Raw genomic sequence first — 72,089 nt, 5'->3', positions numbered from 1 at the left:
AGAATTAGGGGTGAGACAGAACAAGGGTAACCACTGGCCTACCACTACGGAGAGTCTACATAAATATATTAGTGCTGGGCTCTGAAACTTGGACATGATCACCCCTGGTAGCAATTGGTCCAATACCATGATTTTGATGATGAGGCAAATTGTATAGGATTTAGGGATGAGTGAGACAACTTTACCCTTTATAAATTGTATAACCTAGGCCTAACCCTTTCAATATAGCAATTTTGATCATAAAAAATGTCTAAAATCAATTTTTTTTCTTTTTAAGATACATCTCCCTCTGATATATAGAAAACGTCCTATCTTTATCGCTATTTTTTTTTACTTTTCTTTTCTTTTCTTTTCTTTTCCTTTTCATTGCAACTTATACAATAGAGGAGATTAAAGGGTGGAAAAATGACCATCAAGCTATTGGGCCATCAGTGGCCAAAATCTCTTTTGGTGTCAGTGTTGTGAGATTTATAGATCAGATTATACTAACATCAATAATTATTTATGTAATAACAACTCAGAACTTAATTTTGATAATATAACCTTGATAAAAAATGGCACTAAAATAGTAAATTATATATATATGTTAATAAATCAAGTATTTTAAATCAAATAATTGGTTCAGAACAAGCAAAAACCTTTATAGATCTATCAAATTTATCCTTTTACACATAAAATATGATAAAAATTACAAAACAAACTAGGAAACTTTTATATATTATTAACAAAATAATTAATTCAGAATAATAAAAACCAGAATCGACTCAATTATTTAATTGGGACAAAATCACATAACCAGAATCGATATAATCGGTTCAGTTGATTGGGTTAGAAGCAACCCATTGACAGACCTAATGATCTGATCACTGGTTCAACTATTCAATTCAATTCAAAGTTTGACAAAACTTCTTGAGTAGGGCTACAAACAGATAGGATCAAATTAATGACCGAATCCAATCTAATAAGAATTAGAGAGATCCCAGTTCAGTCCAATATCCAATGGATATGTAAAATATAAATTTAGATTTAAATTAAATACAATATATAAACTTATCTGCAAAAAACAAGGATAAAAAATAGCTTAAATTTAAATTAAATATAAAATAAAATATGCACCACCAATAAAATAAATTTATCTAAATTACAAATCTAATGCGATTTATCTAAATCTATGACTTGTTCAAGAGATGTGGGGTCAAAAATCCTGCTGCCACCAGGGTTCGGGTTAAGGGAATGAACCACCCCATTGTAATATAGCACCGTGAAGAAAAAATAATAAATATATCAAATTTAAACAAATAAATAGATTATATTTTCCCATCCAATCTCATTATCCACTACATTGTATATCAATGGGAGACATAAATCTGATTCATTTTCTGCATGAGAAAAGTCCACCCAACTATGTATCCAACATAAATTCCCATATTAATTGAATGCTCATTTATGGCAACAATGCACATGCAATACTTTTTTGGATTGACTTCTAATTTTTTAATTATATATGAATGTATAGTCAATGTCAGCATGCTTTTTATTTTTTTAATTATCTATTTATTTATTTTCTCCATTTTTTTTTGCATTTTTTTTGTTTTAAAAATATAAAACAGTAATCACTGTTTATCTTGATTAGATTAATAAAGTTGCACATTATTAGAGAGAAACCTTTGGGTTTTCCAAGGCCTCTTATTTTAATGAATGTTATATTTACATTTAAAAAATACATTTAAAAGAGAGAGAGAAACCTCTGGGTTTTACAAGGCCTCTTATTTTAATGAATGTTATTATTACACTTAAAAAATACATTTAAGAGAGAAAGGCCTTTGGGTTTTCCAAGGCCTCTTATTTTAATGCATGTTATTATTACATTTAAGAGAGAGAGACATTTGGGTTTTTCAAGACCTCTTATTTTAATGCATGTTATTATTGCATTTAAGAAAGAGTGAGAGAGAGAGAGAGAGAGAGAGAGAGAGAGAGAGAGAATAGTAATAATTTAAATCAAATAATATAAATAGGTTGATGTTAATTGGTGAAACAATCAAAAAATTATTAATTTAAAAATCCACTAAACTTTCACTAAAAATAAATATTAACAAAACATAGTAAATATTAAAAATGTGTCTCAATTTCACTTAAAAATCAAACTTAATAAATGCTAATAAAAATAAAAAAATTTAAATATAAAAATATTAATTGATAATTTTAATAATATTATTAGATAACATATGAGTTGAGACCTTTATTGTGCATAATGAACTCATTAAAAATGTAAAAAAAAATAATGAAAATCTAAAATGTAGAACCTATTTTATTAACGATATTTTATTACAAAAATTACTGAATAATAATGAAAAAATACCAACAATTAATTAACAATAATAAATTTAAATATAAAAATATTAATTGATAATTTTAAAAAGATTATTAGATAACTTATGAGTTTAGATCTATATTGTGCATAACGAACTCATTAAAAATTATAAAAATTAATGAAAATAAAAAATGCAAAACCCATTTTATTAACAGTATTTTATTGCAAAAATTATTGAATAATAATGAAAAATACCAACAATTAATTAAAAATAATAAATGTAAATACAAAAATATTAATTGATAGTTTTAATTATATTATTAGATAACTTTGTATTAATGCATTTTTAATTAATTAATAATTTTTATGAGTTTAGAATTTTATTGTGCATAATGAACTCATTAAAAATGATAAAAATTAATGAAAATTTAAAATGCAGAATATGTCTTATTAACAATATTTTATTGCAAAAATCACTCATATGCAAAAATTATAGAATAATAATGAAAAAAATACCAACAATTGAGTAAAATCTAGAAAATTCTAAAAAAAAAGCTTAACAGAATTAAAATACTAAAAATAATTAAATAATATTTTATATTAAAAAGGGTATTTATTAAAATTAATTAAAAAGTATAATTAATATTTTTTTATTATTAAAAATCCTAAAATTTATTTAAAAATACACAAGCCAAAAATTATTGAAAAAATATTAAAAATTAATTGTATTTTTATTAACTATGGTATTTATTTAGTTATTTTATTTATTTTTACTGAAAGCACATGCAAATTAATTTTGTAATGTAATGTGCAAAAGTAAATGTTGAAAATACTAAAAATTATTGAAAAATACTCATATGAAAAAATTACTGAATAATAATCAAAAAAACCAAAAATTAATTAAAATCCAAAAATTCTGAAAACTTAAAGCTTATTTAAGATACTAAAAATAATTAAAATTTTAAATCAATTGTATTTTATTGCAAAAAATATTGAATAATAATGAAAAAATAATGTATTTTAATTATTAATAGTAATATAACTAAAAATAATTATTTTTAAACTGCAATTAACATTAATTATAATTTAAACTATAAATAGTAGAAAATTACAATTAATTACCAAAAAGTTATATTTAATTACTAAAAATTACATTTAATAAATTTTAGCCAAGAAATTAGCAATATTTCTGAATATATGATAATTTCCAGAAATTATTGTATTTTAAATAAATACAATAATTTAATAACTACAATAGTTTAATTGCTAACAATAGTTTAATAATTAATAATAAAAAGTAACAAATCATTTACAACTTAACCTAACCCGGTTATATCTATAAATTTGTAGGATCAAGCAACTATTTTCTTTTGAGTTAAGTCTAGTTGAGATATGCACCTTGCCCACACATTATCAGGAATAATCAGATTCAAAGTCTACTTGGGTATCAAACTTTTGGAGTACAATGATGTCTTTAGAGGATAGGGCCCAAGCTAAACAACCCCTTATAAGCTCAACTTGGAAGTTATATGCATATATGGTAAATATTATTATATAATATTTAAATAACAATCTTTATATTAATATATATATATAGAGAGAGAGAGAGAAGTGTTGTATATTTTTTATACTAGACTACAATTAAATAAAATTTTAATTTATAAAAAACAATAGTTTTATAATTAACACAGGCCTCTTTATCAACAAAAAATGTGCAAGCTCGAGCCCAAAGCCCGACCTGTACACAAAATGTCATATTTTCAGTATAATTTTATAAACTAATATTATATTAATTTAGTAATAAATTAATAAACTAATTTATATTTCCTAATAGTAAATTGATATTTATTAATAATTTAAGAAGCATATATATATATATATATATATATATATATATATATATATATATTATATATAACATAAGTATTTTTTTATATATGTAATAGTATCGGGCCGGGCTTATTTGAGAAAGCCCGAGATCGAACCCACGGACTTGAAATTTTGTCCAAGCCTAAAAACAATGGGTTGGGCTATCGGGCTACTCGACCCATGAATAGGTCTAATTGTATATATAAACAATTGTATACATCAAAAATCATATGAAATTAAAATTTAAACATCTTTTTCAATTATTTTTTAAAAATGGACCTCTCATAGCTTGGCCCGACCCACGGCCTAGCCTAGCCCAAGGCTCGTTGGCCGAGCCTAGCCCACGGCACGGACCGATGTGACCTCGAGCCGTGGGCCGTGTCAAACCAACCTCCAAATTATCCTAGGGGAGGAAGGCACGACCCAAGATGCCCCATGGGCCAGTACAGGCCACATGCGGGTCGTATCATGTCAGCTCAACATGACCCAATTTATACATCTACTTGAACCCACCCAATATTAGGGACGAGGTGGGGAAATTCGAGGATTCCCCATCTTTGATGAGGAGTGAGGTTCCTTGCCCCTGAACTCGCCCGACATTGAGGAATGATTGCCTTACCCTGAACCCACATAACACTGGGAAGAGGCAATGATGGGGTAGAGTGTCTTGACTATGGGGCAGAGACAGGGATGGGGTGCCTCGCCCTGAACCCACCTCATTGTCATTCCTATATAATTGTTAATTATTAGTGAAATAACAAAAATGTTAACTTTTGTAATTATTTTTATTTATTTAAAGTTAATCAAAATTTCATGTAAAAATAATAACAATTATTAAAATTACTACAAATTATTAATAAAACTAAATTTATTAAAAATATTCATTCATATTAAATTAACAATAACTATTTTATGTAAAAATAATAACAATTATTAAAATTACTACAAATTATTAATAAAACTAAATTTATTAAAAATATTCATTCATATTAAATTAACAATAACTATTTTTTGTAAATCAACATTAAATGAAAAATACAATTATTAAAATTTTAGATATTAACAATAACTTTGAATACTTTTAGTTAATTAACAAAAAAATTGATTATTAATTTAAATATTAATTAATAGTAAATAAAATTATTAAATCTTTCAAATTTTCCTGTGCATCGCATGGGTCCCCGCAAGTATATATACTAAAGTAGAGCTTGTCATGTCAACAGCCCTCTCCTTGCTCCCTTATCCAAGGATTAAAGTATTGGTGTTGGGTATCGTATCGGATAACTCGGATATGGATATGGATACATTTTGGAAATGCATAGATATGGATGAAAGACATGAAAACTTTTGGACACTCTAGAAAATGAATATTAATTCCATAAATATATTAGTAACAGTAGGTTTAATGTCAAAATAGCTACAAATAATGTATAACTACATAAGAATTGTATATTTTGATGGTATATATGAAGAAAAATATTATAATTAATATAGGGGAATGCATAGATATCATACAATTTTATTGATATGCATCAATAAAGATTCCAAGAAACATATTATGTAGAGTTTTACAAATTAATACATGCACAAAGCCATTATTATCTTATTTTATATTAAAGTCCAAGGCACAAAACATATGCAACTATTATATTTCAATTATTACATCATTCTTTTCTATTTTACTACTTATAATTTTTAACATTAACAAAAATGTTAACTAAAAATTAATTCTCAAAATTTTGGTAAACAATATTTTCATTTTCGTAAACAATAAATATGTTATTACAAAATGCAAATCAAAATATTAATTGATAATTTATAAAAATATATAATCCTAACTAAAAGTATATCAAATCTATTTAACTTTCAAAGATACATATTATATGAAAATTCATAAATTTTAATTACTACAATAATTATTTCATTATTAATAGTTTTATTTTTATAAATTTCTAAAATAAAAAAATTAATATAAATATAGATTAGTGGGTTTGATAGATTCAATTTATATTACATTTTTAAACATTTTATAAATAATATTGTTATTTTTGTAAATAATAAATACATAGTTATTTAATGCAAATTAAAATATTAATTAATAATTTATAAAAATTTTGAGATATATATCATGTGCAAATATGTAAATATTAAGTATTAAAATAATTATTCTATTATTAATATTTTTAAATTTCTTTAAATTAAAAAACAAATTTTTTCATATAAATATGAATTTGATAGGTTATTTATTCCATTGGTTTATAAAATATTAATTTTAAATATTATTCTTTTTAATTTGTAATTGGAGTTGTTGAAGATAAGTGTATGTTGGTTGTTGAGATTTTATGTAGATATTAAGTAGTAACAATTAATGTATTCCACTTATTAATATGAAATAAAAGTTGGCTTAGTGGTTAAAAATGCATTGTTTGGTCTTGGGTTCAAGTTGCACTAATAACACTTTTTATATTGAATTCACGTTTGTTGTCAAACTGAGGTTCGACATGCCAAGTGTATAATAGGAAACCAATCAATTTTTCTAATAGTTTTGTAATTAAGAAACCTAGAAAATTAGAAGTGATTTTTGAGCTCACTTTCTACCTAATCCATAATCCCTTATTTCTAGGAAACATATTGTTAAAGATTATCTCTCTTCTATCATTATAGATTAGTTTCTATTTTTTTAGTTTTCATTGTTTCTTTGTTTTTCCTTCCTGTTCACACGTGAAAGGAACACTCATCAATCATCATAACTATTTTCATTCAAATATTTAGTGTCTTGTCTTCTTCTCCATATCTTGGTGATTCTTTCATTGAGAGGGAAAGAGGAAAAATGACACAAAATAGGGAATTGAAGAGGCAGTTGTAGTGATTTACATTGGATTTTGTAATGGAAGGAGTCACAATATTGATATCAAAGAGCGTGGCCACACCAAATTAAAGAGGCCTTATCTTGGTAATAGGGGGCTGCCTTAAGAGACTTCTCTCAGAAGTAGTCTTTCTAGAGAGGAAACAGGATAATGTCATTTTACCCAAGTATTTTTTTTCCTCTCCCTTTATTTAACATGTTTTTATTTTTGTAAAATATACATATATTTTCTTTTTTTTTTCCTTCCAATTATACCTCTTTAGGTGTGCTATATTTTTCTTCTCCAATTTTTTGACATATGAAATATTATATTATTTTCTTCATAGCCATTTGATTCTTTTTTCCATATCATCCTTGTGAGAAGTTCAATTCGGCCACGCCAGATGGCCCATATCATGATAGTTCTCATATGTGGAGTTCTCATGGTTATTAGCTCTCTCTCTCTCTCTCTCTCTCTCTCTCTCCGAAACAAGTAACTTGGCATGAAACATCCCATGGGAGGGGGCAGAGGCAATCAAAACCAAGGAACCAGAACTATTTTGGTTTAGGCAAATCCATTTCCAAGTTCTTTCCTTTCCCGGGATTTGGAGGGCATTTGGTTCCGTTTATGTTTATTGAGTAAATGTTTTTTACTTGTGTGGCTGAAAATTTGAGAAAAGTAATTAATGAGGGCGTTTATGACATATAAGCGCCATTAGGCACCACATCAGAAAGTGCCAATTAATGCCTACCCGTTTTAGGAAGCTCCAAAATGAAGCTTCCTGAAATGGAAAAGACACACAGAAATCAATGTTTGTTTTTAATGAGGCCTTTGCTGATGGAGTGCCTATGTGGCACCATTTACTCAATAAATGTAAACGGAACCAAATACACATTTGATTTCTAGGTGGGGTTTGCCATCACTAACCATGAGCACTGATGATGTCTAGGTTGGCTGCACTTGATAGTTGCAATAGGGACTGTTTAACACCCCATGTCAACCATCAACTGCACCTAATTGGGATTTTCCTTGCCAGGGGTTGGTTCAAAATGGTCACTTGCAAAATATTGGTCAAAAGACTCGAAACAATCGATGTCACATGTGTTTCACATAAGGCTCAATTTGGAAGGAGTACAAATTTAAATATGTACAGTACAAATACATACAAAATAATACAAATTTCAAGGTTTTGTACTCTACAAATTTGTATTATCTCGCCCCCCCCCCCCCTTTGCTCTCCTTGTTATTAAGGCTCAGTTTGGAAAGAGTACAAATGCAACTATGTACAGCATGAATACATATAAAATATAAGGTTTTGCACTCTACATATTTGCATTTGTACTCCTTTCAAACTCAGCCTAAGAAACTAATAAAATTCATATAGTGAACACTTGTGTTTTTAGGAAAGATACAAGAGTCCTTTGTAAAACCAATCCTTACACTAATTTGTTCCTATTCTCCTCAAGCCAAGCCACGTGACACCATTATCCCCCACTTTCTACTAAATTATCTCTAATTTAGGAGAGAATTTCTCTCATAAATTACCTCCAATTACTATCTATCCTCTCCCCTACTTTTTCATCTATTTCTATCTTAAAAAGTTTGAATTAAAAAATTTAACAATTATTTAAATATCACAATAAAATTATTTAAAAACTTTAAAATATTTATTAAAAATACAAAAAATAATTATAATATATTTAATAAATATTTAAATAACAAAATTATGTAAATGTTATTCAAATTATAAAAATATGAAATTAAAAAATATAATATCATTTAAACTTTAAATAACAAAAATTATTAAATGTTTTACAAATTCTTTAAATAATTAAATATTTTAAATAAGGAAATAATTAACATAACTAAATTTTCAATAGTTAAAATAACAAAAATATGTAATAAATTTACAAATTTATTAAAAGTAGAAAAATAATTATAATATATTTTCATAATATTTAAAATAATAATAATTTTGTGTTTTACAAAATTAATAAAAAGTTATGTAAGAATAGTATAAATTATAATTTTATGGATTCTTAAATTTTATAAATAATTAATATCTTAAAATTAAAAAAATGGTATTATTTAAATAACTAAGTAATATTTTAAACAACTAATTCTTAAATATTCTAAATATAAAAAAAATTAATAACTAAATCATATCTTAAATATTACTTAAAATTTAGAAAACAGATTAAATTACGAAATTATGTAATAACTTTAAAAAATTTATCAAAAACACAAAAAATATAATAAATTTAATATTTTTTTATAATAACAATGTCAAATATATATAATTTAGAAAGTAACTAAATAAAATTGTAAAGCACCAATTTTTAAATATCTAAAAACGTAATATTTAAATATTACAATAAAATTATTTAAAAACATTTAAATATTCATTAAAAATACAAAAAATAATTATCATATATTTAATAAATATTTTAAATAAAAAATTATGTAAATGTTATCCAAATTATAAAAATATGAAATTAAAAAATATAATATCATTTAAAATTTAAATAAAAAAATTATTAAATATTTTACACATTCTTTAAATAATTAAATATTTTAAATAAGGAAATATTTAACATAACTAAATATAAAAGAGTTAAAATAACAAAACTATGTAATAAATTTAAAAATTTATTAAAATTAGAAAAATAATTATAATATATTTTCATAATATTTAAAATAATAATAATTTTGTGTTTTACAAAATTAACAAAAAATTATGTAAGAATAGTTTAAATTATAATTTTATGGATTCTTAAATTTTATAAATAATTAATATCTTAAAAAATTTAAAAGTGATATTATTTAAATAACTAAGTAATATTTTAAACAATTAATTCTTAAATATTCTAAACATAAAAAAAATTAATAACTAAATCATATCTTAAATATTACTTAAAATTTAGAAAACAGATTAAATTACGAAATTATGTAATAACTTTAAAAAATTTATCAAAAACACAAAAAAAATATAATAAATTTAATATTTTTTTATAATAACAATATCAAATATAAATAATTTAGAAAGTAACTAAATAAAATTGTAAACAAAAAATTTTTAAATATTTTTTATTTATAGTCATTATTTGTTTTCATTACACCATTTATTGTGTAATTTAATATATTTTTACTACTTATTGTATTTTTCATAATTATTTTATTTTTATTAGTTTTTTATTTGTATTTTCGTTATAAATTTATTTTCAATAATTGTGTATTTTTGCAATAAGTTTTCAATAATTATTTGAGATAAAACTATTGTTATTTGTCAGTGATTAGACTCTTAATTTAGCTTAAATTACGAGTGTTCACTAGTTAGTTCGGTTGGAGATTGTTTGGCTAATTAAATTGACATGGTCAGGTTGGGGAATTGGTTACTTGAAACTGATTGGTTATTAGTGAAAATCAGCTAATATTAGTTGTATCAGTCAATGTTTTAAAAACCCACCCAGAGGCCGACTTGCTTTTTCCTCCAAGTCACGAGTCAGACCATTCTACATCAGCACTCTATATATTTAAATAAATATATATTTATATACATATATAAATGTGTATGTATATATATATATATATATATATATATATATATATATATATATATTAAAATATCGATACGATATGCCCGATACAAGATAAGCTACTACTAGTACAATACACATTCAATCATGTGTATCAACAAGATACAGGTTAATATCGGTGTGTATCGCTATCGCACTGTATCAACCGATACGGACCGGTACGTGTCGATACACATTGATACGTGTGATTCTCTTATTTAAAAACGTGTTTGCTAAGACTCAAACTCAAGTCCTGACACCTACGCCACTATGCAACTAACATCTTTAGCCACTACACCATCATGCAACTTGTGATATCAAGCAAAATAAAATAATTGTTATTAACTTCATTATTAACATGCAATCTAAATAAATAATATATGTTTATGTTTGAAAAGAAAAACTTAAAATAAAAAATAGCATTAAAATTAATATTTTATAAACATTAATGAAGTAAACAATCTACTAAATTTACATTTATATCAAAGAATTGTTTTTCACTCTCAATAAATTTATACAAATAAAAATATTAATAATAGAATAATTATTTTAATACTTAAAATTCATAAATTTGTACATTATATTATATGTATCTTCAAACTTTAATATACTTTCTATAAATTATTCATTAATATTTTAATTAAGACTAAAAAGTTACATATTTATTATTTATAAAAATAAAAAATAATATTTACAAAATATTCAAGAATATAATATTAAATTAAATTGATCAAATCCACTAATTTAAATTTATATAAAAATGATTTTTTATTTTAGAAAATTAATAGAAATAAAAATGTTAATAATGAAATTGTTACTTTAGTAACTAAAAATTATCAATTTCATATGATATGTATCTTAGAAATTTTAATAATTTTGATATATTTTCAGTTAAGATTAAAGTAAAAATATGATAATAATTTATGTAGAAAAATATGAATTTCATATGATAATAATTTTGATATTATCAAACATTTTAAAATTTAATATTTAATTGACTTTTTTGTCAATGTTGAAAAGTAAAAATAGAAATTGCTATATTAATTAAAATATAATAATTGCATATGTTTTGTGTCTTGGATTTACAAAATTTAACATAGTAATGGTTTTGTGCATGTTTTATTTTGTAACAACTATATAATATGAGTCTTGGACTCTTGATTGATAGATTAGAAATATATTTCTTTATCATTAAAATATACATTTTTATGTATTTATACTTTATTTGTGGCTATTTTGACTTTTAAAATTAGCATAATTGATGTATCTATGAAATTTGTATTATTTTTTTAGTGTATCCATACACGTATCCAAACTGTACGATATGATACCAGATACCGATACTTTAATCCTTAATATATAGCGAGGCAAGGTGTATATTATGTCAATAAATAGTGTATAATTATGTTTTACATATAATATATGTGTTATTTTTTATTTAATTTATTTTTAATTTTTATTTACAAAAAATATTAAAAATTATTATTTGAAACCAAAAAAGAGTTTTTTTCACAAAAATATCGAGGCAAGGTGGCCACAACACCTTGTGATGCATAAAGCTCAAAAAATTATCCAAAGTCAAAACAAAAATTACCTCAATCAGACATCGGAGTGTAAAGTTATGGCCTTTGAAAGTTTGCACATACATTATGTGTGCAATCGCGACCCAATGAATGGGTTGATAATTGAATCATCCGAGCCAGACAGTTTTTGTCCAAGTTAACAGTTTTTTACTGAAGGATGGGTTTCAATAGAAACGGACCTAGAATCAAGGCCAAGTGATAGTTCAAACGATTCAATTGGCCGGGTCAATGCCGGGTTGAAAACACAATTTTCAATTTGGTCGATTGGTTCAAAAGATTTAAACTTAAAAATTAAATTTAAAATAAAAAAAAAAACAATGATGTTATTGAAAGATAAATTAAAAAAAATTATATTTACAATATAAAATATTTTAGACAAAGAAATATGGGAACTTTCCCACTTTCCTATATTAAAAAAATTATATTTAAAATATAAAATATGGTCAAGTTGGTTCAATTTACAAATGGCCAAACTAAAATTAACCCAACATGGTCGGGTTGGGAAATTGTTGAACTAGAACCGATCGAAAATACCAAAAAACCAACCAACTCGGGTTAAGTTGGGCCGGGTTGGTTTCATCAATTTGATGAACAATCCTAGCTGAAATTAATTATTGTTATTTTTATATTGAAAAAAAATATATTTAAAATAATATATAAGAGTTAAAAATACAAAACAATTGTCCACTCTTATATGTTTTTATTGTTTAACTTTCACTTAACAAAGTCCATGCATTGCACGAGTCCCTGCTAGTTTCTACTAATTTAATTCTACCATCTTGTCTATTGATCCAATTAAATAATGTCATTTGTTTCTAAACCATGTTATTGCTCATATGTTTGTAGGGCTGCAAATGGATCAAATTAAATTCAATAAGGGGTATATTGATATTGATTTTGATTCAATAAGAAATTCAATTGTTTCAAATTCGATAAGAATCTATCGGATTTTTAAGATTATGGTTCAAATTTAAATTTGATTATCATATTGGATGCTTAATTCCATTTGGATTGTAACAAAAAATTGATGATATAATGTAGATAATATAATATATAATTATATAAATAATCTATATATTATTTACCATAATCTATAATATAATATAAATAACATTTCATAACTAAGTGATCGAATCAGATCTTATTGGATCAAATTGTGGTATATCCGAATTCAACCTGATAACTTTGTTTATGTTTGGTTTGAAGGAAAATGTAGGGAAAAGAAAGGAAAGACAGGGAAATCAATACAAGGGTTGTAAAGATTCCATATCTTTCTCTTCCTTTCCCTACCTTTTCCTTCAAACCAAACATAGCCTTAATGGATTTGATTTTCTGATTTGTTTCTTTTTATTATAATTATAAGAGATATCCAATCCAACTCTTACATCAATTCAGATTTGACTTATTTACAGCCCTATTTGTTAGACATTTTGTCCTAAAAAATGTGCATGGCTCCGCCTCTCGCTTCTTGATGTTACTTTTACATGACAAAAAAACTAAAACCAAAACGAAGACGGTTATCTTTAAGGCTATGTTTGGTTTAAAGGAAAAAACAGGGAAAGGAAGGGAAAGGTAGAAAAATTCATACAAGGTTTGTAAAGGTTTCCCCACCTTTCTCCTTCAAACCAAACACAACCTAACCTAATTGTGAGTTTGGTGGAATAACAATGTCATCCCTAGATTTAGTTTGGTTAAAGCAAAGATAGTTCACCACTAAAGATTGATTTAAGCGAGGTTTAGATCTGATAGCGAGGAGAATGAATCTCATAGTAGAATTGTTACAGTTTGGAGTTTAGAGTTCATATATATCTGCACCCTACAATGCCCTACACCACATCTTCACCTTGTATTGGTAACATCTCCCGAAACAAGTATAGGAGATTATGAGAAATCATTGGGAGATGTTCCCAATATAAGGTGGGGATGTGCTGTGGGGCACCCCCTAGTGGGATGCAGATGTGAATTCTGGAGTTAATCGTCCAATAGCCTCCATATTTGTAAAGAGCTCGGATCTGCTATCCACGAGATGTTCCCACTTCTCTACCCACAAGACATCACAATTGTATATTGGGAGTATCTCCCTTGTCATTCATGGGGAGATGTTCCCAATAAATGGTGGTGGAGCTCTATGGGTATGGATGTAGATACAATTTGTGGGTAGTAAATCTCCATTCAAGGAAGGGGCAAGGTTGAGATTCTAATGAATCTGCTGTCTTACAGAAATGACAAACGAAAATTTTCTCCGATCCCTGTCCTCGTCCCTATCGGATATCATCCCTGGTCGGGTATCAAACCGGGTAACTGGCAAAAATGAGAAAATTGCTATAAATACCAATGCCAAATTCACATCTGCACCCCATAAGGGTGCGGTGCCCAACAACATATCCCAACCGTATATTAAAAACATGTCGCATTGATAATTCAAAGAGATGTTGCTATTAACGCTGAGATGTGGATGTAGGGCGTTTGTTTGTGGGGTGCAGATGTGATATCGCTTATGCCTATATGCGCATATAAATACGAATCATATTAAATTCAGCTGGAAAAATCGCCATCCGTGCTTGCGCAAATAAAAACGAATCGTATTAAATCAGATTTATTTTCTATGTGAGAAAATTCCAACTAACTCTCCATCAACATAAATTCGCATTTTGGAATGCTCATTTACGGCAACAGCGCATATACCGTACATTTTTTGATTGACGTCCAATTTGCTCTAAACACGTGTATGACATCTAATTATAAACGTGTACGATATCTGCCCCTGAAGCGGAATACCCGATTAAGTAATAATAATCTTAAAAGGACGAAAACATCCTTTATAGACAGAACACAACCCACTTATCACGATGGAAGAGCTTCAAAATCTGCCATTAGCACGTGAAGGAACTATCCAGTATTCTAACGCTATCAATTGGTTGGGTCTTTTCAGCGGATCCAAACTGATACCGATTTATAACAGCTTTGTTTTTATGATTTTATTTTGATTAATGTTGCAGCATTGGATGGGCCAAGGGTAATAAGGTAATTATGTTACAGTGTAGATTAACTAGACTCTGATGATCGAGTTAGTGAGGGTGTGATGAGAGGTGGACGAGGTGTAAGATGGGACAGCTTAGACGTGTGTGGTGTGGTGGGGAGGGGGGGAGGGAGCTGCATTGCATGTTGGCTTTTGCTCCACACGACGTCTCTATTGGGTTTGTACGACACCCTCTGCCATGCGTGGGCATGCCATTGGTCTGCCATAAGTGACTATATCATTTGCCCCCCACTCTTGAGGCCGTGGTGGAGGTCTTAGTTGAGGACCTCAGCTAAACCGATGAGATTGTGTTATCCTTATTGGGAGGCATTGAGTGGTTTTCTTTGATGAGGACCTCGACCTTGGCTTTGGCTTGTCAAAGAGGTACTTTGTCTTTGATCACAATGGGGTCAACTTAGGCTTTGATTTTGCCTCTGAGGAGTGTTGTGGAGGACCAATCGTGTAGAGGCATCGGCCTCGGCTTCAGGGAGTTTGGTACCGTGCTATGTACGGGTATGAGACATATGTGCCCCTTGGTTATGCACTTTACTCGTATTGTGGGAATCTGTGCGAGGCATCGGCCTCGGCTGGTGGTCACTGTGTGAGATACGGGTGATGAATGGTTGTGTCGTGACCATGTGTAGGATGGGTGCTACTATTGGCGAGCTGGGGGACTATGGAGGAGACAGGTCTCGGCACTGGGTGAGGACAGTGCGCACTACAAGTCCCCAAGTTAACGGGTTAGGACCGTACCCAAGATGGGCCTCGGGTCGTGACCATATGTGAGACGGATCGTCGCATCATATCCATACACGAGATGAGTGTTGGGTTGGTTGGGTCGTGCTACTTTTGGTTTAGGATCACTGGGCAAAAATACTCAACTCAATGAATGGACCGATGATGAACTTACAATTTATCTATATTTTATGAGGTTTTTGCATGAAATTTTATAATGGTTTAATTAAATTTTTGCCGTATTTTAGCTTGATTGCAAGAAAGATTTCAGGGGGAGCCAAATCAACAAAAAGAAGGCAAAAGCAAGAAAAGAAAACCCAAAAATTTATCAAGTTCAGCCCGGCCCAGCCATGAGAGCAAGAGAATTTCATTCGGCCCAAGAAGAGCAAGTGAAACTCTTTGGAAAATCCAAGGGAAGAAGCCTAGCTATGAGGAGAATTCGGCCCAGCAAGGAAGGCCCATTTTTAGCCCAAATAACAGCCTAGAGTGTAGCCCACATGAGCTCAAAAGCAAGCTAAGTTGTAGCCCAAATAGCAGCCCAAAGGGAGCTAGGGGCGGCAACTTCTAGGAGTTTCTTGAAGAGAAGGAGGGAGCACTCTAGAAGATTCATGAGGGGTGTAATACACCCCATTCTAGAGGCTTCAAGAAGGGGCAAGAGCCCCCTTGAAAAACTATATAAGGAGGCCTCTAGGAGGGGAGAAAGTGGTTCAATTGCTTGAGAGAAAGGCTCTCCCACTCTTAGAGGTTCAGCCACCTTGAGAGAAGAGAAGAGAAGAAGGCTAGGCGCAAGGAAGAAGAAGAAGAAGGGCTGAAGGAAGTTCAAGACAAGCAAGCTAGAAGAAGAAGGTGAGTTCGAATTGAGGGATTGTGATTCAAAGATTTTTTGTAATAAATCATTTGTAGTTTCATTCTCTTTTGATTTGAATTCAGTTTCTTAGTTATATGTTCTTTCTTCTTTCTCCTTGTTTCCATTCTTCCTTGATGTATTTCAGCTTGTAAAATTTCAGTTCAGCAATCTAATTCTTTTTGATTCATTCAAATGATCATGCATTGTACTTGAAGTTTCTTGAATAAGGGTGTGATTGTAGATCAATTCGGCCAACTAACCTTCAAAACTCAGATCTGAATTCTCAGATCTGAGATTGCAAGATCTGAATTGCTTGAAAGAGAATTCAGATCTGCAAATTTCAGATTGGGCGAATTAATCTACAGCTTGGAATTCCTAGAGTGCTTGAGAGAGACTCTAAGAATTCAGATCTACTATTCAAGAACTGAATTGAGTGCAAGGTTAGAGATAACTTGCACAATTCAGTTGGTGATCAATTCAGATTTGAATTGATGCCTTAGAAGTGTTTGAAGAAATGCATGCATGGGGATTAGATTCTTGCTAGAGATAGAAGAACCGTCACTCATGCATAGGATGAACATGCGCTTGAGAGAGGCTGTTCATGACCTTGGGGTTTCACCAAACCAAGGCTCAATCATGATTCATTCGAATGATCCAAATTGATAGATTGCTGAATTCTGAGATTGACATTTACTGCTTACTCTTCTAACCTGAATTGAAGGCAATTGGACCAATGATTTAGATAGATTTTAATTTAGGATTTCTTAGCTTTCATTAGAGTTTTGATTTATTTGTTGATCAGATAAGAAATGTTCAATTTAGTATTGGTAATTGTTTCCTAAATCCTCGTGGGAACGATACTTCACTCACTACTTTATTACTTGAACGGCTAGTGCACTTGCTAGTGTCACAATGAGCCACACATCAAGTTTTTGGCGCCGTTGCCGGGGATTTAGAGAAGCAATATTAGGAAACATTGAGCATTCTTAATCTGATCTCATTCAGCATTGCATTCATAGTTGGGTTAATTTGCTAACTTTTTCATTTCAGCTTGGACTGCAACTGCTGTACTACTGTAGTTATGTTTCTTCTTTCTTAAGTAGATTACTTTCTTTTTTTTGGTTTCAGTTTCATTTTAATAAAGGCATATTTGATTTCTATTCAATCTTGATGTTGTTCCCTTCAAAAATAAAAAAAAAAAGAAAAAAAATTTTTTAAACATGAGTGTTGCAGATCTGAGTTGCATTCGGCACTCAGATCAGTAGATTTCAGATCTGCAGCACTCAGCCGAAAAGAGTTGCTTGTGTTTCAGACTTTATTTTTTTTTTTTCTCTTTCTTTCATTACAAAAAGAAAAAAACAAATTAAAAAAAACAAAGGGGAGATCTTTTGAACAATAAGAGGAGCAATTGAGAATTCGGATCAGAACTCAGATCTGAGTTCAGATCTGAATTCTGCTACAGCAGATCTGCAACAGTTCAGATCTGAGTTCCTCTGAACTCAGACCTGAACTGATGAAATTTTGAGGGGAATTGGGTGTCATCACCACCCCAATTCACCCTAGGGCACTTCTGCTATTCCCCAAAAACAATTTGGTAGCAATAACTGAAGGTAAGGCAATTGAGAATTCAGATCCAAACTCAGACTTGAGTTCAGATCTGAATTCTGCTGTTACAGATCTGCTCAGTTCAGATCTGAATTCCTCTGAACTCAGATCTGAACCGATGCAAGTTTGAGGTGAATTGGGTGCCATCACTACCCCAATCCACCCTATGATACATCCAACCTGCCTCAAGGGTGAATGGATAGCAAAGAATGAGAGAAATTCAAATCTGAAATGCAGTTGATATGATGTGAGGACTGAACTGATACAGAGCATTCTATGAATTCTGGGTGGACTGAATTCTTGGCTTTACCCACTTGTACCCAATCTAAATTTGGTGAGGATGTGTGTTTGGATTGAATAATTGTGATGCCTCACATATTCAATAAAAGCAGCAGTGCATTCCACTAGCATTCAGAGCTGTAGCAGGGCTGCTACAGTACAGCAATTAGCATGAAACTCCACTGCTGATCTAGTTAGCTCTCTTTCCCATTGTTGACCTACTTCATATTTGATTGTTGATTTAGTGTAGCTGGTAGATGTAGTTCTTCAGCATTGCATTCATAGTTGGTTTAATTTGCTTAATTTTTCATTTTTGCTTTGAATGCAACTGCTGTATTACTGTAGTTATGCATCTTTTCTCTTTAGTAGATTACTTTATTTTCCTTGTTTCAGTTTAATTTTAACAAAAGGAGACCTGTTTTGCTTTCTATCTTGAAGTTATTACCCTCTAAAAAAAAAAAAAATCACAAAATCATGAGTGTTGCAGATCTGAGTTCGGCACTCAGATCTACTATAGCAGAACTGCAGCACTCAACCGAAAAAAAAAAAAAATTTAAAATGAGTTCAGATCTGAATTGCATTCATCAATCAGACCTGCACTCATCCAAAAAGATTTTGGTTGCATTGCTGTATTTTGTTTTAGATTTATAAAAAAAAAAAAAAAAAAAAAAAAAAAAAAAGATAAAGAAAATAAAAAGAAAACAATGAAAAAATAGCATGTGAGTTTTCAAATCTGAAACTCAGATTTGAAGTTCAGATCTGAGTTCAGCCGGTTGCAGGACTGCATTCTGCTTGGTTCAGATTTGAGTTCATCTGAACTCAGACCTGAACCCACTCTATTTTGATGTGAATTTGGGTAGTGACAGCACCCAATTCATAATTTGATGCATCAGACTTGCCTCATTGATGAAAATTTAAGCCATGAATGGTAAAATCAGTTCTGAAGTGCATGAGAATTTGAGGCAGTATAAGTACATGATCTGAAATTTTTGTGAACTTGATGTTTTGTTATCTTTTAAATCACTTGCACCCAATCTGAATTGGTTGTATTGGATTAGGACTAATGTTTGTGAGGTCCAAAAAGAGCTTCATATTTTTGATGTAATGGTATTCAGATCTGAATCAAGGCTGCTTTCATTATAAAATTGCAGATCTGATTTCAGGTCTGAGGCATACAAGACATTTAAGTTGGGACTTGAAAGAGAAGTCTTAAGCTCTTGGGATCAAACTTATTTCAGACCTAACTGCAACAGATTTTAGACCTACTTATTGATATTAGGTTTGGAGTTTTTGTAAGTGACTGTTCTCAAAAGTCAAGTTCTAACCAAAAAAAAAAAAAAAATCAAATAACTTTGGTAGTGTGCTGATTTCAAGAACTCTTAGACTTCTAGGCTAGTTTCAATCTTGTAAATCACTTGTTTATCACTTGCATATCAGATTCCAAGAGATATTTATATTGGCTTTTGATCTTGTTTTTTTTAAATTTATTTATTTATTTATTTTGTTAGATAGAATTCAAACTTCTTGGCCTTGTAAGTTTCTGTTGTGTATTACAGACTGGTTAAATTATTTACATTGTTTGGAATTGTGTATAGTAGTCTTTTTATTATTTGGTTTAAATTATTTTTAGTTAGAACAAAGCTCTTGATCTCTCTTGCAAGTAAATTCTAGCAGAAGAGGCTCCCACCAAAAGAACTCTTGCATATCTGGAAAATGATCTTCAGGGAAGTCCTCTAAATACCTCCTATTACTTGATGATGCGCTTGCTAGTTTTATTGTTACTGCCTAACACTACGAACATTGAGGACAATGTTCATCTTAAGTGTGGGGGAGTGAGCCCGAGGCTAGGGTATGGGGGCTGAAACCATGCACCCCAACACACATATGCAAGCAATGACATCACAAAAAAAAAAAAAAAAAAAAAAAAGACTGGAACCCCTCAAGTTCATTACTATTTATTTGATGATTTTTTTTAAGAAGGAATTCAATGAGTTGAGGGAGACTGATGTACTTGTTAAGTTTTTATTCTTGTAAATGACCCAATTTGATTTATGCAGGAGAAAAGGGGAGCTGAATATGCCTTTCAGCATGACTAGCCCTAACTTCCTTCATGTGTATGGAAGCCCTTGATTTCATTGTTAATGGTCAAGAGAGCTAGTGCACATCTGAAGTGCTAATTCTTGAGGTTCAATAATTGCAAAGAAGGACAAAAGCCCAAATTGACTCCGCTATTCTGAGCTGAATAGTAAAACTAGCAGCTTAGAACATGAGTCCTATTTACCTACCTCAAACAAGTGACCAGTGTGAGATGGAGCATAAGATGCACTCACACCAAAAAAAAAAAAAAAAAAAAAAAGAGAGAGAAAAGTGTGAGATGGAGCATAAAATGCACTCACACCGAAAAGAAAAAAAAAAGAAAAAAAAAAAAAAGGTGAGATGGAGCATAAAATGCACTCACCCTTAGAAATAAGTAATTGTGGTGACAATCGAGGTTCAAAGGGGCACTCTAAAGTTGAACTCTCATTGAGATTTAGTTACAGATGTGAAACTCAGTGAAATTTGATTATTAACCTTGACAATTAAAGAGCTGATTTATATATGAATTAGGAGTGAAGGCTAGACTATGATGAAATTCATATTCTCCTTTCCTCGGATCTGATACATATCTTAAATGGTAATTTACAAGAATAAGAGTTAAGCACTTACAAAAGTTCCCCGACTACTCAATGCATTTCTATCTTAAAAAGTTCACCAGGTAAATGGTGAGAACAGAAGGGGGGAATGTTAAGTTTATGGCTGATGTCTTTGCTTGAGGACAAGCAAAAGCTTAAGTGTGGGGGTATTTGATGAACTTACAATTTATCTATATTTTATGAGGTTTTTGCATGAAATTTTATAATGGTTTAATTAAATTTTTGCCGTATTTTAGCTTGATTGCAAGAAAGATTTCAGGGGGAGCCAAATCAACAAAAAGAAGGCAAAAGCAAGAAAAGAAAACCCAAAAATTTATCAAGTTCAGCCCGGCCCAGCCATGAGAGCAAGAGAATTTCATTCGGCCCAAGAAGAGCAAGTGAAACTCTTTGGAAAATCCAAGGGAAGAAGCCTAGCTATGAGGAGAATTCGGCCCAGCAAGGAAGGCCCATTTTTAGCCCAAATAACAGCCTAGAGTGTAGCCCACATGAGCTCAAAAGCAAGCTAAGTTGTAGCCCAAATAGCAGCCCAAAGGGAGCTAGGGGCGGCAACTTCTAGGAGTTTCTTGAAGAGAAGGAGGGAGCACTCTAGAAGATTCATGAGGGGTGTAATACACCCCATTCTAGAGGCTTCAAGAAGGGGCAAGAGCCCCCTTGAAAAACTATATAAGGAGGCCTCTAGGAGGGGAGAAAGTGGTTCAATTGCTTGAGAGAAAGGCTCTCCCACTCTTAGAGGTTCAGCCACCTTGAGAGAAGAGAAGAGAAGAAGGCTAGGCGCAAGGAAGAAGAAGAAGAAGGGCTGAAGGAAGTTCAAGACAAGCAAGCTAGAAGAAGAAGGTGAGTTCGAATTGAGGGATTGTGATTCAAAGATTTTTTGTAATAAATCATTTGTAGTTTCATTCTCTTTTGATTTGAATTCAGTTTCTTAGTTATATGTTCTTTCTTCTTTCTCCTTGTTTCCATTCTTCCTTGATGTATTTCAGCTTGTAAAATTTCAGTTCAGCAATCTAATTCTTTTTGATTCATTCAAATGATCATGCATTGTACTTGAAGTTTCTTGAATAAGGGTGTGATTGTAGATCAATTCGGCCAACTAACCTTCAAAACTCAGATCTGAATTCTCAGATCTGAGATTGCAAGATCTGAATTGCTTGAAAGAGAATTCAGATCTGCAAATTTCAGATTGGGCGAATTAATCTACAGCTTGGAATTCCTAGAGTGCTTGAGAGAGACTCTAAGAATTCAGATCTACTATTCAAGAACTGAATTGAGTGCAAGGTTAGAGATAACTTGCACAATTCAGTTGGTGATCAATTCAGATTTGAATTGATGCCTTAGAAGTGTTTGAAGAAATGCATGCATGGGGATTAGATTCTTGCTAGAGATAGAAGAACCGTCACTCATGCATAGGATGAACATGCGCTTGAGAGAGGCTGTTCATGACCTTGGGGTTTCACCAAACCAAGGCTCAATCATGATTCATTCGAATGATCCAAATTGATAGATTGCTGAATTCTGAGATTGACATTTACTGCTTACTCTTCTAACCTGAATTGAAGGCAATTGGACCAATGATTTAGATAGATTTTAATTTAGGATTTCTTAGCTTTCATTAGAGTTTTGATTTATTTGTTGATCAGATAAGAAATGTTCAATTTAGTATTGGTAATTGTTTCCTAAATCCTCGTGGGAACGATACTTCACTCACTACTTTATTACTTGAACGGCTAGTGCACTTGCTAGTGTCACAATGAGCCACACATCAAGTTTTTGGCGCCGTTGCCGGGGATTTAGAGAAGCAATATTAGGAAACATTGAGCATTCTTAATCTGATCTCATTCAGCATTGCATTCATAGTTGGGTTAATTTGCTAACTTTTTCATTTCAGCTTGGACTGCAACTGCTGTACTACTGTAGTTATGTTTCTTCTTTCTTAAGTAGATTACTTTCTTTTTTTTGGTTTCAGTTTCATTTTAATAAAGGCATATTTGATTTCTATTCAATCTTGATGTTGTTCCCTTCAAAAATAAAAAAAAAAAGAAAAAAAATTTTTTAAACATGAGTGTTGCAGATCTGAGTTGCATTCGGCACTCAGATCAGTAGATTTCAGATCTGCAGCACTCAGCCGAAAAGAGTTGCTTGTGTTTCAGACTTTATTTTTTTTTTTTTTCTCTTTCTTTCATTACAAAAAGAAAAAAACAAATTAAAAAAAACAAAGGGGAGATCTTTTGAACAATAAGAGGAGCAATTGAGAATTCGGATCAGAACTCAGATCTGAGTTCAGATCTGAATTCTGCTACAGCAGATCTGCAACAGTTCAGATCTGAGTTCCTCTGAACTCAGACCTGAACTGATGAAATTTTGAGGGGAATTGGGTGTCATCACCACCCCAATTCACCCTAGGGCACTTCTGCTATTCCCCAAAAACAATTTGGTAGCAATAACTGAAGGTAAGGCAATTGAGAATTCAGATCCAAACTCAGACTTGAGTTCAGATCTGAATTCTGCTGTTACAGATCTGCTCAGTTCAGATCTGAATTCCTCTGAACTCAGATCTGAACCGATGCAAGTTTGAGGTGAATTGGGTGCCATCACTACCCCAATCCACCCTATGATACATCCAACCTGCCTCAAGGGTGAATGGATAGCAAAGAATGAGAGAAATTCAAATCTGAAATGCAGTTGATATGATGTGAGGACTGAACTGATACAGAGCATTCTATGAATTCTGGGTGGACTGAATTCTTGGCTTTACCCACTTGTACCCAATCTAAATTTGGTGAGGATGTGTGTTTGGATTGAATAATTGTGATGCCTCACATATTCAATAAAAGCAGCAGTGCATTCCACTAGCATTCAGAGCTGTAGCAGGGCTGCTACAGTACAGCAATTAGCATGAAACTCCACTGCTGATCTAGTTAGCTCTCTTTCCCATTGTTGACCTACTTCATATTTGATTGTTGATTTAGTGTAGCTGGTAGATGTAGTTCTTCAGCATTGCATTCATAGTTGGTTTAATTTGCTTAATTTTTCATTTTTGCTTTGAATGCAACTGCTGTATTACTGTAGTTATGCATCTTTTCTCTTTAGTAGATTACTTTATTTTCCTTGTTTCAGTTTAATTTTAACAAAAGGAGACCTGTTTTGCTTTCTATCTTGAAGTTATTACCCTCTAAAAAAAAAAAAAAATCACAAAATCATGAGTGTTGCAGATCTGAGTTCGGCACTCAGATCTACTATAGCAGAACTGCAGCACTCAACCGAAAAAAAAAAAAAAATTTAAAATGAGTTCAGATCTGAATTGCATTCATCAATCAGACCTGCACTCATCCAAAAAGATTTTGGTTGCATTGCTGTATTTTGTTTTAGATTTATAAAAAAAAAAAAAAAAAAAAAAAAAAAAAGATAAAGAAAATAAAAAGAAAACAATGAAAAAATAGCATGTGAGTTTTCAAATCTGAAACTCAGATTTGAAGTTCAGATCTGAGTTCAGCCGGTTGCAGGACTGCATTCTGCTTGGTTCAGATTTGAGTTCATCTGAACTCAGACCTGAACCCACTCTATTTTGATGTGAATTTGGGTAGTGACAGCACCCAATTCATAATTTGATGCATCAGACTTGCCTCATTGATGAAAATTTAAGCCATGAATGGTAAAATCAGTTCTGAAGTGCATGAGAATTTGAGGCAGTATAAGTACATGATCTGAAATTTTTGTGAACTTGATGTTTTGTTATCTTTTAAATCACTTGCACCCAATCTGAATTGGTTGTATTGGATTAGGACTAATGTTTGTGAGGTCCAAAAAGAGCTTCATATTTTTGATGTAATGGTATTCAGATCTGAATCAAGGCTGCTTTCATTATAAAATTGCAGATCTGATTTCAGGTCTGAGGCATACAAGACATTTAAGTTGGGACTTGAAAGAGAAGTCTTAAGCTCTTGGGATCAAACTTATTTCAGACCTAACTGCAACAGATTTTAGACCTACTTATTGATATTAGGTTTGGAGTTTTTGTAAGTGACTGTTCTCAAAAGTCAAGTTCTAACCAAAAAAAAAAAAAAAATCAAATAACTTTGGTAGTGTGCTGATTTCAAGAACTCTTAGACTTCTAGGCTAGTTTCAATCTTGTAAATCACTTGTTTATCACTTGCATATCAGATTCCAAGAGATATTTATATTGGCTTTTGATCTTGTTTTTTTTAAATTTATTTATTTATTTATTTTGTTAGATAGAATTCAAACTTCTTGGCCTTGTAAGTTTCTGTTGTGTATTACAGACTGGTTAAATTATTTACATTGTTTGGAATTGTGTATAGTAGTCTTTTTATTATTTGGTTTAAATTATTTTTAGTTAGAACAAAGCTCTTGATCTCTCTTGCAAGTAAATTCTAGCAGAAGAGGCTCCCACCAAAAGAACTCTTGCATATCTGGAAAATGATCTTCAGGGAAGTCCTCTAAATACCTCCTATTACTTGATGATGCGCTTGCTAGTTTTATTGTTACTGCCTAACACTACGAACATTGAGGACAATGTTCATCTTAAGTGTGGGGGAGTGAGCCCGAGGCTAGGGTATGGGGGCTGAAACCATGCACCCCAACACACATATGCAAGCAATGACATCACAAAAAAAAAAAAAAAAAAAAAAAAAAGACTGGAACCCCTCAAGTTCATTACTATTTATTTGATGATTTTTTTTAAGAAGGAATTCAATGAGTTGAGGGAGACTGATGTACTTGTTAAGTTTTTATTCTTGTAAATGACCCAATTTGATTTATGCAGGAGAAAAGGGGAGCTGAATATGCCTTTCAGCATGACTAGCCCTAACTTCCTTCATGTGTATGGAAGCCCTTGATTTCATTGTTAATGGTCAAGAGAGCTAGTGCACATCTGAAGTGCTAATTCTTGAGGTTCAATAATTGCAAAGAAGGACAAAAGCCCAAATTGACTCCGCTATTCTGAGCTGAATAGTAAAACTAGCAGCTTAGAACATGAGTCCTATTTACCTACCTCAAACAAGTGACCAGTGTGAGATGGAGCATAAGATGCACTCACACCAAAAAAAAAAAAAAAAAAAAAAAAGAGAGAGAAAAGTGTGAGATGGAGCATAAAATGCACTCACACCGAAAAGAAAAAAAAAAGAAAAAAAAAAAAAGGTGAGATGGAGCATAAAATGCACTCACCCTTAGAAATAAGTAATTGTGGTGACAATCGAGGTTCAAAGGGGCACTCTAAAGTTGAACTCTCATTGAGATTTAGTTACAGATGTGAAACTCAGTGAAATTTGATTATTAACCTTGACAATTAAAGAGCTGATTTATATATGAATTAGGAGTGAAGGCTAGACTATGATGAAATTCATATTCTCCTTTCCTCGGATCTGATACATATCTTAAATGGTAATTTACAAGAATAAGAGTTAAGCACTTACAAAAGTTCCCCGACTACTCAATGCATTTCTATCTTAAAAAGTTCACCAGGTAAATGGTGAGAACAGAAGGGGGGAATGTTAAGTTTATGGCTGATGTCTTTGCTTGAGGACAAGCAAAAGCTTAAGTGTGGGGGTATTTGATGAACTTACAATTTATCTATATTTTATGAGGTTTTTGCATGAAATTTTATAATGGTTTAATTAAATTTTTGCCGTATTTTAGCTTGATTGCAAGAAAGATTTCAGGGGGAGCCAAATCAACAAAAAGAAGGCAAAAGCAAGAAAAGAAAACCCAAAAATTTATCAAGTTCAGCCCGGCCCAGCCATGAGAGCAAGAGAATTTCATTCGGCCCAAGAAGAGCAAGTGAAACTCTTTGGAAAATCCAAGGGAAGAAGCCTAGCTATGAGGAGAATTCGGCCCAGCAAGGAAGGCCCATTTTTAGCCCAAATAACAGCCTAGAGTGTAGCCCACATGAGCTCAAAAGCAAGCTAAGTTGTAGCCCAAATAGCAGCCCAAAGGGAGCTAGGGGCGGCAACTTCTAGGAGTTTCTTGAAGAGAAGGAGGGAGCACTCTAGAAGATTCATGAGGGGTGTAATACACCCCATTCTAGAGGCTTCAAGAAGGGGCAAGAGCCCCCTTGAAAAACTATATAAGGAGGCCTCTAGGAGGGGAGAAAGTGGTTCAATTGCTTGAGAGAAAGGCTCTCCCACTCTTAGAGGTTCAGCCACCTTGAGAGAAGAGAAGAGAAGAAGGCTAGGCGCAAGGAAGAAGAAGAAGAAGGGCTGAAGGAAGTTCAAGACAAGCAAGCTAGAAGAAGAAGGTGAGTTCGAATTGAGGGATTGTGATTCAAAGATTTTTTGTAATAAATCATTTGTAGTTTCATTCTCTTTTGATTTGAATTCAGTTTCTTAGTTATATGTTCTTTCTTCTTTCTCCTTGTTTCCATTCTTCCTTGATGTATTTCAGCTTGTAAAATTTCAGTTCAGCAATCTAATTCTTTTTGATTCATTCAAATGATCATGCATTGTACTTGAAGTTTCTTGAATAAGGGTGTGATTGTAGATCAATTCGGCCAACTAACCTTCAAAACTCAGATCTGAATTCTCAGATCTGAGATTGCAAGATCTGAATTGCTTGAAAGAGAATTCAGATCTGCAAATTTCAGATTGGGCGAATTAATCTACAGCTTGGAATTCCTAGAGTGCTTGAGAGAGACTCTAAGAATTCAGATCTACTATTCAAGAACTGAATTGAGTGCAAGGTTAGAGATAACTTGCACAATTCAGTTGGTGATCAATTCAGATTTGAATTGATGCCTTAGAAGTGTTTGAAGAAATGCATGCATGGGGATTAGATTCTTGCTAGAGATAGAAGAACCGTCACTCATGCATAGGATGAACATGCGCTTGAGAGAGGCTGTTCATGACCTTGGGGTTTCACCAAACCAAGGCTCAATCATGATTCATTCGAATGATCCAAATTGATAGATTGCTGAATTCTGAGATTGACATTTACTGCTTACTCTTCTAACCTGAATTGAAGGCAATTGGACCAATGATTTAGATAGATTTTAATTTAGGATTTCTTAGCTTTCATTAGAGTTTTGATTTATTTGTTGATCAGATAAGAAATGTTCAATTTAGTATTGGTAATTGTTTCCTAAATCCTCGTGGGAACGATACTTCACTCACTACTTTATTACTTGAACGGCTAGTGCACTTGCTAGTGTCACAATGAGCCACACATCAAGTTTTTGGCCTCGGGTCGTGACCATATGTGAGACGGATCGTCGCATCATATCCATACACGAGATGAGTGTTGGGTTGGTTGGGTCGTGCTACTTTTGGTTTAGGATCACTGGGCAAAAATACTCAACTCAATGAATGGACCGACTAAATTTCTCAACGTCGTTTCGTCTTCTTGAGGCGAGCGGTGCATGTTAGGCGTTGGTTCTGATCGTTAAGTCGATTTGTTCCATAGCCATTGGGATGCGATCTGAGCCATCCATTCTCTTTTAAATAGGGGACTTAGTTGAGACCACCTTCACCATTTGCTTCCAAGAGCTTTAGACTTCAAAGACCTTGACCTCATCTTCACTCCCATTAGAATTTTTCAGACTTCGTCCTTTTAGGTAAACAACTTCAGCTTGTGGCGATATCTTACTCAAATTCTAGCCCTGAGTGCTATGACCTCCTTGACCCCTAGGGAGTGAGCTCCTTCCACACCTCAACGTCGGCCAAGTGTAGTGAAGGCCATTCTAGTGAGCCTGAGGCGTTGAGTGCAGCTGAAGGGGTGGTGTTTCTCCTTGTGAAAGTGTTGGGTCCACAATGCCAAGGGAAGCCGAGGGGTCCTTGGGGTCACCTGAGGTAGTTGAGGGTGAAGAAGTTCCTGAGCCCAGTCCGAGGACAGTGGCCGAGTATGCGGCCCGAGGGGTGACAGTGGTGTGTCTTCCCCACTCTAAGCTAGATAGCATCCTTAGTGTTGAGCAAGTGAAGGCCCTTACCAAGAAGTATTATATCCTTAAAAACTATAGGCTTAGGGTCCCAAGCACCAGTGATCGGCCATGGGTTCTAGAGGAGGGCGAAATCTGTGTCTTCCAACATTACTTAGAGTTCGGCCTTAGGTTCCCTCTTCCTTTATTCATCCCTGAGTTGCTAAGGTGGTATGGCATCACAATAAACCAACTAGCACCCAACGCCCTCAGGACCATAATAGCGATGCTGGTGATGGCTTGGCTTCAAGATGTTGAGTTGACTGAAAAGATCTTTCGAGGCATGTTCATGCTGTGGCCGCACCCTCAAGAGTTGGGCATATATTACTTCCAAGCCTACCATGACCAAGTGGTCGACAACCCCAAGTCCATGCATAACTGGAAGAATAAATTCTTCTTTGTTTCTTGCCATGAGGGAGATGAACTTGACTATTGAGAAGGCATCCCCTTATCTTCGAGACGATGAAGCTGTGATGATTACCCGCATCCAAGTGTCGGGGAAGATCCAAGCCAAGCCCCTGGTGGAGGAGGAGTTACCTTTAGTGTTAGTTAGTCTCAGCTCCGCCTGCCTCGGTAGGAAAACTCCTATTGTCGGCTTTTCTTTTCTTGTGCATGAGTACTGATACACTTGCTTTGTTCCTTTGTAGAGATGTCTCTCGACACCAAATAGATGTTGGATAAGGTTAAGTCCTTGAAGAGGACGCCAGGCGGAGGCCCGTCATAGAGACATGCATCGAGGGATGTGATGCCAGCAGAGAGAACCCCTTGGCCGCCGGTGAATGCTGGTGCTAGGGCTGACCGAGGAAAGAGGCAGGCCATTTTCGAGCATATGAGCCTTCACCAAAAAAAGAGAAGAACATTTTTTAGGGAGGGGAGAACTAAAGAACCTACCAATAAATGAAGTTGAGAGTATGGGTATTTGAAATATTTGACGTTCAAGCAAGAATTGAAGAGGGAGTAGATGATTCGAGAGGCTTGTGAGGTTCCCCTTCTTTCTGTGTTTGCTCGTTGGTATTAAGTGCGCTTGAACAACTGAAATACGACTATGGCAAAGCTGATTTGGGTTCTCAAATTTTGCACAGTTTCACTCTACTCATTATCGGTAACCACTAAAGCGGTATCTCCTTCATCTTTCTTGTTGTCATCCAAGAGTTGTTTCTCTAGCTCCTGGAGTCAATTCCTCATCTTTGTTTTTGTGGGTTTTCTTCTCCCCTCAAGAAATATTCGAATGACCACCATTTGGGAAGAATGTCATAGATGTTTACATTGACGAGATAGAGACGAGATAACACAGTAACCATAAAAGGGAATTTTAGGAATTTTTTAAAATATATCAATCATGTGATGTCACATGTAAATGGGGTGTGACAAAAAGTTAATGGCAAGGGAGGTTTTAGACAATTGTCAACGAAGTCAAATGGTACTTTAAGATTATATGTAAATAGTAAGGGTATAATTAGTCAATTTCCTAAACTATATGGGTATTTTAGAAAAAATTCCTTAAATAATATTAGTTAAAATGATTTAATTTATTAACATTAAATAATTTAGTATTTATATATCATTTTTATTAAGATCATATTATCAAAATTTAAATTTTATGTTATCATTTAAATAAACAAATATAATTTTCAATTATGAGTCTATCAAGTTTGGCTCCCATAGATCCAACTATTAATCTGGATGGTTTTAGGTCTAATTTTGTCCCCATTAATAATGGTTTGACATTGATTCTACCTAGAGTTGACATTCTGACTGCCCTAATGTCACAGGGATAGTCGTTGGGACCCCGTGCGGCACTTGAATGCGATGAATAAGCCTAAGAAACAAGCAACAACACAAAAAAATGCAACAAAGATGACACACGAATTAGAAAAATGCTATTTGTATTGCATTAATGGATGACAAGCATAAGCACACAGTTCAGTGTCAAGGGGATCTCATGCTTAACCTTTACATGCTTATGACTCACTCGACTACCTACCTCCCCTCAAAGAGTACGTTAAGCTTTTGGGGGAGTGACAATAGGAAATATCAAAAGGATGAAAAAATCATACTAAATAATTACAATAATGCCATTGGTGGTCTCCCTTACAAAATACATGTAAAGCCCACCCATGATACACATATTGACACCATGAAGACACGCGATTGGCACTCTGATGGCTCACTGTAGCTGCTTGATGGCACGATGAAGGACTCACCTGTGACACTAAGGCTCAATATGGAAAGAGTGCAAATGCAATATATTTGCATTTGTACTTCCAAACTGAGACTAAGTGTCCCAAAGTCTACCAATTTAATTTTTAATTGCATCATCACCAAAAGAGTTCACTTTAGTTTCAAAAATGCCTTAGTCCAGGTCTAAAACAAAAAAATCATGGCCTTAGATGTACTACAATGGCCCCACCAAGAAGTCACTTTATCTAATTCAAGGTGGGGCTATGAAAACAAATCAAAGGTTTGATTTAATTGTTTTAGTACAAGGCTACTATGAGGCTTTCTGAAATCTGAATAATCCTCACAAGACCGTTCTTACATCATTTGCACAGTCGATTAAAGTCTCGTTGAGAATAGTTAAGAAGTATGAAAATATTCCCAATACACTACTGTCAAAGGCTATGCAAACGGAGTGGGCATTGAAGCCAATCTCCACTATCGTAGGCAAATGTGAGTTGCAGTTGGAAGAGCCTTGTATAATTTCCGATTGGTTCCCCATATAACTCTCCCACGTCAACCCACAATACATTGTAGCCGCATTTGAGATATTCGACACAGAGCTCCCCACACACCAATCCCACAATACTATGCAATCGTACATTGGGAATGTGTCCCCATTAATGGCAACCTGAAACTGGATTTACTCCTCACAAGAGTTACTCGCACCAACCCACACCATACTTGTATGAGAAATGTTTTCCGGTCTTTGGTAGATAATCCGAACTTCTTATGAACGGTCTAGATTTATCAGGTCATAATGTAGAAGAAACCACTCCCGAACCGGCGAAAACAAAAAGCATCACCGGTGGTGAAATCTTCTTCGGCGACCGGCGACCGGCGACCGGCGACCGGCGACATAGAGTAGGTAAATCTTCCTTCTTCTTTACTTCTCTAAAACACAGTCTTCTCCCATGACAAGCCTAAACCTTACTGTTGATGACAGTGATATTCTTCCGGCGACAAATGACTTCATCTACAACTGATCCGCCAGCGATGCCACCGAATGTCCAAGCCTGACCTTTCTTCTTTGCTTCACCAAAAGTCCAAGCGATGCCAAGGATGCCAACTCCGTCACAATCACCACCGTTGTGAGCCTGGACAGTCTGGCTTTTGTAACCGATGACCGTCAACACAGTAATGTAGAGAAACAAAAGAGTTGCAATGAATTCAGCGATGAGAGCCCGGTAGAAGGACCACTTGGTCAATTCCACGGCATCGATCAAAGACACCGGAGGTGGGTTGTGGTAGTCCTTGGTGGAGAAATGGCCGTTTTTAGCAACCTCAACGTCCTTCCCCATGCCGTAATGAGTGCAAGAAGGGAGTGGAGGAGAGAAGGAAAGAGAAGGCACTCATTGTTATGCTTGAATGGGAGTGGGAATGAGAGAGGAAAGTAAAGTGGGAAGGGGTGAATCTGAGGAAAAAAAATTAAGGTTTATTAAGTTGATTTTGCCGCCCCTACTCCCATTGAAATTGATTTTGTCCCTGTTTCATGGGCACGGGCCCCTCTCTGCCTGTCTGAGAGGTAATGTTGTGTTGGGAGATATTCCCAACTTTAATTTATTTTCATGGTAAACCAGAAATTGCTGCTGTCTGCTGGCCTGGTTATTATCCAATATTTATCGTCGGTTGCTGGCGGATCAGTTGCAGAAGAAATCGTTCGTCGCTGGCGGAATATCACTGCCATCATCAACAGTAAGGGTCAGGCTTTTCATGGGAGAAGACTGTGTTTTAGAGAAGCAAAGAAGAAGGAAGATTTACTTGCTCTATATTGCCGGTCCCGGAAGAAGATTTTACCGGTGATGCTTTTGTCTTCGCCGGTTGGAGAGGATAGCAGAACAGGGGTTCAGTGGGTCGATTTGGGTGGAGACCGGAGAATGGTAAACGTCCGTTTACCACGTATATAGTATGCATACGTGCTTATGAATGTGTGTGTTCTCTCATAATGTTTGAATGGTGTTTGAATTATAAAGCTTTGACTAAAGCCGACCCTAATCTTACATTGGGAACATCTCTCAATGACATGTATGCGATATGTTCCCAAAGATATGTGATATGATTTCTGAGATTATATAAACTCCTCGCTATAACATTAAAAGAATTGAAATCTTCCATCAACAAAACAAATTCCAACACCCTACCAACTTGACCCAACACCACACATATCAATGTGAAACTGAATTTATCATAAAAGAAAAAGTAAGACCCACCATATATGAGCAGGTGATCAGGACTCATGACAGAGTTTCAATCCAGAGTCTGAATCTGCTCCTCACGCCAAACACACAATACGTTCTAACTACACATCAAAACATCTCCCGTAATGTATCTAATACAGGGCGGGATATGTCTATAAAATCGGTGTAAGGCGCCCTCTACGAGGAAGAAGAACAGATCCCAGGTCTTCAATCCAACAGTGAAAAGGGTTATTGGCATTGGTCCGTTCAGAGTTCACATCTGCCTCCCACAGAATGACAGAATGCTCCCAAAACGCTGCAGACTATATTTCACTGCATTGGGAACATCTCCCGCATTTAGTATTGGGAGATGATTCTAATACACGGTTGGGATGTGATGGTAGTTAGGTTAATATAATTAATATTAGGGGCACTTTTATACAAAACGTTTATGTCGAGCTTGTTTCCGCCGGCACGTAAAATGCTTTATTTGTCTGGTTTCGGACACGCGAAATGCTTGATAAGTAGTGAGTAGTTGGTAACTTGGATCGTTCATTGCCTCTGCGTTCTCATGTTTGAGCTGCCATGAACACTCCTTCAAAGCTCTGCAGAACTAGTTGTTCGTTGTGATGAAAATCTTGTTGTTAGATCGTCTTTTTGTGATTTTTTCGTCTGAAAATGGGATCTTTGGTCCCATATCTAGACCTGAATCTCCTTCCGGACCACTTCATCACTCCCAAGATCGAACCCAAAGTCGAACCTCTTGATCCAGAACCTAACTTTCTGAACCTTGGTCCTAGTTCTGATCATTATCTCGACCCTAACTTTAATCCTGGTTATGAGCAATGCTCGAGCTCTGACCCCGATCCTCTCCAAGAAATCTCTCCGGTATCGGAGTTTACTGCTGAGGAAAATGATTTGTACTCGGAATTCTTTCGGATTTCTCATCTCTTTCAGTCTGCTTCCGCGAGGAAGTATGGAGATGTGGCGGTTCTTGGTTCGAATTCACAGGCAGTTATGCCTCAGCCGGAGGTTAGTGTTTCCATGGCTGTTGCTAGGCATAACAAGAAGAAGAGCGGTCGGTCAGGAGAGATGGTTAGGGTTACAGACATGGGGATTGAGGATCAGAGGTATTTTAGAGATTTGGTGAGGAGGACGAGGATGCTCTACGAATCCATGCGGGTTGTCTTTATGCAGGATGAGGAACAGAAAGAACAAGGTTCGGGTAGGAGGATGAGGGCGGATTTAAAAGCTGCGACTCTGATGAAGGACCGTGGCCTGTGGTTGAACAGAGAGAAGAGGATTGTTGGGACAATTCCTGGAGTTTACATTGGAGATGTGTTCTTTTACCGGGTTGAATTGTGTGTTGTTGGTCTGCATGGGCATCCTCAAGCTGGGATTGACTATGTTCCGGCGAGCCAGAGTTCGAACGGGGAGCCCATTGCAACAAGTATTATTGTGTCTGGTGGGTATGAAGATGACGAGGATGCTGGGGAGGAGATAATCTACACTGGTCAGGGTGGGCAAGATAGGCGTTTTGCAAAGCAGTGTGTTAACCAGAAGCTTGAGGGCGGGAATCTTGCATTACAACGGAGCATGGAACACGAAATAGAAATAAGAGTCATTCGGGGGATCAAATATGAGAAAAGCGTTACTGGTAAGGTCTATGTTTATGATGGTCTGTATAGAGTAGTGCGTTCATGGTTTGATGTTGGTAAGTCTGGTTTTGGAGTTTACAAGTATAAGCTTTTGAGAATTCCTAACCAACCTGAAATGGGGAGTTCTATGTTTAAGTTAGCTGAGAACTTGAAAAAGAACCCTTTGTCTGCAAGGCCGTATGGTTGCTTGTCTCTTGATATCTCAAAAAGGAAGGAGAAATTGCCAGTTCTCCTATTTAATGACATTGATTCTGATCAAGATCCAATGTCATTTGAGTACCTTGAGAGGCCTGTTTATCCCCCTTTTGCATTTCAGCAAATCAGAAATGGTGGCTGTGATTGTGTCTCGGGCTGTTCCGATGGTTGTTATTGCGCCCAGAGAAATGGTGGTGAGTTTGCCTATGATCGCAAAGGTATCCTCTTGAGAGGAAAGCCTTTGATAATTGAGTGTGGCAGCTCTTGTCGTTGCCCTCCTAGTTGCCGGAATCGTGTAAGTCAAAAAGGTGTGCAGAATCACTTTGAAGTGTTTAGGTCAAGGGAAACAGGTTGGGGAGTTAGGTCCTTGGATTTGATTGCGGCTGGTGCTTTCATTTGTGAATATACAGGGGTTGTGCTCACCAAGGAACAAGTTGTAATATTAACGATGAATGGCGATAGTTTAGTCTATCCGCATCGATTCCCCGGGAGATGGGTTGAATGGGGTGACCTATCTCAAATTTTTCCTGATTTTTTACGGCCACAATATCCATCTATTCCTCCACTAGATTTTGCATTGGATGTATCAGGAACGAGGAACATTGCTTGCTATTTCAGTCATAGCTCAAGTCCCAATGTGCTTGTGCAATTTGTACTATATGATCACCATAACGTGTTTTATCCTCATCTTATGCTTTTTGCATTGGAGAACATCCCACCTCTGAGAGAGATGAGCTTGGATTATGGAGTGGCTGATGAATGGACAGGGAAGCTTGCTGTTTGTAACTAAATACTTCTGAAAATGTGGTGAAGCAGTCTGTTGAGGAGATGATGTTTCAAGCTTTTTGTTTGGATCTACTGAACATTTTATCCACGGTAACACCCACTATCTCCCTTTAGTTTATTCAATCTATCTCTTTACCATTTATGGTTTAAGTTATACTCTTCTTGATTGTTGTTTTTTATGAGCCTATTGTCATTGTTTCCTTATAAGTAATAACAAATTGTTTAGATTACATACAACCTACATATAGGGGCCATTGCTTGGTATGAGTGTAAAATCTCAGGCTGACAAGTATGAGAATGTGGCTTCAAGTCTGATAGTGGCCATTTTGTGCTAGAAAAAAAAATAATAATAAAAAAGACAAAGGTTAGGGGCATGTCCAGTCCACCCCTCCCAAGACCCAGATATCTGGGACCAACTTTGGGTAGTGGGTTGGGAGATCAGATAATGCATTTGCTAATGTCTTGGCAAAATAAGGGACAAACAGGGAAACATTGTTCTGGGCGCAACTGTAATTTGCGTCTTTTTAACAGTCATGCACTTTTTGATGTAGTTTTTGTGTTTTCTGCATGGAAAGGCAGCACCTTGTGCCTCTCTAAGGGGATTTTCATGTAATCAATCTTTGAATTAATGAAATATGACTATCAATTTTTTTTTTTCTCCAGTTTCAACCTTATCATACTAAAAATATTTATCTATCAATATCTATATATATATATTTATATGTGTGTGTGTGTGTGTGTTTTCTATGGCTGGATTTTTGGTAAGGAATTTATTATATTGTTTTCTTCTTGCCCCTATTATTAACTATACCCATTAATGCATTCTTCTGGTCAAATGTGGGGTCTCTAGTGTGGGGTTTTTGTTAACTTTATAGAATTTTTTCTTCATATGCTCTTTTGCTTGTTGAAGTCAAAATTATTGGTTTGCTTTCCAGCACCATAAAAAAATTTGTCTTGTTCACCAAAGTGGCCATTCTGGGTTTTAGAAAACCCAGTTTTTAAATTTTTTAAAAAACACTTGAACTGCCACTGACTGGGGCAGTTTTGAAAACCATCTGATTTTCAAAGAACTAATGGGGTTAATATTTGTGAGTTCATCATCATCCCCATCATCCATGCCTTATCCCAACGATATGGGGTCGGCTATATTGGTCCTGTTATATTTAAAGCCATATCCACTGTTAAATTGATAATTCTTAGTTAATTCCAACAAATTCTATTAAGAAGGTTTTAAACCCAAGCATTTTCTTTATGAGTTCAAGATTACCAAGCCACGGTTCTCTTTGTGTGTAAAATCACTTATTTAGTTCATATACATTAAAAATCTATGTTTGTTGAGTTGTACTATGATACCAGAAAGGCATGATATTTGATGAACTTATAACCAATCAGCTGGTATCATAAAAGTGGTAACCACTGAGCTGGTATTCACCAAAATTCACCCGGGGGGTGTTAATTGGTCAAAATTCTTCTGATATCATACCTTTCTGGCGTCATAGTTATTGCCATGTTTGTTTGTTTTAAAATTATAGTATATTACATATGTATTAAGTGTGATGTCACAGGTTGGGTTGACCCACTAATTGGACCATTTGACCCATGACCCCTTGACCAAAACAGTTTTGTGTCCAGCTGAGTTTAAAACATTGCATATCAGGGCCCTAACTATTGGTTATCAACACACATATACATACTTGTATACATGCATATAAATGGATGACCAAGGTTTCTTCTACATGGAAAAATAGTTTTGGGACCTTAATGGCTCCACATGTTCATTTAGCTATCCCTTTTGGTAAGGTGAGTTTGAGGCCACAAAGCCCCAGCTACATGGCCAAGTTAAATCCCTCTTTCTAGGCAAGTTTAGCATTGCTGAGAGATATGTAAAAATTATGTTAATTACATAGTTATGGGTGATGGGGTAGTTTAGACTTTTCTCAACTATTAATAAGGACACTCCGTCCTTATATTTTACATAACAGGGATAATGATGTAATTTTAGCCTTGATTAGTAATCTATTTATCCTAGCCAGCTGGTTGGTGTGAGTTAAGGTTTTTCTCAACCTAAAACAGCTTTGGTTATTCTCTTCTATTTCATCTTTCTTTTCATCTCTTCTCTTCTTCTCTTTCTGTTCTAAAAAGGCAGTCCAGTGCATGAGTCTCTGACTCTCCCGTCAATGCAGGGTCTAGGGAGGGACAGATGTACACAATCTTACCCCTGCACATACAGGGGTAAGCCGTATTATAAATATATTTCATGGTATTGGAGCAGGGATTGTGGTAAGCTGAAGTGCCTTCATCTTTCTCCTGGTATGATCTGTTCTTCCATTTGGTTTTCTAGTTCTCTACAAAGTTCTGAGAATCAAACCAAGTCGGATTGTGTTTCAGAGTGATCTGTGATGGTTTCATCCATCAGTATCTGTATGGTGAGTGACTGGTGTGTGGAACCCTCTACTGGGTATAATCTGAGAGGGATTATGCTGACTCTGATGAAGAAAACTGATTGTGAGGTATGATTCCTAAGTGATGTGACTGACATTTGTGAATTCAAGTAATTGCGTGTGGTGACCAGAACTATGAAGTGGTCTGTTACTGATTTCAGAAGTGCTGTTTATGCAATATATTATGTGATTTGTGCAGTAAAGGTAATGGGTGATCAGGTTGGTGAATATGTTTTCTGCTGCTAAAATAAACTAATTGATGTGTGTTTGACTCTTTGATGAGCATTTGACAGTGGTGATATGAGGGTATTCTCAATTCTGGTCACATCTTTTCTGTAATCTCTCTTTCTTTAATGTGGGAGAATGGATTCTAAATTGACACATTCTGTCTACAGACTTCATGTCTGTTCAGATGATATCTATAAAGTTAAATGGGAGCAATTATGCTGTATGGGTCAAATCTGTTGAGGTTTTTATTACAGCAAAGGGAAAGTGAAGTACCTAACTGATAAGAAACCTGAAGTGGAAAGTCTACACATTCAGATTGGATACAAGAAGATGCTCATATCAAGACATGGTTATGGAATTAAATGCAGCCCAAAATCAGCAATTCACTGATTGTTCTTGATGCTTCTGAGGAAATATGGAAATAAGTGAAGAGAATGTACATCTGACAGCAATAGTATTACTTGTATTTACTAGCTATTTCAATCATTCTTCAATCTATAGCAAGGAGATAAGTCCCTTGAGGAGTGTTATTCTGATATGGTGGGTCTCTTTGAGGAACTTATCAAGAATTAAGCCTGAGACCTGAGTATGAGTCAGTCCAATTTCAGGTCTTGGGCAGCCCTGAGTCATCTTGTTTGGAGGAGGTGTATTCTTTACTTAAGGTAGCTAGATTTTCAAATTCTTCTCCTACATCCCTATTGATTGAGCTGTGGTAGCTGTTTTTGGGAGCATTTGTCATGGGAATTGTGCCCAATGGTTTACAATTTCGATATTGATGGGCATTTCTCTATGTAGAGATGGAGAAATTTCAGAGATATTTTGCTAATTTGCTAAGATATTTGGAAAATCTAAAAATATTGGGAAAATTTTCTAGAAAAATGGAATTAATTATTAAACCTTCAAGGAATAATTAAAATAAATATAATTGCACATTTAAGGCTCAAAAAACCTTGGAAAAGAATTGTATAAATCAAATAGGAGAAATTTGAGAGACTTTATTGGTATCTTTCTCTTTGTCTTCATTTTAGCCTTTTATCTATCTTCTCTTCATTAAATGTGTCAATTACGTGCCATTTGACTTTTTTTTCCTCTATTTTGTTACTATACATTTTGATTAATCATCGATTCCCTATGGTTCTTTTAGGAAAATATATATTCTTTAAATTATGGTATTTTTTTTTATAGGAAGCGGTAACTTTCATTAACTTGATAAACAGAAATATAACTGTCACCTACAGAAGTATAAGGTGAGCCCTGATCATAAAATAAAAAAAAATATATATATATAGTGATTTTAACAAAATATTGAAAACTTTTTAATAATCTTCTAAAATTTTAAACTTTAAAAACATAGTGTATCAATGAAATCTGAAATATCACCAATTCCCCATGGTTCTTTTAAGAAGATATTTTTAAAAATTATAATTATTTTAATGAAATATCTAAATGTTTTTACTACCATTCTAGAATTTAAACCTTAAATATATAATCTATCAATGAAATTTGAAATATCATCGATATTGGAGATATCTGGAATAAAGATACCCGGAAAATTTCGTAGAGCTACCTAGCAAAATGGGGATATTTTTGCCAATTATGGGAGGAGCTTTATGATATTAAGGGTCTTTGGGAGGGGCCGTGGTGCCCAGGAGGTGGTTTTAATGTGATAAGATTTACAAATGAGGCAAAAAACCCCCAATCAAGTGATTTCCACAAGCATGAGAAGGTTCAATGAGTTTATTGAGGATTTTGATCTAAAAGAAATACCAATTCAGCAGATCTAGTTCACTTGGTCCAATTTTCATGCCTCCCCCATTTGTTTAAAGTTGGATAGATTGGTGTTCAATGTTGCTTGGGAGGAGTATTGGGGAGCGCTAATGGTGAGTGCTTTGCCTAGGGTTACCTCAGATCACTATCCAATTAATATAGGCACAAAAGACTTTTTGACAGGTCCTACTCCTTTTAGATTTGAAAATATGTAGGCTTACCCATCCTGAATTTACTAGTAGAGTGAAAGATTGGTGGAATGAGGAGGTGGGGGCTTTTGATTGGAAAGGAGTAAGGTTTCACAGAAAGATACAACATCTAAAAGGCAGGTTGAAGGAGTGGAATAGGGATGTTTTTGGAAGAGTTGAGGAAAGAAAATTGAATGTGACCTCTAGAATTGAGCAGTTGGATCAAAAGGAAAGTCAAAGGTTGATGACCGAGGAGGAAAGAAGCTTAAGATGGACCTTAAAAAAGGAGATAGAGGAAATATTACTTAGAGACGAGATCTGTTGGAGGCACAAGTCAAGACATAAGTGGATTAAGGAGGGTGATGGCAATGCAAAGTTGTTTCATGCAATAGCCAATGGAAGAAGAGGGAAAATTTTGTGGATAAATTGGAAATAAATGGTGAAATCTCAAGGAGCCAAGAGGAAATTGCAAATTGTTTTGTGGAGCATTTTAAGAGAGTATATAAGAAGGTGAGTGATAAAGGAGTGATGGTGGAAGGGTTAGACTGGCCAAGGTTGGACCTAGAAGTGGCAAGGATGCTGGAAAAGGACTTTGAGTTGGAAGAAATTAGAAAGGCAGTTTTCTCAATGGATAGGTCTAAAGCTCCGGGGTCGGATGGCTTGACAATGGCTTTTTACCAAGATTGTTGGGAGATAATTAAATTTGATTTGCTAACATTTGCTGAGAAACATTTCCCTGGCCCTGGGATCAATTCCACTTTCTTGGCTTTGATACCTAAGAAGGATGATGCCATTAGTCCTAGAGATTTTAGACCTATTACTTTGGTGACTAGCATGTATAAAATTCAGTCTAAAGTCCTATCATTGAGGCTGAAAGAGGTCCTCTCTAGTTTGGTTTCACAACCTCAAGGAGCTTTCTTTCAAGGTAGACAAATTACCAATCAAATTCTGATAGCCAATGAATGTGTGGAGGATTATAGGAGGAGAAAAGGTTTCATGTGTAAATTAGACTTGGAGAAGGCCTATGACATGGTGGACTGGATTTTCCTGTTGGAAGTATTGAAATGCTATGGTTTTGGGGAGAGATGGTGTGGATGGATTGAAGATTGTTTGAAAACCTGTCATTACTCGGTACTGGTAAATGGTGTGGTGAGGGATTTTTTTCCTGGCTACTAGGGGATTAAGACAAAGGGATCCCTTGTCCCCCTTCCTTTTTACCCTAATAGCAGATGTGTTTAGTGAGTCCTCCTAAGAGCAGATTTGATGGATCTCTTTAAAGGTTGGAGAGTAGGCAGGCTTAATACAGTGGTGACACATTTACAGTTTGTAGACGATACAGTTATCTTCTGTGAGGGTGGGGATCCTTTAAAGGCAAGGCAGCTGAAGGAGGTGATCAAGTTGTTTGAACATATGTCTAAGTTGAAAATAAATTTTGAGAAAAGTTGTGTGGCAGGAATGAATTTGGAGCAGGAGGAGCTTGAGGAAGTAACCGAGTCTTTAGGATGCCCGATAACTATTTGGCCATTGAAATACCTTGGGATGCCACTAGGAGACGATCCGAAAGAAAGTAGGCTTTGGAACCCAGTTGTGGAAAGGTGTTCTAAGAGATTGGCTGCCTGGAAGAGAAATTATATTTCGATGGGAGGTAGAACTACATTGATAAAGTCCACGTTAGCAAATTTGCCAGCCTATTATTTATTGGTGTTTAGAATGCCACAGAGGGAAGTGATGAAGCTAGAAAAGTTGATGAGAGATTTTTGTGGGAGCTAGGGGAAGGTAGAAAGGATCATTTAATCAAATGGGTTGTAGTGTGTGAAAGTAAAGATTAAGGGGGTCTAGGCATGGGAAATCTAAATAAGAAAAACTCCTCTCTACTAGGTAAATGGCTTTGGAGGTGGACTTAGGAGAGGGGAAGATTGTGGCAGGAGGTGATTGGTAATATCCATGGTTCTGCAGGCAATGGTTGGGTTGCTGGGGTATCGTCAAGGGCTACTTTGGCTTCTCCTTGGAAATCTATTTGTGGAGTGCTTCCTCAGTTCCTAAGCCAGATCAGGTATGATGTTTGCTCTGGAGACAAGTTTTTTTTTTGGGAGGACCTTTGGATTGGTAATTCAACCCTTAAAGATCTGTTCCCCTCTTTGTTTTCTCTTTCTTTGTTTCAAAAAGAACCTGTCTCTCACTTTGTTTCCCTTTCTGAGTTGACTATGTTAAGCTGGAACTAAGAAATTTAAGGGACCTTGAATCAGAAAGGGCAACCTCATTGTTACAAATTCTTGATTCTGTTGCCCTGGATTTCTCTAAATCAGATGGCCGGATTTGGATTCCACACCCCAAAGGTCATTTTTCTTGTGCCTCCTTTTTCTCTTTCTTGTGTTCAGACCCAAACTCTCTTCCTTGCCCTACTGATAAAGTCTGGTCTAAACCTATTCCTCCCAAGGTTGGGGCTTTGTGCTGGGAAGTTTTCCATGGGAAAATAAACACTCTGGATGTTTTGCAAAAAAGAAGACCCTTTATGTGCCTATTCCCTAACTGGTATACCTTGTGTAAATAAAGTGGAGAAAACTGCTACCATCTTCTGATATGCTCTTTTGTTGATAGTCTCTTGGAAAAGATTTTTGAGCTTCTTGGACAAAGGTAGAGCTTACCTACTCAGATTAGAAGTCTCTTTGGACCAACGACCTTCAGTTCGCCAAAGAGAAGCAGTAAAATTCTGTGGAGATGTATCAGGGCTGCATTGATTTGGACGGTGTGGGAGGAAAGGAATGGCAGAGTGTTCAATGATAAAGAAAGAAAAAAGGAAGCAGTTCTGGATTGCATCTTATATAGAGCTTTAATGTGGGCCAAGTCCCTAAAGTTATTTTCTGATTTTTCCTTTGATGATATGTGGAGAAACCTGTTGTGGGCTGGAAACCACCGGATGAAGGATTTATCAAACTGAACTTTGATGGCTGCAGCCTATGGAACCCAGGCCCGGCTGGTATAGGGGGAGTTTTTAGAAACTATGAAGGTCATGTTATTGCTATGTTCTCAGGTCCAGTTGGAGTAGGGGACTCGGTTTTTGCAGAGTTCCAAGCTGTCCTGCAAGGAGTAAAGCTTGCTAGAGATTTAACTTATGATAGATTGTTAATTGAAGGTGACTCTAAACTGGTAATAGGGTGGTTGAAGGAACCGGAAACTGTAATTTGGAAATAAAAGAATACATTAAAAGATTTAAGTGGCTGGTCAGAGATATGACAATTTCAGCCCTATGGGAAAGGAGGTCAGCTAACAGGATGGCTGATTTCTTTGCAAAATAAGGGGTGCATAAGTCTGAATTATTATGGGCTCAGTTATAATCTGGTTATATGGTTGGGGCTGCATCTTGCGCCACTGCTGGTTGTACCCTGTAATCTTGTGATACTTAACCATGTTCTAATAAAGCTTATATCATTTATCAAAAAAAAAAAAAAAAACAAAAACCAGTAAATGCCAGAGTTTATTTTTCATCTTGAGTTGTGAGTCATATCTCACATCCCTCTCAGTTAATACATTTAGGTGTATGGGGACTGTGCCCAGTTTTGTCTTATTTGGGCTTCAGATATATATATCTGATGTAGGATGCAAAATCCAAATCTGATTACATAAGCACCTCATCCAAATATGTGATAATCGGATTGAGTTGTGAAGTTTCAAGTATCATTGACAAGCCTACCTGATTGGTAGGGATGCAAACGAATTGGATCGGATTCAAATAAGGGAATATCCGAATCCGATCCAATACTATTAACAACAGATCCGATCGCATCTCATAAACAACAGATCTGATTGCATCTTTTCAACTATTTTCATCATATATATACATTTTTTTTGTAAAAAAATAAATAATATAACAAATTTACAAAACTGCAATATAAATCATATATTTATAAATAAATAAATAAATAACACACACACACACACACACACACACACACACACACACACACACACACACACATATATATATAGGATCATATAGGGAGTGATCCAAATTTAATCTAGTTTATGATTGGATCCTATTATCCGGCCTGATCCGACCCGAAGATCCGGACTGGGGATATCCAAATTTGACATAAACGATCGGATTGGATCATGATCCGATCCATTTGCACCCCTACTGCTTGGCTAGATTATTCATTTTGTAATGTTTTTTTTTTCTATATCTTTTTATTGTTCAATTATCAAAAAAAAATGTAAGATTTAAACAGAGTGAATTGAACGTGGTAAAAAGTAGTAGTTCAATTTACAATTTAAACCTTACGATTAAATAGGGGCTAAATTAAAAAATGAGTATTTTAGTCAAAAGAAAATTCCACAATCTTAATGTTGCGAAATATAGAGGGAGAAAAGAAGATTTCTTTATTGATGATTCAAAACATATTGAGCATGCACCTTAAATAAGAAAAGATAGGAGAGACAAACTCCTAGAATTTCTCTCAATTAGGGATTGACTAAATCTTTCCCTTAATCCTAGGATCTGACTTTCCTAAATTTATTCAAATCTAATATTTCCTAAATTTATTCAAATCTCAAATCATATCTTTCTTAATTTGCCGCAAATCCTGTCTTTCTTAATTTGCCGACACTCCCCCTCAAGTTGGTGCAAAGATATCTATCATGCCCAACTTGCTAACTTGAAGTTCAAATGGCTGACTCAACAAGCCCTTAGTTAAAATATCTGCAACTTGCTGTGTGGTTGGTACAAATGGAGTGCAGATTATTCCTTCTTCAAGCTTCTCCTTTATAAAATGTCTGTCAATCTCAACATGTTTAGTCCTGTCATGTAGAACCGAATTATGAGCAATGCTGATAGCTGCCTTGTTATCACAATACGGTTTCGTAGGAAAGCTCACTGGTAGCTTGAGATCTGCTAGCACCCTCTTTAGCCAAAGAACCTCACACACTCCTTGAGCCATTGATCTGAATTCAGCCTCAACACTACTTCTAGCAACTACACTTTGCTTCTTGCTTCTCCAAGTAACTAAATTACCCCAAAGAAATGTGCAGTACCCCGAATTTGACCTTCTATCAGTGGTCGAGCCTGCCCAGTCTACATCTGTATACACCTCAACCCCTCTCTTCTCATTTTTCTTGAAGAGTCCTTTTCCTGGTGTGCCTTTTAGGTACTTAAGAATTCGATACATAGCTTCAAGATGTTCTTCGTAAGGGGAGTGCATAAATTGACTCACCATGCTCACGGCGAAGGCAATATCAGGACGTGTATGTGACAAGTAAATCAATATTCCTACCAGCCTTTGGTATCTTCCTGTATCTACTGGAGCCCCATCTTTAATTTCTCCAAGTTTAGTATTAACTTCTATCGGAGTGTCTGAAGGTTTGCATCCACTTATTCCAGTTTCTTTCAAGAAATCTAAAATATATTTTCGTTGCAAAACCACAATGCCCTTCTTTGATCTTGCCACTTCCATTCCAAGAAAGTACCTTAGCTGGCCTTCCTTGGCTAGGCTCTGCTTTAGTCTGCTCATCTCTTCAATATCATCTCTAGTCAAGATTATGTCATCAACATAGACAATCAGAACCGAAACCTTGTCTTTGGTGGATCATTTTGTGAAAAGAGTATGATTAGATTGTCCTTGACTATATCCTTGACTTTTGACGAACCTTGTGAATATTTCAAACCAGGCTCTGGGAGACTGTTTAAGTCCATATAGAAATTTTTTTAGCTTGCATACCTTAGTTCCAAACTTCTCAGTGAAACCAGGTGGAGACTCCATATATACTTCTTCCAAGTCTCCATTCAAAAAGGCATTCTTCACATCCAGCTGATTCAATGGTCAATCAAGATTAGCTACAACAAATAAGAGTACACGAACTGTATTTAGCTTTGCCACTGGAGAAAAGGTCTCAGAGTAGTCTACTCCATATGTCTGAGTAAAGCCTTTCGCTACTAGGCGAGCCTTGTATCTCTTCAAGGATCCATCTGAGTTGTACTTCAGAGTGAACACCCATTTACAACCGACAACTGTCTTTCCATCCGGCAAGTCCACTTTCTCCCAAGTAGCATTGTTTTCCAAAGCTCTCATCTCCTCAAAAAACAGCTTCTTTCCACTCATGTGAAATAAAGGTACAATATGAAGGTCTCCTGGATACTGTTAGGAATGGATACACTAGACACTTGTGAAATAAAGGTACAATATGAAGGTGAAATATTTTTGTAAGATACAAAATTTGGCAGATGATGTTTTGTACAAGACCTAACACTCTTCCTGAGAGCAATGGGAAGATCAAGCTGACTGGAAGAATTAGAATTACCTGGAGGAATATTTTCAGGGATTTTTGGAGAATTATCATGAGTTTCATGATCCAACCTTAGATTAGATTCTTGTTGATGCTGCAGAATAGTGCCTCTCCTTTTCTGTGCTAGATATTCCATTGAATATACAAGGCCTTTATATTGTTTCGCACGCATCTCTGTTGTTTTAGCTTTTTCATTTTGAGATGGTATCATCAAAGGTTGTTCATTTTCAATATTTAATTCATTTGTTTCCACTAATTTAGTATTTTCTACCTCGCTTTCTTTCGGTGACTGGTTGTGAGGAACATCATTATAGACAAATTCAAACATTAAATCAGAACTATCTAAAAAACCATCTTCACTAGTGTTGCTCTCCCCTTGAAGATGGGAGTTGCTGTAGTACGAGGTTCCTTCAAAGAATGCGACATCCATAGTCACAAACATCCTTTTCGAAACTGGATCAAAGCATTTGTACCATCTCTGATTAGTGGGATAGCCTACAAAAATACATTTATGTGCTTTTGGATCAAGTTTTGAACGTTTAGGATCATGGTTATGAACAAAGGCCACACTTCCAAAAATTTTTTAAGGGAATGTTTGTCACTAGCCGAGAGTTTGGAAAACAGTCAATGAAAACCTATATGGGTGTTTTAAAATCCAAAACTCCTGTAGGCATTCTGTTAATCAAATATACTTAGGAAACTTAGTTTGAAAACTTAGGGCTCTAACAACTTCGAGGAGATGTTTGTTTTTCCTTTCAGCCACTCCATTTTGTTGAGGTGTATTATTACACGAACTTTGGTGTACAATTCCTTTCTCAGCAAAAAAATTTCCTAACACATTGTTAAAAAATTCATTTCCATTACCACTTCAAAAAATTTTAATATGAGTCTGAAATTGTGTTTGAACCATGTTATAGAAAATTTTGAATACAATTTCAGCATCAGATTTCTCTTTTAAAAGGAAAACCCAAGTTACCCTAGCATGATCATCAATAAAAGTAATGAACCAACGTTTTCCAGAAAGAGTTGTTACTCTAGAAGGGCCCCAAACATCACTGTGAATCATGGTAAATGGTTTTGATATTTTATATGGTTGAGACTGAAAAACAGCACGATGATGTTTTGCTAATTCACAAGATTACACTTGAAAACTGAATGATTTTTATTCATGAATAACTTGGGAAATAGATGCTTTAAATATTGAAAGCTAGGATGACCTAATCGATAATGCCGTAACAAAACATCACTGTCACTAGAAACAAAGATAGAGCTGAAACAAGTCTGTTGGTCTTGCCTTCCAAAGGTAGATCCTTTATTAAAGCGGTAGAGACCACCATCCTGTTTAGCACCCCCAATCATCTTTCCCGAGGTTAAATCTTGAAATTTACAACAAGAAGACAAAAAATTAACTCGACAATTATGATCAAGGGTCAGTTTGCTGACTGATAAGAGATTGTATGATAGGTTAGGAACATGCAGAACATCTTTGAGGTTTAGAGAAGGAGAAATAGGTACAGTTCCTTTCCCAGCAATAGTAGCAAAGGAACCATCTGCAATCTTAACCTTTCGATTCCCTGCTCAGGGTGTATATGAAGAAAAGAATTGCGAAGTGCCGGTCATATGATCAGTGGCACCTGAATCTAGTATCCAGGAGCCATTAGATTTGGTACAAGCAATGGCTGCAGTGAAGAAATTATTTGACTGAGCTAGAGAACATGATGGGTTAGAGTTTCTTAACGATTGATATTGAAACATTTTATATAAGTGCTCTATTTGTTCCTTTGTGAAAGGAAGAGACTCTGAGGATGACTGCTGCCCTAGATCCGAGTTGCTTACTTGAAGTGCGCGGACGTTTCCCCCTGACTTGTTGTCACTGCCTGATTTTTTCTTCCAACCCGCCGGTTTCCCGTGCAACTTCCAGCAGGTTTCCCGAGTATGCCATAGCTTTCTACGATGATCACACCTAGGTCTTTGCTTTCCTCCTCATTTATCTCCGTCTAAGTCTGCACCTCGAGCCACAAGAGCGGACCCTTCATTCTCTGTTTTTGTTTCACCAACATTCTTTAACATCACTTTTCGCCGTGAACTACGCACTTCTGAAAAAACCTCTCTTATAGTAGGCAAGGGCTTTCGTCCTAAGATACGTCCCTGAACCTCATCGAGTTCTTTGTTCAAACCAGTCAAGAAGACAAAAACCTGGCCTCTTTCTTTCTTCTTTTTGTACCGAGCACTGTCACTTGGACTTTCCCATTCTTCTTCAAATAAATCCAACTCCTGCCAAACAACCATCATCTCATTATAATAGGTTGTTACTTCACGTTCACCTTGCTGCATCTTCCACATTTGGGTATTCAGTTCGAACAGTTGTGAATGATTGTCCAAATCTGAATAGGTTTCCCTAATAGCTTCCCACACATCGCGAGCCATCGGCAGAAACATGAATGTTTTTCCAACCACCGGATCCATAGAGTTGATCAACTAGGCGGTAACCATCGAGTTTTCAGAACGCCACTGCCCGTACTTTGGATCATCAGTGGCTGGTGGTTTTACTTCGCCATTCAAGTAGCCGAATTTCCCTTTGCCGTCGATCACCAACTGCACGGACTGAGACCACTCAAGATAATTTTTTCCATTCAGTTTGTGAATGGTAATTTGAAGGGAATTCTCAGAAAGAGAAATAGCCGCAGGCGGAATACCTCCATCCGAAGACGTCACACCACTGGTAGCATCCGAAGATGCTGATCCTGAGCCAACCATGGCGGCCTTAAAATTCATGATCGAACCCTATGGCTCTGATACCATGTTGCGAAATATAAAGGGAGAAAAGAAGAAGATTTTCTTTATTGATGATTCAAAACATATTGAGCATATACCTTAAATAAGAAAAGATAGGAGAGACAAATTCCTAGAATTTCTCTCAATTAGGGATTGACTAAATCTTTCCCTTAATCCTAGGATCTGACTTTCCTAAATTTATTCAAATCTAATCTTTCCTAAATTTATTCAAATCTCAAATCATATCTTTCTTAATTTGTCGACACTTATTCATATTTTTAATAGTAGTGTAAATGTAGATTTATATGTGTTCAATTTTTACTATAGTTTTTTTGAATTTTTGTTTATAAAACTAAATTTGATATTTTACACTTACTTTTTGTTTAATATGATAAATATATGATATTATTCATGTGTCTGAATGCCCTTTTTGCAAAATGTATGTATTTTTTATTTTTATATTTTATTAATTTTTATTATTTATTTATGACATTAAAGTTTGATACATTTAACTCAAAAGATGAACTATTTTTTCTACGCCTTTTGTAATTTTCTTTATTTATTTCTATTTTAAAAATTGTATTACCTAATTATGACTTTGTAGATTGATAAATTTGATTCCGATGGTTGAATTGCTTAACCACCACTTGATAAAGAATGGTTTTGTTTTTGAGTCCATTTTAAAATATATGGATTTATACTGTTAAAAATATTGACATAGATTTAATTAGTAGCATTTATTAGCGAAAAATAACTTAAAAATACCCTAAGTATAAGACTTAATGAGAGGGGATTAAATGAGGTGGAAAGTAATAATTGAAGTTAAATTTTCAACCCTTACAATTAGAGATGGATTAAATACACAAATATGGCCATTAAAACTGTAATAAAATGACTTTTATACCCTTATTCAAACAAAGAAATAGAGGGTAATTTTAGTCCAAAAAAAGTTTCACACTTGTTGAGGATCATTCTTAGATGACATGATTATACTTAATGACAGATAAATTTGAATTTGTTATCAAATTTTAAATCCTTTTTTTTATGGAAATAAAGACTTCATTTAATAATGCAAAAGAATATCTACCATCTTTATTTTTTTATTTCTTTATTTAATATGGTATATGGCAGCGAACTTGAATGTATCGATACCTTGCCACAAAATGGAATTGCTAAAAGAAAGAATAAACATCTTTGGTTTTGAAAGCCACCAAGACATTAGATGTTGGTCCCCATGTCTTATTGGAGCAATATTGTCCTTACAACGTGTTATCTTATAAACCATGTGCTTTTCTCAATTTTAGATAGTCCTGAAAAGTAGGGGTGTTCATTCAATCTTTTAGGTTCAGTTTGGTTAGAACTGAGAACCTAACCAACATTTTGGTTTAACTGTTCTCGTGAACCAAACCAAACCGACTTGGATATCAGAACCGAAACGAATCATACCAGATTTAAATCAGTTTGGTTTGATTTTTAAATCAGTTTGTTCCCATGAAACTCACCGTAAAGGAACTTTCACTTTTCTGAACATGACAAACCGATTTCGTTCTATTTTTTATACTTCTCAGGACTTCCTACAATTCCCTTTTAGATCACCATGCATCCATTGTTCCATGCATTTAATATTATGACTCAATGTCTCAATTAGACATAGCTTGGATATGTAGGGTGTTATCAAATTGATAGAGATTAATTAGAGAGTAGAGAGTCAAATTCAATGTTTCCAAGAATCCAAGTTTTGTAGAGCTGCCAATTCTACAAATTACAAAACCACAAAATTTAAAACCAATAATAATAACAATCAAGAAAGAGAGAAATTCTAAGTTCTAACTCTGTACAAGGTGCTGACTGTTAAGAGAAATTAATGAGACGAAAATGAACATCCTTTAGTCCTTACATTAGTCATACGTTGGCCTGGAAAGGTCCCTTCTATTTCCATTGCTGGAGACGAGAGAAATCTAGAGACTTGATGGATTTGAGGGCTCCCAAGCATGGAATGGTACTTCTGAATTTTGAATTTTGTCCAAGGGATTATAAACTGGCGACAAATCGGCAATGGAAGTGCAGCATGTTGGCAGTGGCAGGATAGGACAATGGCTATGTGGCAGGCCGGTAGGCAGTGCAATAATAGTGGTGGACTAGCAGGGTGGCACCTTTGTTCTTTAGTTGAATTAGTTCAGACAGTTGTTCTTTGTTCTTTCTCAATGAGAATGAGATTTAGAGTTAGGGGGTTATGTTTGTTGTGTAGGGTTGGTAGAGCATTATTTGAATGTGGGGGGTGGGGATTGGATGGGGGTATTTTAAAGAAACAAAAAATATAAAGGGTAAAAGGGATGGGACACTGGGACTGGCTGATTGGTTATAATCTTATAATATTAATATATAATAATATATTAATATATATTTTTTATATATATCACCATTTGTAGTTCAGTTTTCTGTTCTGTTCAGTTGAAAATTTTGGTCAAACCGAACCAAAAATCAAAATTGATTTTTTTTTTTTTTGAAATGCTAAAACCAAACCAAACTGTGAACTGAAAAAACCAAACTGAAATCACTCACTCGATTTGGTTTAGTTTTTGGTTCAGTGGTTGAATTTGAACACCCCTACTCACCAGGGTTAAAATATTGATGTTAGTGGAAATTTTTTTGATAGGAAATAGTAGCTCCATTGACTAATTAAAGAGTATAATTCTCACCACACAAAAAAGAGTACAACTGTTTTGCAAAGGTGTCATCCATTCCATTTTCTGATCTTCTAGTCCATCTAACTTGCACCCCAAGCTCCCTTGCTAGACACAAAAGCCTCTTATATTCTGTCTGAAGGGCCAAGGGCCCAAGCTTCCTATTTGCAGCCAACCTATTACCAACTTGGAATCTCTTTCCACATCTAGCTGTTGCAACCCCCATTTGTTTAGCCAATCTGAGACCTTGGAGTAAAGCCAACACTTCTGCCCTTAAGGAATCTCCTACCTCAACTAGGCCAAAATAAAGACCTAGTACTCTTCCTTCTTCATTCCTAAAGATACCCCCATTTCCAGAAGGACTTGGGTTACCCATAGAGCTTCCATGAAAATTCAGTTTCATACAAGATAGAGGTGGGGACCAACTTTCTTGAACAATGGGAGAAGAGGAAGATAAAGCCGCTATAGCACTCCATTCCCTAAAGAAGTCATCTAAAGAAAAGTCTTTGAAAAGATCCAATGTTTTCAACCAATGTAGTATCTTGATGGCTATGCCTTCAGTGAGTTCTTTGATTCTTTCTTGCCCTCAGAATATCCTGTTGTTTCTATATTACCAAATCGACCACATTATAGCTGTTCTAGTTGTTCTCCTCATCACCCTAACCCTCTTCTTTGAATGTTGGAAGAAGCTAGAGTCGGAAAGGTTCACCATTCTCTAGGGAGGATTCCACCTACAACCAAAGAGAGGAGAACCAGTCCTGAATATAAGAAACAAAGGGACAAGAGATTAATGGATGAGCCAATATCTCACCACTCCCCAAACAAAGGCTACAAATATGTGGGGAGAGGCACCAAAAGGCCTTTTTCTTTGAAGCACATCCATAGTATTAATTTTTGGAGAACCACTTCCCAACGAAAGACACTAATCTTTGGTGGTACAAGAACAACCACACTTCTTTAAAAGGAAAATAAAACAGGCACATTAGCAGACTGAAGTAGGGCATTGAAAAACGAAGAGTAAGAGAAGAAACATGAGGACTTTGACCGAATTCTGCTATCTGGGCAAGATTGATCCAAAAACACTGAATTCACAAGAGTGAATAAATCATCTTCAAAATCCACCTTTGAATCCCTTAAGCTCAAATCCCAAGAGCCTTTGACACATTGGAGGAAGAAATGTCCTTGAATTTATTTGAAGAGAGGGCATGCGTACTCAGGAATCTATCCTTAAGAGTCCTCAATCCAGGTGTCCTAGAAAAGAACTTCATTACCCAAGCAAGCATCGTATCTAAGTGTTGAGAATACATTGTGTTGCAAGGGTATTTTTGTCTATACCACTATTTATATTTTGGGCACCCAAATAAGGGCACTAGTGTAATTTGTCATTATATTAGATTTTTTGGTCTATGGGTGTGAACAATGAACAACACACCGCATTTGAACCCTTCTTCTTCTCTTCCTATTCTTTCTACTTGGTATCAGAGCCACTCTTGGTTGTGGGAAGACCTTTTCTGCTGACCCAAACTACAGAGACCTGCTGATGTTAGACCACCACCACAGCAGCTCTTTAAGCTGGTAGGTTTGATGCGCCTTGATTTTAGGAATATTTTGGTATGACTCTTGCAGCTGTTTGAAGCTTCCATAATTTTTTGTGATTTTTTCAAGCAAAAATCAGACAAAAGTACAGATCAGCTCCTATAAAATCAAGGTTCAAATTTTGGTCACATATCAAGGCATATCGGGCATATTGTATTGTATTGGCTCCATTCTGATATGTGGAATATTAATTTTTAAAATTTTTTTATATTTTCAGGGGGTAGGCCTTGCTAAGATCAGCTCCTATAAAGTTTTGAAAGAAAACTAAGAAAATAGGTAGTGTTGTTCAAACCCCTGATATGCACCTTACGGTGTTATTGGGGTGCATCAATATTTTGAACCTTGGTTAAAATTACACAATAGAATGAGTTCAAGCAAAGTTTAAAACTCATAGATAATCCATGCGGTTCTAATAGATCAATCAAAGAATCTATTAATAAACACAAACTAATATTTAACTTCATGTTTGAAAAGAATCATGTCCATTAGGCAGACAATAGCATTGCTACTCCACATTATCTACAATACTGTTGCAAACTTATGTTATAATTACTATCTCTTGTACTCTACATAATGCTGGTGGTGTTCACTAGGGAAGATGTTGATTCCAGTAAAATGTTGTGTCAGAAACCATGGAAATGGAAATAATTTTGTAGAAATATTAGGAAATTTATGGACATTTCAAACTATGGTCCCTTATTCTCTCTTAGTGGACATTCCTTTGGTTGTTTTTTCCTTGCTCACTTGTTTGATTCTAAACTTGGTTAACGACTCCAGAAGAATAAAATGTTTTCCTTGGTTATTCTCGAACTAAGAAAGGTTGTAAGCGTTATAATCTTGTAAAGACATCATTTCATCACTATTGATGTCACCTTTTTTGAGTCTCTTCTATATTTCTTGAGTTACACTCCTGCTCTTCCGATACATCTTTATCCATTCTATTATTTGATGAGCTTTGATTGTATTCAACAAAACCTCCCAAGAATCACATAGGTTTATACATGGTAATCACTTACTCAGGTTCAGCCATCATCTATTTCGATGATTTATGGATCTAATACATAACCAACTCCTTCCATTGATCCTGATATGCCAAATGCACTTTGGAAGAGTAAGTGTTCTTGCACTACTTACCAATTGCTTTATTTCTTGTGATTACTTATTTTCTGTTCTTCATTGTTTCATTTCTTCTTTGTCTGTAGTTTCTGTTCGTAAGTCTGTACAGGAGGCCATGACTGGTTATGGATGGAGGGCAGCAATGGAATAGGAAAGTCAGCCTTGGATCAGAATGATACATGGGACTTGGTACTTACTCTTAGTAAGAAATTGGTTGGATGTAAATGGGTTTATATCATGGAATATACTTGATGGTGTAATTGAATGGCTAAAAGCTTGGTTAGTAGTAAAGGGGTTATGCAAACTTATGGCATTGAATTTGATGTATTTGGTGCACAATAATAAGGGCTTCATGTAGAGGTAGGAAGGAGAGAAGATAGGATAAATCATGGGTTTGATCTTCTGTATCTAATGACCACCTTAGTATAAGAATGATCATGGGGAAAAGGATTCTTATACTCCTCTACAAATATATAAAGTCTGAACAGGTCTGGATTATAACAATATTCCCAATTTACCCTTGCATAGTGTCACTCAACACTCCAGTCACTCCTCAAGTTGTTGCAATGATGTCAATCATGCCTAACTTGTTAGTAATCTCATGTAGACCGGCCCTGTTGACTCCTTTACTAAGGACATCTTCTAACTGTAACTGTGGCAGTCATTGATGTCAGTGGAAAATCATCTTTCGGGTTTCTTGTATCAAATGTGTTTAGTTTCTTGGAGATACAGTTTAAGCCAGGAAGGTAATAAGCATGGAATTTTGGCAAGAAACAAGACCATTTTGTGACTCGTGGTAGGGCTCCCTGTAGGTGATTGATCAGTTGTAATGGAAGAACCTCATGTACCACCCTATTAGAATTATCTGTTGGGACTTTTAGAGAAAACACGCTGGAATTGTAGTAAGTTCTGGGAGCATCAAGTGAATAAATGTGTCAAGGCCTCTTGGTAGCTCAGGTATCAATAAAGAGCTGGGGATGAATATATGGTGGAACATACACTTATGGAAGCATGTGTAATTGTGTTTACTACTATGCTGCTATTCTATTAAACCTTTTGTTGTTAAAAACGTTGTGGCATGAAATATATATTTCCTTCTCTCAATAACCAGTAATTTTGGTGTTTATGTCATGTTTCACTCCTTTTTTCATCTATTATTAAGACAAAGCACACTATTGTGACTTACCAAGTCAATTTTTTTGTTTAGTTGATCTGAGTCTGATTTCTTTGCTTTCATGATGTGTATCTAAATGTGGATCTTGAATGCAGGTTCTTCTGTACAGGTGCATTGTTTTACCATTTTAGTAAGCCAACAGCTTCGACTAGAAGTAAAACAATCTGTAAAGTAAGTCATACTTTTTGGTACAATTATTAAAAATCCATATAATGTTCAGTCACTAAAACTATTTTATATTCTCCAATTATCCAATATATGCAGAAATTGCATTTCTAGTGGTCAAGTATTCCCTAGAAATTAGATCATAGTTGTCAAGGCGACTAAGCATCCGTGGAGGGTTGCCTTGTGAAAACACCTAGCTTTTTTGTACAAGGTGCCATATAATATTTTTATCTTTTTTTATTTTGTGAAGTTATAATGTTACAATAGACCTTGTTTAACTAAATTGTCCATTTAGTGTGTTCATAATGTTTTCATAATTCATGTACTAGTTTCTTTTTATCATTTTCCTGTTTGTTAGTTTTTCATTAACAAACAAGTCGGTGGACATTTTCATCAAAAAGGAAAAAAAAAACAAGTTGGTGGACATTGTGTTGAACTCTTAAGACTTGAAAACCTCAACTTATAAGCGAGGAAGAACTTCAAGAATTTTTTCTGATCAACAGACAAATCAACCAAGTATGAATTTCTTATTTTCTTTTTATTCTTCTTTACCCCCTTCTTTTTTTTTATTTTTCTAGGACAAAAACAGGGGATTCACTCGTTATTCTCTAAGTTATTTCATTCCGTTCTTGGGACACTCTTCTTCTGCCCTTTTCTTTTATTCTTTCTCTGTGGAAAAAACAAGGTTTCCACCCTTTCTTTTTATTATCTTAGTTTTCCTTTTGTTCTCTTTCTTCTTCTCATTAGCATTGTCAACTAACATAAAATAGAATAGCAAATCAAGGAGAAAATAAGAAGAAATAGAGAGAACACCAAGATTTAATGTGGTTTGGCTTGGTAGACTACATCCATAGGAGGAGAGGAAAAATATCCACTATGAGAGAAAGATATTACAAACTCTCTCTCTCACTCAATCTCTTTCTCAAACCCTAATTTCACACAACCCTCGCTTAAAATGGACCAAAATATATCAGAATTATCAATATTACAAATATACCCAAATACAACCAAACACAATATTTCTTTCAACATGCCCCCTCAAACTCAAGGTGGAAAAACCAGCTTGAGTTTGCAAGTAGGATGTTGAAGCAACCTTCATGGAAATAGGTTTACTATTGAAGCAGCAACAGCCATGAACCTTGGAGATGTTGAAAGGACCTTTGAAGCAACAGTTCACCGATGTTCACCAACAGAGTTATCACCATACCACAAACCATTACTCACAAACATTCACAACTTGAGGCATCATAAGCTTCATAGCCTCTTTTCCAACTCATAAAACCATCACCAACAAACAATCACAGCTCGAGGCATCAAAGCCCCTTTTCCAACTCACATAACCACCACCAACAAAGAATTACAACTTAAGGCATTACAACCCCTTTTCCAACTCACCAACTCACAAGCAACCACAGCTTGAGGCATCCAAGCCCCTTTTCCAACCAACCACAACTTGAGGCATCAAAACCCCTTTTTCAACTCACAAACAACCATAACTCAAGGCATCAAAACCCCATTTTCAACTCACAAACAACCACAACTTGATCATCATAACCTCTTTTTCAACCTACAAAACCACCACCAACAAACAACTACAGCTTGAGGCATCAAAGCCCCTTTTCTAACTCACAAAACCACCACTAACAAACAATGACAACTTGAGGCATCATAACCTCTTTTCTAACTCACAAAATCACAAACAATCACAACTTGAGGCATCAAAGCCACTTTTTCAACTCACAAAACCACCACCAACTCACAAACAACTGCAACCTGAGGCTAGTAGTTGACTACTACATGAGGATATTTTGTAGTAGTCAACTACTACAACTGAACATGAAATAGCAGCAACCGGAATAACTTCATAGCTCACAAAATCACTTATCATACCACTATTAAACTCTTCACAGCAACTGGAACACCTTCAATTGTTAGAGGAAACCCTACTAGACCTTTTTCACATTTCCTGCACCCAAAAATCAGCAGCCTTTGAGAGATTCGTGAATGAGCATAAAGCAAATACAGTATAAAAAAACTCGCTCTGATACCATGTCAACTAACATAAAATAGAATAGCAAATCAAGGAGAAACACTAAGCTTTAATGTGGTTCAGCATGGTAGCCTACATCCAGAGGAGAGGAAAAATATCCACTATGAGAACAAGAGATACAACTCTCTCTCTCTCTCTCTCTCTCTCTCTCTCTCTTCGTCACACCCTAATCCCACACAACCACTAGCTTAAATAAGCAATAGACTGAAATATATCAGATTTACACAGAAGCCTCTTTCATAGGTCCTCATAATTTCTCAATATTACAAATATATCCAAATACAACCAAACACTTTTTCTCAACAAATATGTTGACTTTTTGTATTTTGATGTGAAGCTTATACTTTTTTTTTATGAAGATTATTACTAATTATTAGTAAAGATTATTGTTGGTTTCTATGGAACTAGGGAATAGACATACAAGTTCAAAGTTTTGCCTCTTGGAAGTTGCTGTATCTGAAGTAGAGGTTCCTTTTATGCTAAGCCATATCTGTAATTTGTGTTACAAGTCTGGCCTTACAATTTTTCTTGGTTGGAGTACTACATGAGAATTATCGACTTTGTTCTCACCAGCTGCCATCTTGCATGTGTCATGGTGGAATGTAGGGCTGTCAATTAGACTGGATTTGGTCCAATCCGATCCAGTCCAACATTGGTCCATTTACAAATGGAGTGGACCAAATCCGGTCCAAACCCCATACAAACCGGTCCAAATTAAATGTTTTCCTCAAAAAATGTTTTCCCTACTTAAAAATCAACATAAAAGGATATGATTTCATTTCACACAAGCAGTTTACTGTGTCATCTGATCTGTTTTGAAAGCCATTAACGTCATCTGAAAGCCACTAAAAGTCGGCATAAAAGGATATGATTTCATTTCACACAAGCAGTTTACTGCATCATCTGATCTGTTTTGAAAGCCATTAACATCATCTGAAAGCCATTAAAAGTCAACATAAAAGGATATGATTTCATTTCACACAAGCAGTTTACTGCATCATCTGCCGGTTCAGTTGTGGGTCACTACCATTAACGTCTTAGTAAACCTTCTCATCTCTGTGGCTCTATAGTAATCAATTATCAGGGATCATACCAGAATCTATTGGGAATTGTACTAAATTGGAAGAACTCTATCTTATTGAGAACCAGTTAGTTGGAGTTTTGCCTAAGAGCCTAAACAATCTTCAGTTCCTTGCTTACTTGGATGTCAGTTCGAACAGACTTGAGGGCAGGATAAAGTTGGGGGGTTTCAGGTAATTGCAGGAATTTGCAGGAGTTGGTCTTGACTTACAATCAATTTGATGGAGAAATACCATCAGGCTTGGGCAATTGCAGTGGATTAAGATTCTTGGCAGCTCTGGATAATAAATTAATAGGCCAGATCCCCTCCTTTGGATTACTAACTAAATTGGAGCTACTTTACCTCAATGAGAACTCTTTGTCAAGGGTAATTCCACCAGAGATTGGGACCTGTAGTTCCTTGAAGGAATTACTCTTGCAGAAAAACCAACTCGAAGGCAAAATTACAAGTGAGTTGGGATCTTTGAGTAAATTAGAGAACTTCGTTGTTTACAAACAGATTGACTGGAGAGATTCCCATAAGCATTTGGAAGATTCCAACCCTCAGATATCTCTATGTCTATCAGAACAATTTGTCTGGGGAATTACCTTTAGAGATTCCAACCCTTAATGTCAGTGATGACGAGGCAGAAAAGGGCCCTAATGCCGCAGAGGCCTTGAGGGCTCAGGTGAATGCTGAAGAAAGAGATGAGCAGACTTCAAGTTCATGTGGGAGCAGTGAGAACAGCAGTGAGAGTGGAGTGGGAGTGGGAGTGGGAGCAGTAGCAGTGACAGTGAAGCGGGCGATGAAGATTCAGTCAATTCTATCTGAAATATCAAAGTAAGGTGGGGTTAACTTTTATTTAAACACCCCAAATAACAGGTCTTAAGATACAATAAAAACAAAAATGTGCTCTGCAATCGGTCAAAGGGAAAAACAGAAAAAACAAGTAAAATGTTCCTCCACGTTAGGGAGCATATTTGGATCATGTAGGAATATTTGTGCAGTGTGCTTTAGTGATTTTTACCTGCGTTTGTATGGTCTTCAAACTCCCATTAATATCTTTTCATGTCTTTTATAACTCTGGCTTGTAGAATTTGACATAGAGCAGTAGTCCACTGCAACCAATCCCTCATATACCATCACATGACTGATATCTACTTCCACAGGCTCTCTAATGAGAGCAACCCTTTAGAGCTTTTTTCTATTCCATGTACTTGTCAACACATGAACTTACCTTAGAGATCAATTGTAAGACATCATATGCATAGACTTCACTTAAAATGAAAGAGTAAAAAGCCCAAATTGGAAAAACAAATTTAACATCTGAAAGTATAGGCATCAAAGGCCAGAATATAAACAGGAAAATCAAATATTTTAGGCAAAAAAGAACTTAAGATCTAATCAGTGATGATATTTTTTTTGTTAGGTATGTTAAAAAACAAATTTATTGTTCATGGTCCAATCAGTGAAATGGGTTAGAAAGCCTAACCCAAATGATCAAAACCTGGTAATCCCAAACAATAGTTAAATATATGTACAAGGTCATTAGATAACTGTGAATACCGTTGGGTAAATGCTCGAAATATCACAATGTATCAGTGCATATCATACGATATGTATCCCTATTTACTAGGAGATCATAGATCTCCATAAACCCCTCTCAACGTAGCTGTCAGTACATACTGAACTGAACAAACAGAAAGAAAAAATAAATAAATAACATTTCCCTTTGGAAACTCCCATTTTTCATGAGTGTCTATACAATGAATCATGCATTTGGCTTTCTAAAATAGAAAAAGAAAATAAAAGAAAAAATCTGAATAAATCTATCACTCTTTTAACTGAATCATGCATTTGGCTAGAATGACTCCCATAGGTACCCACAGTAGCACTGCCGACACGCTTAATGGTGTAGACCTTGCCACTGCCTGTCCGTCGTGGAAGATTAATGGCTTCGGATAATCCTTTCTCTGCTAGGATGGGGCCTTCTCCTCCACTGGAACAAAGTATACTTCCTGCAAGTGACAATGGCTCAAATGTAGGGGAGAGAGCGAGAGTGAGAGAGAGAGAGAGAGCACATGGCATCAGGCATGGTGAAATAACAAAATCAGGTGATCAAACGAAATACCGCCGTCCGCCAGCGAGACTGAGGATGGAGCAATGGAGGCGCAGAGGCGTTGAACCCTAGCCTTAGAAAGCTTTCACATTTGATGCTTCGAAGTTCAAACGAAAATGAACATTGAACGGACCATTCGAACTAGTGGCTTTGTCCACTTTCGGTCCATTCTATGAATGGATTGACCGGTCCGCGTCCATATCATTTTTATGACCGTCCAGTCTATCTATATCACTTCTGATTCGGACGGTGTCCAACCCAAAACCGGTCCATTGATACCCCTAATGGAATGTGGTCTCAAAACCAAACTTTCTCTTTTCTTTTCGTTTTCTTCTTTTTCTTTTCTTTTTTTTTTTTTTTTGCACAATGTTCAGGAAGTTCTGGGAGGATAATTTGTCAGGTATAACCATCAGTTTCAGCGTGGCTGTAGCTTTTGCAAAATTGTATTCTTGTTTCCTAGGCACTTGCGAAGTGGTTGAATATAGGTCTTACTCACAGCCAAATATCAAAACTAATATCCTCATAACGATCTCAATCTAAGGATTTTTGGATTATCTTGTATCAGTTGAATGCACAGTCAAATTCATCAGATTTATGCATCTACGCTCAAACTTTGCAGATTTTAGACATTTTGGATGACCTTATATCGAAGGATTTTCAAATGTGTTTATTTCTCTCCCATTAGTGTATCTTGTCTGGAATAAAATTGGTGACATTCAATTTGATATTTAAATCGCCATCATGGGTAACGGTCTTTACATGTTTTCTATATTTGAAGGGGTTCTTTTACTTGGTTCCAAATCCCATGTTATAAAATCTTCAGTTCACTGTTGGCATTTAACCCGTTGTTGTTTGCTTTGAAAGAAAGGCTCCAGTTTGGAAAGAGTATAAATACAAATGTATATGGTGTAAAGCCTTGTATTTTGTATTTCTAAACCTGTATTTGCACTGTAAATATTTACATTTGTTTTTTTATATAATTTCCCTACCTTTTCTTTCAAACCAAACACAGCCTTGACTATTAGAAATGTCCCATGCAAGTGCCCATGACAAAAGTTCTGATATTCAGGATGGTCAACATCTCTTTTCATTTTTGTCACGAAAGAGGATGTTACTATGTAAGTATGTATGATTACATCTCGGATCACCAAGGCGAAATCAACCATGAATATTGCTGTGGCTATTATATATTATACATCTTCAATTAGTGATATCTGGATTTTTGAGTTTTTAAGCCATTCATATTTCATAATGCTCAGAATATAGTTCCAGTCACATAGACAGCAGAAAAGAAAAAAAAAACATATAAAACATGACACAGATCCAACTGCTGTAATAAAACACGAGTAAACTGAGCACCAGGAGGAAAGTGAATTGACAGAGCTCTGCAAATGGCGCTAGGTGCGCAAGAGGATCAAACTCCAACAGAGGAAACAACTCAACCAGCAAAATCTCCAACAAAGCAGAATTCAAAGTCCTCGTAAAAGAAAGGGATAACTTGACCATGTTAGAATGGACCAAATTCTTTAACTGAAGGGGAAAATTTAGGACCTTAAGCCCAATTTTTTTTCTTCCTTTTTGTTTTTGTTTATTTATTTATTTTTTTTTGAAATTGTCAGTCTAATCAAAGTCCTTGTTTGTCATTATTAAATATAGGGAAAATTTCTGATTGGGTAGTACCCTGTACTTTGGGCTTAGTGCCACTTTGGTCTCTAAATTTTAAAATGCGATAATTCAATACCTGAATTTTCAAAACGTGACAATCCAGTACCTGCTGTTAAGTAGCTGTTAAGTGCCATTTGAAAAAAAAACAAATGCCTTTCAAGTGTCATTTAATTTTCTTTATCAACCATCTAAACATTGAAAAAAAAATAACAATTTCAAATCTTTGCCTCTTCTATTCAAGAAAGTTGGGGTCACCAGAATGCCCACTCAAAAGTGATCCCAACTTTTTTGAATGGAAAAGACAGATTTGGGACTATTAATTTTTTGTCAATGTTTGGATGGTCGATACAGAAAATTAGATGACACTTGAAAGGCATTTGTGTCTTTTTCAAATGCCATTTAACGGTTGGTTAACAACGAATTAACAACAGGTACTAGATTGTCATGTTTTGAAAATTCAGATACTGAATTATTGCATTTTTAAATTCAGGGACCAAAGTGACAGTAGACCCAAAGTATAGGGTACTAATTGGGAATTTTCTCTTAAATATATGGTAGGATGTAAACACACGTTTCCATTTGCAAAGTCCAACTTGATATGGAAGTTCTAAGAGAAAATGAAAGCCTCACAAAAAATAGATGATGATTGGTGGAACTGTTTTTCAACGTAATTTTTTTACTTGTCTATAATTGCCATATCTACAAAAGAAATATATAAAAAAATAAGAATAAACGTACATACATATGAGGGTCATTTACTAAAATAGGCCCTATAATTTCACTGATGTACTAAAACTTACCCTACAGTTGGTATTTTATTTAAACACCCCTATAATTTACAACCATTGTACTTAATTCATCTTTCATTAAGAACCATTTTATATTGCTGACCGGTCAAGTGACCACCTAAACCAAGGCGAAAATGTTTAGGAGCATAGGCCCATCGTTGTTTATTCAAAAAATACCTCTAGCTCTTCTTGTCAAGCTTTTAGAAAGAAACAATGTTTGGTATCTAAAAATATCAAGCAGTGTTTGGTTTCAGCAGAATAAAGAGAGAATAATGACATCTTATTTCTTCATCTACAACAGCACGTCTTCCTTCTTCGAACAAAACGCATTATCAACAAAAATGTAGATTGTGTTTGGAGCTTCAAGGTTTGTGCTTTTAAAGCCCAAAAGCACAACAAAGACAATTAGTAGAATGCCCCATTGCCGTTGAGTGGGCTGTAGGTCAATTATAAGAGAGCACGTCGTCTTTCTCTCCAGCCTCCATCTGCTCGACTGCTTCCCCTGTTGGTCACTGACAACTTTCACCATTCGCGGTTCATTCACTCCCTTTCACATGTTTGATAAAAGCTCTCACGTCATGAGTTATATGTCACAAATCTAGGGTTCTTATTCTTCTTCTTTGCCAAACCTGTTTTTTTGAATTCTAGTCGATTCCTTTGAGCTTTGTGCCAATTTGGGTTTTCTCCAATCATCACATCTGAGATTGTTTCTACCTCGTGCCTATTACAATCCAATCCAAATGATGCCAACAGTTCAACTGAACAGGTCGCCTACCTTGATCAAGGCCTTGGTTTTATTTCAAGCAAGGTTCAAAGTATTGATATGTATCAAGTCATATTGGTCGATACGTATTGTTCCAGGACCCTTCCGATACCCCCACAGTGGATGTATTGGGGGTCTGACCGGTTCAGGGGATGGAGGGGTCCTAGACCGTCTCCCCTAAACCAGTTTAAAAAAAATAATTAAAAAAAAATCAAATATGAAAATGCCCAATATGCCCCTATCAACGTAGGGCGTATCGATATTTTAAACCTCGACTCCAAGAGTTTCGTCCATCGTCAAGGTTCATATCTCTGTCGTTGAGGGACAGTCGCCTTGGGCTGTCCATGAAGCCCACCTAGAAAACCCAAAAGCCATTGTGCTTCAACATATGGTGTCAACTGTCAAATGTCAAAAGAAAGCCCTAGGCTTTCCTTAATATGTCATTCATTATCAGGCCGACGATCATTATGCACCACATCAGCTTTTTACATGGCTACAGCTGACATGGCAGATCATGATTGGCCGGCCCAACACCACAAGAAAACTTAGGCTGTCCACAGCCTCTCTCCAACACTCTTACTGTTGCATTTACATCTGCGTGAGAAACAAATGGTTCATCTACCACTATCCATCACTGATCACTGCATATGGTGGATGATGCAGACGCACAATCACCACCCGGTGAACGGTGGTATGGTAACAGTCATAATCCCAGCCCAGCCAGTATGGCTACATTAAAGGGTGTCAATTGGACTGGATTTGGTCCAATCTGATCCAGTCCAATGTGAACCCATTATAATTGGATCATGTCCAATCCAATCCAATGAATGTTTTGGATCAATTTGGATCAGTCCAATTTAATGTCTGGACCATCCAATCAGTTCAAATTCATTTTGATTTAGATTGATTTCAATCCAAACTCAGTCCATTGACACATATATTCTTATCTTATATCAATAGACCAGATATTGGCTTAATCCAATCCAACCCAATATAATTTTGTTATGGACAGATCAGGTTCAATCCAATTTAATAAATATTTTAGATCGGATTGGTCCAATCCAATGCCTTGTTGGTCCATCTAATCCATCCAAATTGATTTTAGACTGGACAGGGTCCAATCCAAAACCGGTCCATTGACACTTTTAATGGCAACATCTTTAACTCGTTATATTACAAAAGATTATTTGACCTAGATGGTTAAACCATTGATCCATTGATCCAAAAGAGCAATTAAACTGGAACTGGGTTTCCAAAGAATGTAGTAGAGCAAGAAAAACAAATAACTGATACTAATTATTAAAAGCAAAAGGCTTTTAATGATCATAGCGCACAAGGAAGCAAAAGGCTTTTACAATCATCATAACTCACAAGGAAGCCACCTTGAGATATCAAAAGAAAAATGGTAAATAGCTGAAACCTCCTCTGAAATTTGGTAATAGCATTCATCTCCTCTGAGTGATTGATTGGAAAAATAAATCAATTTTAGAGGGATTAGACTAACAATTCAAATGAAGAGAAAATTAGCTGTATGGGCATTTTAGACATTTCAATGCCTATAAAGAGAGGATTTTAACAAAAAAGGGTCTACTTGCAATTATGTTACAAAATTCAGGGAAAGTTTAAACAATTTACCCAAAAACAAGAAAAAAAAAAAGAAAAAAATAAACACCTTTTAATAAGACAAAGCAAGATAACAAGTGCAAAGGCGCAGGAATCCAGATAGGCCCTTTTTTCTTTTTGATCGATAAATCCTGGTAGATCCTTTGTGACCAAGGTTTTTAAAATTGAATTGGACAACGGTTTTTGTCCAAATCAATAATTTATTGACCAAATCAACGGTTTTTGACAAAATAACAGTTTGGAGTAAAACAGAACGATTCCCGATTTTTCAACCTGACCGTCCGATCCAATCCGATTTTAAAATCATGTTTGTGACTTTCACTACCATATTTTGCAAGCACTAGGAGGATTTCCTCCTAAGGATCAAGAGAGAGGAGAGAGAGACGCCTAGCCTCCGAGCTCCGAACATACTAACATAGGCATTATGAGGCAATTCCCCACTTGTAAATTGTCAGATCTTTGTATTTTATACTTTTTCATGTAGCTGCATAAGTTAAAGCCCATTCGGCTATTCCATGTTCAATGGGCCCCATCAGATGAAACCCCCCGTGACAAAACCTAACCTTTTAAGAGGTTGTTTGGTAACAGTTGAAATAAATGGATTGAATGATTTATTGCTTTGTCTTCTGGTCCATATAATTATATTATCCACTGAAAGACAAATGTAACAAATCATTCAATTATAAATTATGAACATGTGATAATTAAATTGAATCGTCAGACCTTGTAGACTGTTCTTGTATATCTCAAGTGGCCATTCAATAAATATTTATTTTCTCTTTCTTTCTGCTTTTTATTCTTGAGTGGTTAAATCAAACCAATTGCTCCATGAACAGGGTGTATTCAAATATGAGGTAAGAAATCATTTGTATCATTAATCAAATCTTATAAGCAAATTAATAAATAAAAGAAAATTATTCATTTAATTGATTTTAGAGACAATATTCTTATTTTATTATGCTCAGTTTGGAAAGAGTGCAAATACAAATTTGTTGACAGCATTTGGATTTTTAATTTGACCCGAGTTTTTTTTTTTTTTTTTCATTTGAAGGGATATACAACGAGGGATAACCCATCCCCAACCCAAGTGTAGGTGGGATTCGATCAATCTGGTCCGAGTTTTAAAACATTTGATTTGCACTCTTCCCAAATTGAAGATTTTATTTGAAAGGAGTATAAATACAAATATGTAGAGTGCAAGATCTTGTATTTTGTGTTATTTTGTATATATTTGTACTGTATATATTTGTATTTGTATTTCTTTCAAATTGAGCTAGTACAAATACAAATATAAATAGTACAAATACATACAAAATAATACAAAATACAAGATTTTTCACTCTACATATTTGTACTTATACTCCTTCAAAACTGAATCTTAAGAATTGGGTGGGTTTTCTCCATTCACTTTTTGACTAATGGGCTGCAGGGTATGGATTCACTTTATAAGTAGATAGGCTGATCCCTTCTAACACTGACCCACAAATCTTGTTTCGAGTGATTATTGATGACTATGAAACATGCATAAATAGTAAAGGGTCATAATCACATAATAATTATTACATTAAGTAGGCTCCACTTTGTAGTCATGTGAAAGGCACCAAAGTTAGGTGTGTAAGTTGTGGATTAAGCAAATGTGGCAAGAGATTTGGAACTCCCTGTTAGAGGGCAATTCTGTTATGAACTCCCATAATGAAGAAAATGGATGGTTGGGATAGCTAATGTGGTCGAATTAATTATGCCAATGACGAAGCACCATATGTCTCACTCTAGAGGGCAATTTGGTCAATTCACCACTTCTTGAAGGGTAATTTGAAAAATTTATCAGACAATTTGGATATGACATGTGAAGCTGTAAGGCTCGATCATTACACATCGGCTGACCTGATCATGCTATTAATGATCGACCACATGTGCACAACTTGCCCCCTATGGGCAAAGGAGGAGGTCCGACTTGGAGAGCCATTGTGAGACCTACTGCTCTAACATCTAACTGTTTCTTCACCTGTAAACAAGCAAGTTTTTTCGAAAGTATGATTCACTGGACACTCTTACTCTCTAATTCCCCTACTCATTAATCACCTCAGCTCACCTTGCACCTCAACTTATTAAGTGAACTCTTCAATTCATCCCCATTCCCACTCTTGCTAATTTGACTGTCGGAGTCTTCATATCAAGACCTTACTCTGAGGTCTTTAACATTTGTTTGTGACATCAGGTGGCCTCTTCAGCCATGCATGATCTTTGGTGCATTTCAAGATTTTTCCTTGTCTATCGAGCAACATTAGAATCCATGCTATTTTATTGCAAAACTGTGATATTTTATACATTTTTGTACTATTTGTAAATGGTAATCAGACCTCACCACTGTGCTCAGAGACCCAAAAAAGCCTAGCACGTCAAATTTCATGACTTGATTCATCTGTTTGACCATTAAACTAGGAAAATACCATTTCGATGCGCTAAACCAAATCACACCTCATCTATCACAATTTGAAACCCCAAAAGTGTGATGGCTGATGTTAGACCCATTCTTGACCTATTCAAACATTTGGACTGGTGAAATTGAGCCTAATAAACCCAAAAGTCTAAACATCCAAAGATATCATCACTTAAAAGTAAGAAAAGACAAAACCACTTTTAAAATTTCATTAAATTTACATTTTTTTTTGCCATTTCATGCTCAAATACGAGACTGCAACATCCAACACGCCCCAAGATCCCTTTGGATGTACAAAACCCATGAAAACCACTCCCAAATTGAAGAAAATGTTTCACCAAATAGGAAAGCTTAACTTCGTGACATCTATTTCTTTAAAGAATCTTTGCCTATTTACATGAAAATTTTCTATTGAATCCCAAACACTGTAGCTGAATGAATTCAAACATATCCCCCTCCCTTTCTCTATAAATATTGATTCAATTCGAGCTCAAGAGGGGGGGGGGGTGATGAAGAGAAAAGAGAGAAAAAATAAATGAGAGATCCAAGAAGTATTCCTAACTCTCATAGGTGCTCTGTTCGCACGAAAACTCCAAATATTCATGAGTTTCAAACCTCTTTCAAGTTCATCCAACCACTCTTTTGTTCAATTTGACTGTTGGAAAACTCTTGTCAAGGTTGTACACGAGAGGTAAGTCTCTCATTTTAACATTTGAACCTGAATTTGTAATCTTTGTTCTTAGTTTAGCTTTGGGTTGCTTAAAGTCTTGAAACCATAGGAAACTTCTGTTCCTAGTTTCCTCCAGATTGAAAAAAAAGAGGTAGAGAAGCAAGGGTCTTAGGAAAATCAATACCTAATACAAGATAATATCACCTCAAGTCAATTCTGAGTGAAGTTGGGAGCATTTTTTCCTGATTTTAGGAGTTCTCAGCAACTATTTTCAGTGGTGTTTTCGTTAGAAATTGAGCATGAACAATTGCCGTTTGGGTTGCTACAATAGCTTAAAGAAAGGGGTGCCTAACACATTCACTCTCCCAATTCTTTCGGATTTAGAATCACTTAATTCGGTGCCATTCCACGGAGAATAGAGTCACTATCAAAGCAAGCAAATCGATTTTTCAGATTTGAAAACAAGCAATAATGCAATATGTTATTAGAGAGAGAGAGAGAGAGAGAGAGAGAGAGAGAGGGGGGATGTTTGGGTATTTTAAGCCCCCTAGATAATGGAATTCCCATTTAAGAGTTTTAAAGAGGCTCATGACAAAAGTATTAATAAAATATTAATAAACTATTAACAAAATATTAGTAATAATAAAATAATATTAATAATATAATAATAAATAAGTAATAATATAAGTTAAAGTAATAATAATAATAATATAAATTAATAGAATATTAATAAATGAATAAGAAAATAAAATGTAATAAAATAATAAAGTATTGAATTAATAATAAAATAACAACTCCAAATGAACCAAATAACAACAATCAAAATCCAATTTTGGTTCCCAACTGAACCAAACAGGCGTTAGGAATAAGTGATTCTAATTCTGTTTCTAATTGATTCCAATCTTATTTTTAAAATATTATAATAATTATTCACAAAACTATAAAAATTTAAAATAGATTTATCTTATAATAGTTAATAAAATTTAAGAAATTTGGTTTCCTTCAAATGATAATTAAATATGTTTCAATTCACATAAAATCAAACTAAATAAATACTAATTAAGAAATTTGTTGTTTTATGTTTTATTGTTTAACCTCAACCTATTAAATATTGGATCTGATTCAGACATTGGACTGTCATTAATGAATTCAAATTTGAATCACCATATGTGAGATCTAACCAGATCTTCAGGTTAGATCGGATCTGGATATGCCCTATTTATAATAAGACATGTAGTGTAGCATGGATATCCTTTCTCACTACCATTTATCTATTAAGAAATTTGTTAATTTATGTTTTATTGGCAAGGACCCTTGCAATGCACGGAATTTGTCAATGAAAAGTGAAATAATGAAAACTGATAACTATTATAAGGAAGGAATGATATGTTGTTTAAAATAATTAATCTATTTTATTAATGCTATGATTTAGTAATTTTGATTAATTATATTAATAATTGTTAACAAAACTAAATATATAAAGTTAAGTTATAGCCATAATTAAATTAATCTATGCATAGCTTTTTTAGTTATAATTAAATTAATCTAAGCCAAAGCTCAAGGTTTAAGACTTCGGGTTAGACTTTTATTAATTTTAGTTATTAGGTTTCAAATTATAGTTTTTTTCACAATTAACCAATTAATAAGATTTGAATATGAATAGGGATGGCAATGTTCCCCATCCTATTTGGTACTCAACATTGGGTCAGGAATGGAGATTGCGTTGGCAGGGACGATAATTGATAGTGATATCCAAGCAAGGATAGGGACGAAGATGGGGGAGTGAATTCCTCATCCCACCCCTAATCCCGATTATATATAATATTATTTATGATATTTTTATATCATAATATATTTAAAATATTTTTATATTTGAAAAATTTTCCCTTATTTTAAGTAAATATATTTTATGAAAAATAATTTTAATTTAAAAAATCTTGGGATTTAGGTTCCCAACAAAGAACTCGTCTCTATTAGGAACCGGGGATAGAGGGTCATATTTATCCCTAATGGGGATCGGGGTCAAGGATGGGGATTTGTTTCAAATTCAGGACCAAGGACGGGGAGTATGGTCCCCACCCCATTGCCATAATTTTATAATTAACATGGGTGAGCCTGTTCCTATCCCTATCCCAATCCCAGACAAATATTATTATGCTTAGGGTGTGGGCAGGGTTGGACTAAG

At 35.0% G+C, this 72,089-nt stretch overlaps 1 protein-coding gene and 2 long non-coding RNA genes across 17 annotated transcripts; 2 read left to right on the top strand and 1 right to left on the bottom strand.

Moving 5' to 3' along the window:
- Positions 1-31,731: 31,731 nt before the first annotated feature.
- On the top strand, positions 31,732-33,500 carry LOC148865120 (uncharacterized). Its single transcript, XR_016110580.1, has 2 exons — positions 31,732-32,368; positions 32,447-33,500. It is a non-coding gene; the product is annotated as an uncharacterized LOC148865120 (long non-coding RNA).
- A 651-nt stretch (positions 33,501-34,151) lies between these two features.
- Positions 34,152-61,841, top strand: LOC148865119 (histone-lysine N-methyltransferase family member SUVH9-like). 15 transcript variants are annotated; one of them, XM_088980518.1, is made up of 7 exons: positions 34,192-36,406; positions 38,500-38,626; positions 38,705-38,826; positions 55,292-55,382; positions 55,474-55,576; positions 56,657-56,732; positions 61,702-61,841. In XM_088980518.1, exon 1 carries the CDS (start codon positions 34,356-34,358, stop codon positions 36,318-36,320), a length of 1,965 nt encoding a protein of 654 aa, XP_088836644.1. In that variant the 5' UTR covers positions 34,192-34,355; the 3' UTR covers positions 36,321-36,406; positions 38,500-38,626; positions 38,705-38,826; positions 55,292-55,382; positions 55,474-55,576; positions 56,657-56,732; positions 61,702-61,841. The 15 variants fall into 15 exon arrangements, with proteins under 15 accessions (XP_088836637.1, XP_088836650.1, XP_088836648.1 ...); XM_088980517.1 differs by lacking the exon at positions 61,702-61,841 and adding an exon at positions 56,826-57,043 and having other exon boundaries at positions 38,500-38,596; XM_088980515.1 differs by lacking the exon at positions 61,702-61,841 and adding an exon at positions 56,826-57,043.
- Positions 57,580-62,103, bottom strand: LOC148865118 (uncharacterized). Its single transcript, XR_016110594.1, has 5 exons — positions 61,968-62,103; positions 61,724-61,854; positions 60,864-61,052; positions 60,445-60,663; positions 57,580-58,692 (listed from the first exon to the last, which is right to left on the bottom strand). It is a non-coding gene; the product is annotated as an uncharacterized LOC148865118 (long non-coding RNA).
- Between the last annotated feature and the right edge of the window lie 9,986 nt (positions 62,104-72,089).

Source organism: Nelumbo lutea, chromosome 3 (genome assembly GCF_056320005.1).
Source record: "Nelumbo lutea isolate HS-2025 chromosome 3, American lotus-T2T, whole genome shotgun sequence".
NCBI lineage: Eukaryota > Viridiplantae > Streptophyta > Magnoliopsida > Proteales > Nelumbonaceae > Nelumbo > Nelumbo lutea.
Note: the sequence above shows the minus strand (reverse complement) of the source record. Positions and strands in the feature narration are given on the sequence as shown.

Excerpts from the sequence above, each read along its gene's own strand:
- LOC148865119 (XM_088980524.1), top strand. The coding sequence starts at position 34,356 with ATGGGATCTTTGGTCCCATATCTAGACCTGAATCTCCTTCCGGACCAC.